The 55,864-nt window shown below is 38.2% G+C and overlaps 1 protein-coding gene across 1 annotated transcript; it reads right to left on the bottom strand.

Moving 5' to 3' along the window:
- Nucleotides 1–705: 705 nt before the first annotated feature.
- CUL1 (cullin 1) lies at nt 706–53,473 on the bottom strand. The gene is made up of 22 exons (XM_017822543.1): nt 53,385–53,473; nt 37,788–38,080; nt 25,700–25,874; nt 24,644–24,811; nt 23,556–23,606; nt 22,503–22,593; nt 21,626–21,789; nt 18,182–18,344; nt 14,475–14,605; nt 11,607–11,714; nt 11,407–11,513; nt 10,222–10,270; nt 9,554–9,685; nt 8,880–8,997; nt 7,826–7,902; nt 7,200–7,331; nt 6,289–6,381; nt 4,935–4,982; nt 4,759–4,841; nt 3,183–3,288; nt 2,306–2,419; nt 706–1,336 (listed from the first exon to the last, which is right to left on the bottom strand). Exons 2-22 carry the CDS (start codon nt 37,925–37,927, stop codon nt 1,256–1,258), a joined length of 2,331 nt encoding a protein of 776 aa, XP_017678032.1. The 5' UTR covers nt 37,928–38,080; nt 53,385–53,473; the 3' UTR covers nt 706–1,255.
- Nucleotides 53,474–55,864: the final 2,391 nt, after the last annotated feature.

Here is a 55,864-nt window from a genome sequence, read left to right as displayed (position 1 = left end):
TTAGGTCAGAGTTCAGCTGTAACCATTAGTTTCCCTCAAGAGAAAAACATAAGCAACACCAAACCTGGCTCCTTTATCTTCCTGTGAGAAGAAACACTGAACAAATCACAAATTCTAAAGGGAAAAAAGGGTTTGGCTGCAGAAGTTCTTTTCACCATTATGATTAGAAAATATAAATTACCAAAAATGAGCTTGTGAGGATGGCAGCATCTTGCTTGTAGCACGTGGAAAGCCAATATTCATTTCACAAAATGTTGTGAGAAGAATGGAATGAAGCCTGGTCAATCAATGTATGTGTAGTAACACTCAAAAGTATTTTAATTCCCATCACAGGCTGCATTTAATGGAATTAATCTTTAGGAACACATTCAATTTTCTGTTCTAGCCAAAGAAATGGGCAGCCTAAACCTCATTTATCCCAGGCAGCATTTAAGCAAGTGTGATGCATTTTATAGCACACTGAGCAATATTAAAAACAGCTCCAATTTCAGATGACCAAGGATTGCCATGTCTATCCTAAGTATTTTCTATTCTGCAGATCTTGTGAAATCATCACAACTTCCTTTTATTTTCAAAGTGCAGACCTTTCCTCTTAAAAAAGAAATAACATGCATAGATGATGATAGATGACAATTTCTTCAGAGAACAAAATGGGCTTAAATCACCAGAAAACAGGGAGGAAAAGCAAAACGAATTTCTAATAGCTTTCATAACCATTATACCTTTTATTTACATTTAGAAAGATAAGTCATGAAACTTAAAACAATAAAACCAAATGCAACTTGTACAGAAATCTTTTAATTTTTTTTTATTATTTATCACACATTAAAAAATGAAACACACTATACAAATGGTTTTTCATAGCAGATTACACATGGGTCCATTCAGACTCGCTCTCCAAGTGCTGCCAACATGTATAAGTACTGCCTGTGATGGCAGCTGTTTATCATATAGCCAATGTATTGATTTAAATGCAGTAGCATGCAACCCTTAAAGGAGAAGGGTTTGATTCCTTTCTGTTCTTAAGTTAGGTTAAATGGCATTGGTGTCCATATTTACATACTTGAAATGTATCAATCCTGAGCAGTTCTGATGTAAATCTGAGACTGGCTGATGGGAGTCCTGGTCTCAGTTATTAAAAAGGGAGGTCCAAATGGCAGCAGGGTGGCTGCTATGAAGTTCCGTCGCTTTCATCCTTTCCATCACATACCTATTTGCCGAGTGTCACACAGTCAAGTAATTGCTAATAAAAATGTTAAGCCAAGTAACTGTAGGTGTCCTTCTCACCATCTACACGTTCCAAGTACTCCTTCTCAATGAGAATGTCGATGCATTTCTGCGGGAAGAACAGAGGTCAGTGGTGGGACACTGGCAGAAAAGCCCTCTCTGTGGTTGCTACAAACTTTGAAGGATTTTGGCCCCCGTGGGAGTTCCCTGCCAGGCCGAGGATGGGAGTAGGCAAAGGGCACAAACCATGGCAATTTGCTCTCCTGTTTCTGACCACATCCAAGTAGAGGACTTTGCTAATCCATTTAACTGAATTATACCTACTTGATGCTATTCCAGGGGAGTGGCTGGTAGATCAACCAACCCATCATCAGTATGCTGAGCAACTTCACAGTAAGACAGCAAATAGAGAATTAAACCAAGGTGCAGAGTGCTCACTGTAAGGGCACTAGACACAGCAGCTGCAGTAAGAGCTGCCTGTGGCACTGCCTGACCGGAAGCACCTCAGTACTGGTGCCAGTTTATGCAACTGGTCTCCACTGCCTCTTCTTTGCCCCACCCATCCCCTTGGCTGTGTATGTAAAAACCACTGGTGAGCCCACTTTAACAAACTGGTGAAGAAATTAACACACATTAATTAGTAATTAATATAATCGATACAATTATTAGTAAATAATTAAATACAGTGCCTCCTATCCCAACATTTTTATCCTGAAAGAGATCAGGAAGCTGTTTCATCAAGCCAACCCAAAGGCTGGCTGCACTCCCACAACTAGGAGAGCAGGAACAAACAGTAAGCCTGGAGCAAAGGCTACGGTAAGCTGGCACTGATGTGAAAAGATGTAATCAAGCTACTATTTTACTTCTGCCAACAATGTGAAACATGCATATTACCCTAAGAGCAATGCAGTATTTCTGGTTAAAACATTTCCTACTTACTTAAAACTCAAAAAAATCTGTCCTTACCCATCCCATCTCCTTAGCTTTCCTTTTTAATTCAGAAGCATGTGTTTTGTCTATATATATATACACTCCTCACCTCCTGGAACACAGGTACAGAGATGTGGTTCTCCCATACCTTAATTACAGGAACTCGTGGCTTGAACCTTGAGGACAGCTGTGTTAGCACTTCTCCAAGCAGTTGCTGGTGTTTTAGAACCTTCCTCATTTTCATGATTCTCACAATAGCAGCCTGCACAGCAAAGTGGGAAAGGTGTGCTTAGGAGCAAAGTACTTGTCCTGGATAATGCCATTTAACATTTAACTTCCCCAGCAGATCACATTTACTTGTGCAGAAGCACCACCACAACAAACCTGAGCACCAGACAGGGAGAAGTTTGCCCACAAATGTCAGCTACCCAGGCAGACTGTAAGAACTCAGGTTCTACACAGCACACAGGCACTAGAAGTGGCTTAGACACAAGACTTTTAAGACCTATAATTACTGTCGGTCTTATCAATAGCAGCAGCTGGTACCAAGAGCAACATGAAACTACTTTGTGTAACAAAAAGCCTTCTTTATATATTTAACTTTACTGTAATGCCCTCTTAGTAGCACATGTGTATTTCCTTCCCCTGCCTCTTTGCTTCTCGAGTGGATTCCGAATGAAATGATATAAAAACACTGTTGATTTCATACTACTTGGGTATTATTAGTTTTCACCCAGAACAAGGTCTGGTGAGGGTGTGCATCCATGAAACCCAAACACTATCAACATCAGATTAGAACAAATGTGAAGAACACATTCTATCTGTAGAAATGCCCTCCTCCACTTTCTATTACAGACTCCAATCACCTTTAAGAGCATTTTAAACACATTTTTAACTCTAACACAGTGCACTGCAATGGCACGTTGTCTTCTAATAAAAATTAAGAAAACCCCACAGTAAGCTTCATTAAAGGATTACAAAGCTGTAATTCTGAGATCATGGCAGCATTCTGCAATACAACTCACCTGAATCAGTAGTTTCCTATCTTCCTCTATATTTTTGTGTGTAGTTTCTTGTTCCTGCTTCTGTTCAGTCTTCATTGGCACATTGATGTTTACCCTTAATTTTTTGCTGTAAAGAAAAGCAGAAGTTAATAAAAAATTAGCCTGTTTAGAAACCGATCAAAGAAACAAAGAAAAAACCCCCCTAACAAAATCCAACTCCAAAATAAAGGCCACACCACCACAATTACTTTACAACAAAAGAGGACTGTGGCTCTTCTGAAAATTTTAGACACTCTTATTTAAGGTAAAAAAAATATTGAAAAAAACCCCCAACCAATCAAAAAACCAAAATAGCTTTTTGATTGGTATTCTTGTATTTCATGTCTTACTGAATCCAGCTAGTGACCTGCTAGGTCTAGCTAGCACTGTACAATTACACTGTATTTGAAACATTTCTATGTTTAGTAAGAAGCTTTGAGTCAGTGAACAGGACAAAGAAAAGTTAAGTCAAAACAGAATGACCTTTCTGATTTACAGACTGGATTCTGACCACAATGTGAAGAAATCCATCTGTTTTGTAAAACTGAATTCTGCCTTTCTTCCACACGCTCCCTGGTGCTGATGGTTGTGCTGAAGTGAGCCCACTACTCTCAAGACAAGGTGCTGTGTCACAAGTGGGGAACAAACCTCAGCATCAGAGCACCAACGTGCACAGGGCTCTGCTCAGCCTGTTGGCTGCACTGGAGGGGGAATCTGTTCTTGATTTAATGCAGTGTTGTGCATCATATATTGGGAACCACTCAGCTGCAGAGTGCAGCAACACTGAGCTGTTCCCATCACTGCATTAAGGTAACTGACCACGAATGCTCACACTTTTAATTATGGGTAAAGGGGAAGAGAAAACAGGTAAACAGTGAGGTACAAGGAAAGGTTTCAAAATGGTTCTTTCACTCGATATCTTATCTTCAGGAAGTACCAAACTCACTGAATTTATGTGTGTTTACATCTATGCTCTGGTAAGCATGATAAAAAGTCACCACAAGTACTGTAAACAGCTTCAAATGCAGGACTGTTTAAAATAGGCAATAAAACCTCCTGAAAATCATGTTTATTAAGTCTTCAAATCACTGTACACTCTGTGGTTCTGAAATGAGCCTGATCTTCTCATGTTAGCTCTAGTGGATGAGCATTTATGACTCTGACCTTTGCTGGTCACTGTGCACAACTGTAACCTTATAAAATACCACATATTTTGCTGAGTACGAGTGAGTCATGCACCTCAGTAAAACAGCAGCACCGTGTCTTACCAGAAATAAATAATTCAAGAATTAGACAAGAATCAAGGAACAAAAAGGGCATATGAAAATACATCCAGGCCTTGACAGACTTTTAAGCCATGAAGCTGAAATCTTACCCATCCCCCCCACTTGCCAGCCCTCTCCCTTAGTGCTGGTACACATCGCATCTGTATTTCAATTGGCAATTGAACCCTGAAGCTTTCATCTCAGGTATATTAGGTTTTACCCAGATTCTGAAAGCAGAAGAGGATGCTACCCATTATACATAAGCGATGCATGCCGCTCAAATTTTTCCTTACTTTTTGTAACCAAGATAGAGTTTTATTAAAGTATCTGGTTTTAACTCCACTTCATCAACATTTGCATTTTCATCTTCCAAAACCTGTAGGAAATAAATAAACAAACAAATAAATAAATAGCCATTAACACATTTTGCTGTGTGTTAAGCAGGTCATAAAAAAGCAAGAGTACTTACAAGCAATTTTGATTTCAAAAGTATCTGTAGAACTTGTGCCAAGATATCCTACAAAATTACAGGAAATATTATCAGTACAGATTGCACTTTCTCTAACTTAAAAACTTGAACAAGAATGCACATATTTAGACTAAGAACTAGCAAGTGCAGAACACTGTAAAATGAGGGGGGGAAAAAAAGGCAGAAAAAACATAGTTCACAGAAATAAAATACAGTAAGGCCCTTTTTGGGTGTTATGACATTATTCCCCTTGTGGTCGGTCAAGTAACATAAAATTCTTAAGAAAGACTAATTCCAAACAGTAGACCTTTCTAGTTGCTGGTTTAGGAATTATTTTGCAAGCTGATTCATAAGCCTAAGAAATAATTTTTCCCAAACCATGCAAATATATATACCACGGCAAACTTAAACTTCAGAAAGAAAGCACGCTCTGCTTTCTGATTAACATCTTTTTACTTTGTTACACTAGGGATCTGTTCTGTTGATGTTGCTGGTCGGTCACCCAGATGGCTACTAGGGTCAACATTCTGAGCAGGCTTGCAAAACTGCTATTTTACCACAGTGGAAATCTTCCGGGATCCAAGCACTTAGTTTTCAGCTGTATAAAGAGTTTTATTCTGATCCAGCCACAGTTTGGGCTAAATATTTATTTTACAGAAATCTCTCTCTCCACAAAAAAAAGTATCTATAATAAAGGGCAACCCCCTAAGACTTCTGGGTTTGCTGTAAACCATCATTAGCAGTAACTTTCTAGATATGAATTTCTCGAAGTAAAGATCTCACTGACTAGGAATTGCCTAACTTTCCAGAAGTTGAAGCAGACTTGATTCAAATGTACTATAAAGGCCACAGATGCTAAATAAACTGTGGGCTTTAAAGTCTACTTGGAAAGAAAAGGAGGGAACCTGTTCCACAGGAGAGTTAGCCAATGAAACTTCAGATTTTGCTATGTTCATGTATAAAAGCCTTGAGATGTAAAAGAATGACAGATACACAGATCAATCATTTAGGGATAATGCTTTTTTTGCTACAGTGTTGTCTTTTAACATTAAAATGTATGTAGTGAAACCCTGAAAACTTCCTACCAGAGCTCAGCAGGGAGCTAGACAATTCACTCCAGTCATGAACAGGAGTATACACTCACTAAGATTCATCAGAATCAGGCAGTTATGATTACAGGAAAGTAAACAAGGAAAGTAAGTTGACCAAGAATAGAGCACATCTGTCACCTTCAGGACAGAAACCGACTCTGGCTTCAAGCACATGCAATCCTAGTTTCTTACGATAGCAGAAAGAGCCCTGAAGACCAAAAGACTTGTTCACAAGAGTGTGGTAAAATGTGCAAAGTCACTACCATTTTTATTTGAGTACTGTCTGTCAGCTGCTGCACGGTATAGGCATCTTCTGTGTTGTACTGCAGTAAAATCGCCATCTGGAATGTGGATGCCTAACAGATCCAAAAACAGAAAATGAAGGGGAGAGGGGGGAAATCAGAAAATGAGAACGAAAAAAACACATTTTCTGAATTTGAACAGCCTGAAATTTACCAGTTAAACACACATATTGGAATATTTGGACAACAGAGAATATCCAACTAGTGCTAATCATTACATAATACAGAAAAATCTGATGTTGCTTACCCAACCAGAACTCCACCTTCCAGCATTATCTAAGCATAAATCCCAAGATTCTGATCATTTAGCTAGCTGCAGACACTTCATCAAATCTTATGGTGTCAAAGCACTATCCTGGTACTTGCTAACATAGTTTTAAATTATTTTCCTCTGTCACTCTCTGACTCTTAACCATTTAATCTTCATTAAAACCTACACAGACTACTGAATTAATTCTCACAACTCCAGCAGAATAATGAAACCAAATTTATAAACAAGGCAGCTATCAGTGGCTATCACCACAAGGTTAACATATGTTGATAACACGGTCAAAGTCTGAGATTCTCTTGTTTCTTCTCACTGTTGCGAACTCCCCTCCTCTGTCAACTTTTCGAGAGAAAGCAGACACAAAAGTATAACCAGCATCAGATCCTACACAAAGAGCTTGCAATTGTCTCACACAATGCAATTCAACACCTGTTTAGACCACAGGCAATGTATTCCCTTTCAGAAGTCAATTTTCTTTTAAGCACAGATCGTAAGTATCAGTGCAGTAAATAAAACAAACACACAATAAAGGTTCTAGCAGCTTTATCCAGTCCTCTGAATGCAATCATTACCAATTGTTTTACTGGCATGACACTGTCCTCACCTGTAATGTGTATCTGTTTTTGAAACAGTTGGTAACCAACTCCCCTTTGGACAGCTGATACAACCATGTTAATTTTCTTCCACTATGACGACTGGCATAAAATGCAGTAAATCTCTGATAGCTCCGTTCTAACTGTATAAAAACAATAATAAATAAATAAATAATATTATTCACCATCGTTTACCATTACTAAAACATGCTACAACATGAAGCAACAGATGAACATCATCAAATCTGATCATCCTCAACCACCGTGTTGTCTGAATAACACAAACAGAAATCCAAAGTATTCAAATTCTGCAGACTGGATGAAATTTCCCTCTGTTACGAGTTTCCCCTTTAAAGTACCATTAACAACACAAATGTAAACCAGCATTTTAAGTTTCATTCTTTCTTTCATGATACATTAAGCACAACTAGAAAAAACATGTGTTTCACACAGTTCCTTCCTACTACTTTACTCAATTATCTTGTTCCAAATATCCTCAGGCCAAATAGGCAAATACCAGAGACACTTCCCAGTCCCCTCTCATACACAACAAAACAGAAGGAGACACCAGCCTTGTAAAACAAATTTCTCACATGATCATTTCAATGTTCAGATGAACCAAGTGTAGGTGCCTCACCTCAGAGGGCAGAGCAAATGTGCAGGACTGCTGAAATGGCCACGATCCAGAACTCAGCACCTGGATGCTGAAATCCACTGAAAAAGAAGTGAAGAGGCTGAGCTGCATTATTCCCCTTGCTCCTAGCCCCTCTTCAAACACAGCCCCAGTTCTAACACAAATGCCTTCTGGTCAAACTAACATGGTAGAGAATCATTAAGCAATATTTTTTTTTTTCAGATCATAAAGCAAAGACACTCATGAAAGATGTCGCTGCAGCTGGAGAGCCTTAGATGTGACAGGCACTCAATTTTCTCTAATTTGGAGAAGTTATCCTGTTCCTATCCCCACAATGGACTTCTTTTTTAACATGCAAGTGTGAAAATTGTGAGCATTCGTCATCACTCCACAAGACGCAACTGCAAGAATAGACCTTTCACATTTATACATGTAAGGCATTTTGGGCAAGTCGACTAAGACTAGAAACTAAGTAAAATAAAGCCTGACAATACACAACTCTAGTTGTAATCCAAGAATTAATTATCAATTCCTGGTAGAATTTGGTTCAACGTGCTTCAATTAAAAAAATATGTATAAAAAAAGCGGTAATGCCATCTAGCAACATGGAACACCCTATACTTTTTTCCTCAATCCTTTCACACAAGCGTGAACTTAAGCCATTTTGTGTCCAAAATCAAAACTGTTTAAAGAGAAACATCTCTCCAGTCAAAAATTAAAAAAAGGAAAAGAAAAAGAAAAAAAGAAAAGACAGGATTCAACTTCATTTAGTTATATACCTAAACATGAGCTGCAAAATCAGGAGGAGGCTACCCACTAAAGATATAAAGTGCTATCACAATACAAAGAACAGACCTATAGGACTAACTTAAAAATCCCAGTTATCTTAGACAGAAGAACATTAACTAACTTCTGGCAGAACAATGTCTAAGTCAAATACTTCTCTCACACAGGCAGAACAATGTCTAAGTCAAATACTTCTCTCACACAGTTAGCTCTACAGAAATAAGAGGAAGCTAAACTATGCAACAGTAACTTAAGTAAATGTATTACTTACAATCTAATGGTTCTGAGTTGGTCAGGTGCTTTTTAAACTGTTCATTCAAATCCTTGCTTACACCAATATCTTGGAACATCCGCTGCAGCTTGGAGGTATACTCAAAACCACAAGCTTGCTGTATTTTAAAAGCACAGATACATCAGCAAGACACATTTTTGACATTGGATAATGAGAAGAACAAAGTACCAGAACTTATTTCCTTAAAAAAAGCACAAAGTTCCCTATTTCCCTCACTCAAAGTACTGATCCCAACTAGATGAGTTCTTTAACTGTCACTGAAAACTGAAGAAAATTAAGTTTGACAATGAAGCAAAACACACAGTGAAACAGAATACTCAAAGGGTATTAGATCATATTTTGCTTGACTCTGTATGAATAAGAGTTAATGAAATTAAGCTACTTTTCAGTAGTCATTCCCTTGAACAAATATATCCATGTCATTTATTTGGATAAGAATAATGAAGTTTAACTCCACTGGACAGACATGCATTACCAGCTCCTTTGATTAAAAAAAAAAAAAAAAAGGAAAAAAAGACAGAAAAAAAGACCTAGGTTGTGCATTTTTCTATTGTACATAAAATAAAGAAATGAAAGGACATACATTAATACTTTCCAAAACAGTTGGAAGACGTGCAAGGAAGTAGATCATGAGACAGTCACGGAATACTCACTTTTAATTTAGAGATCATGCTTGCCTCAGCATCATCACTAGCACTATTCTGATGTACGAGTCTTTTTGCCAGCATTTTAGCATAGAATTTTTGAAACACATCTTTATCCTCAATGTACTTGAAGACAACCATCTGGAAAAGCCAAGATAGCTTGTAAGGAAAAAAATATTTAAACATTTGTCTTGAAAAATCTGTAGCAGTAGCTACTTCATTTGCACATAAATTTTTAAGATCAGGGGTTTTGTTTGGCTTTTTTTTTTTTTTTTGAGGGGGGGAGGGAGGGGAACAGAGTGGTGGTGTGTGTGTTTGTTTTAAATGTGGATACGATTTGAACACACAAACTTTATATTCCACATGTGCAGCCTTTTAATATATGCATATTTAATGATATAAAAAGATACTGTAGAAATTATATATGTATGTATACAAAGATGAAGTAAAAGCACAGATTTAATATAGTCACTGCCGTAAAGGGCTTTTTTTTAATACACAAAAGAAAATAATTTTTAAAAAGCCACACAGGGATTATTACTGAAAAGCTGAAATACTAAGTAATGAAATCAAATATGTAAAAATATTTTTTTTCCTTATCTGCCTTGTGTGACAATCGAATACTCCTAACTTGTCAAAGCTAACACAGAAGAGAACTGTATTTATAGACATCTTACCACTTGATTGAGTGTATCTTCCAACTCTGCTTCTTCTGGATTCTTTGAGCTGCAATTAAAGAAATGCATTTTTAATGAATTTCAAAACAGTAGAATTAAGCCAACACATGGATGTATGTGGAAACTTCATAAATAAAGAAATATAGACTTGAGTAGTTCTGGGATCAGAGACTCTTTAAAGAGGAAACAATGTAATGAAATTAACACTTCACTACTCCACCTGTGAGCAATTCTGAAGTATGCAACTGAAGTCCAGGGTGAAGTCCTGGACTATGACTTGCTCAGGACTTCTTGATACCTGATACTTCTCAGGATTTATGGGCTTAAACATAGATCTGTCTCTTCCTGTTGCTAAATGCTATCTTTATTTCTTATCTTAGATAGTACAGTGAGAAGAAAACAGCTCATAGAGCTGGGACTTGACTGAGTGAAAGCTCAGGTGGCACCACACTTTTCCTCCATGGCATGATTGTCCATCAGGCATATCCCAAATCTATCCTGCAGAAAGCTAGTATTTATAAAGGAGAAAATAAAACCTTTGCTCAAGGAAGGAGGGGATGGGGAAGGGAAAAGTGAACAAGTTCTTCCATTTTTGGGTTGTTTGGTGGTGGTTTTTTCCTCCCCCAAAACAATCAGAAATGTTGCCAGTGACAAAACTGACACCAATCCAGTATGAATTGAACTGATACCAACAGTATATGACCTGCTGAACCACCTGAAGCCAAATACTTTGAATTAAAATATGAACCATCAGAAATTAGAAAGCAGTTTTGTCCTCCTCGATTTCTGCCCTGATGGAAGAAGGTATAGAGAAAACAACAGGAGGAAAGCAAGAGTTTTAATGGAAAAGGAAATGTGTCTCTCTTCATTATAACATACAACCCAACTCAAATTTTTTTGATAAAAAAACCCACCTAAAACCTCCTGCTGTTTTATTAAAAACCCAGAAGTTATATTCCTATAAGGAAAGAAAGGTTTTCTTATTTCCCCTCCTCCTTAAAAAAGAAAAGTCAACATAATCTTTAGGAATGATCCTATTGAAAGTTTTGTATCCAGAACTTGGTATACTTAATTTCAGTAGGATCATTAAGTTCTGTTTCTGAAGATACAGTATAAAAATTCAAACACTAAAACATTTTAAAACAAAAGCCAACGTGAAACAATAATTTGTCTTTGAAGACGTACCTTTTCTTTAGTAAAGAGTCACAGTATCGTGCCAGTAGCTCTGGGGATTTACTGGATGATTGAGCCATTTTTGTCACTGCATTATTATTTATAAATCGACCACAAGCCTATAAATCACAAAAGACAGTGAAATTTTGGGAGACAAAACACTGAATGGAAATAAAAAAAGAAGTTCACCATATGCCACTCCATACACTTACTTTGTCTAGTGCAGCCACAAAGCCAGCATCATTGTTGAATGCAGACATGACTAAAGCATTGTATTTCTTATGGACATCCAACACAGTCTGTACATACATTTTTGGATCCTGCAATAAAGAGAGACTGGATTTTGCAACATGTTGACTTTCTACCTCCTCCAAAATGGAGCTACTCACTGGCCTAAGCAAATTTTTAAGGGGGAAGTCTACAAAGTGTTAGAAATATTTTAAAGGTAAAACAGTAACTAGAGTAATTCAGGTCCTATGTTCAGGACTGACTTACATCAGTGCAAGTTTTCATTTACAGCAACCAGAGTACACAGTGTATCACATTACACAGTACAAAAGACAACAAAATCATTTACTCAACCACTGCAACCATTTTCAAAAACTTATGCTTAATTCGAATCAGTTTATGGCACTCACAGACCGAGTCCTATGTGCAATTACTGATCTTTGCATCTCAATAAAGACTGAGTGGAGTCAGAGTAGGGACAGTGAGGGACAAGTAAAACACCAGGCACACAGGACAGCTACTATACAACAGACTAAAAAGTCTAGACATCTTCAATCTGGAGATTAGAAGTTTGAAGAGAGTATGACTGGAAAGATAATTATCACTAAAAGCCACATTTTGTAACTATTGGGCATTTGATGAGTGTTTAAGACAGATAAAGGCCATCTTTACACATAAGGTAGTGGACTTCTGGAACTTGCTGCCACAGGAGGTTGCTGGAAAAAGAATCAGCAAGTTCAACCAGGCATGGAGTTAGTCATGTAACATTCCTATCTGGCAACAAGAGTTCTGGATGCTGGCAAGAAATGGTAGAATACAGGTTGGGTTTTATCAGGATCCTAAAAAGCACTTCCTATTGCTCCTGAAGACAGGCATAGACTATGTGGACCACCAATCTAATGCTGTGCTTGAGATAAAGAACTGAGATTATTGAGAACCTCACAGACAGGAAGCACAAGTGGATTTGAAGAACATTCAGAAAAGCATCTACTGATTACAAGGACTCAAAAAAACCCCCCCAAAACCCAAAAGTACAAAAAGCAGCAATATTAACAAGAGCAGTCTTGTTAATATAGTTAACAGAGACCAGAGCACAACTCATTCTGCAGTAAAAATCTAAAACAGGTGAAATGAGTCAAACTGGTATGACTATTTCTCTGCACTGACTGCAGAGAAACTGAGAAGCATTTGCTCAGCTGATTATCTGTTTAGATACAGTATGGGTAAATGAAGTTAGGTGGAATCAATCCTACCTACGTGTGACAGAGGGCTAACAAGGCAATGATGAACAGCTACACAGTGGTGTGAGTGATACTGAAGAACAGGCAAGAAGGTTCCCAAGGGAAACAGCCAAAGGTACTGCTATGAATATGAAGAACAAATGTGTGAAATAAGAAAAGGAACAAAAGAGAAAGATGAAGAAACAAGGAAGAGTGTCATGAGCAGGTTGAGTTTTGTAAACAGATGGAGAAAGAGCTTTCATATTTTTTTTTGATAAATTCTTCAAGGCCTAAACAGAAAAAAACCTCAAGAGTGATGACCACTAGGGGGATGTGTCAAGCACACAATCAGAGTGCATCTGATTTCCAAATTTAAGGTGATATCTACAGATGAAGCTGAAGATTCTTGAACTTGCTTCATGCTTACTTCATGACTCATAAAGGATCAACACTGCTAAAAAGCTATGTACTTAAAACTACTGAAGTGAACCACAGACCCTACACACATCACTAGAGATTACTGCTTTAAAGATTACTAGTATGAAGTTATTTCAAGAATTTCTCAGGACAGCAACAGTTTAAAATGAACTTTGTCAAAAATCAAAGTTAATCATAGAATATCCTGAGTTAGAAGAGACCCACAGGATCACTGAAGTCCAACTCCTGACCCTGCACAGGACCACCCCAAGAACCATGCTGATATGATCATCAGTGACAATGCCTGAGAGCATTCCCCAAGTGCTTCCTGAACTCCACTTTAAATAAAATTTACCAGAATCTATATTCTATCCTGATTTTGCCTTGTGCAGTGTTTAATTTTTTTTTTTCCCGGAAAATATCATATTGTCTATATATAGGCAGAAAGGTCAGCAAAGGGTTTAAACAACGTCATGTTTCCAAGATGCAACCCTAATGAATACAAATCAGTATTAGACATAAGTCTGAAATTACAATTATGGGATAAAAATCAAAAAACCGATTACATGGCTAAACGATTGCAGTGTTTCAGAAGGCCTGACTTGCTCCTTATATTGTGACCTTTCCAACCACTTCAATTCTTTTTTCTTCTTCTGTTTCTCATTCTTTTCTAAAAAGCATAAAACCATGTACCAAAAAACTCAAACCAACAGATGCTTTCTCCAGACAGTCCTACCAAAGTCAGAATTCTGTAAGACGATGAAATAAAATACAGTCCCCTGGAGATAATGCTTCTTGAAACAGTGGACTGTCAGGTGTATTTGTATTGTAAGTGTTGGGTGTTGTATCTGCACAGCCAGCTTTCCAAGCAGCATGACATCCTGACAGAGAGCAAAAACTCAGACAGAAACTCACCCTCCTTCCCAAAACCAAACCAAACCAAAAAAAACACCTCACCACACAAAAACCCCTCCCACCTAAATAAAACCAAAAGACACCTCCAAAACCCCCTCAAAACTCAAAGAGTAGTAATAAAGTGATATAACTGTTGTTCTAAGCCTACTATCAACATTTAAGAATTGCCTAGTACCTACAAATTAAATTAGTGAGAGGGAAAACATAAGCAAACTGGAAATTTTATCAGAAAGCATTCACCATCCTCCAATGTAAAACTGGCAGCAACTGCACACAGATTTAGTTTGATGGGATACTTGCATTTAGAGCAGCTTCTCCACATTTTTCAATTGCAGCTAGACCCTGATTATGAATGTGGGTTTCCAAAAGCTTTTTCAGCTCTCCAAGGCCATCCTGGATTCGAGATACAAGGTTATACATGCGACCCAAGTCTGGAAAAGGCAAAAAAAAAAAAAGAGGAAATCTAACAATTTACATTTGCACTGGCTATGATTCCAATTCCTCATTTACAAACTGCCAATAGGAATTAAACATCCACTGTCAACAAAAACACACATGCAATTGCTTCTGTAAAAAAAACAGAAAAAACTACAGTAAAAAAGTATACAGTATAGCCAACCTTTGCACTCACCTGGGAAGCTAACACTAGTTAAAGAGAAAACAATCCTTTAATAATGTTTTAGCTTCACCATGTGACATAAATCTCAAGACTATAAAAACCCCACTTGAATGGTAGACAATTTACTTCTGATTTCTAGTTTTCATAGATTTAAAGCAATGATTGTTAAAATGCTCTTATTTACACAAAATTCTGAGGTGTTACCATGAATTAGAGACTGTTATTAGCATTACTGCTGGCTGCGCTACAAGTACAACATTCTCCAGCCGACCACTGTCCTTTAAATCTTAATCTGAACAGGATAGTTCTCAGAGATCTAACACTACCTCTGGCCCTTTGTATATTAACACTTTTACTTTGGGCAGCATCAGTGGTAATGGTTGGAAATTTAAGGCAAAATGTTATGTCTTGATATGACCTTAGCAGATAAACTGAAACATCATAAATCAAATTTCTCTCAATAAAGCATTGTTAATAAGAGACATTTCTTAAAAAAATCCCCAAACTGATTATCAGTAGAAATAATTGTACCTGAAAGAAAAAAAGAGGTTATGAAAAGTATTACCATAGAACAAAACTAATAAAGGTAAAAATAAATTGGATGTCATTTCACATGTGTTAAAACATCACATTAAAATCTCACCAGTTTTCAGCCAAGACTTTCCAAATCAACTGGTAATTCTGGAAAGTCTAATATTGAAGAGAGTTTTGGTTTTATTATTCAGTTTCAACAGGGTAGATGCTTTGCACCTTCTGAGTACAGAACTCTTTAAAATAAAAAAGCAAACTTTAATATGACTGTAAACCAGGTATGCAAACCCACTAGTTATCCTCTTGCAATCTCGCCCTCACTGAACAGGCACTCAAGTGAAACAGTAAACAATCAGATTATTTACTGTACACTAATGAGGATATTTCACCTTGTCAATTCCATCTTAAGGTTGCTGGCTGCATCAAGCTCTTCTAAAGTGTAAGGACTTCTCTGAAGGGCTTATGAGCAATTTGTAACCACATGAGGATTATCAGATTAAACAAAACCGAGCAATAAAGAAGCTGGAGCTCTAACTAACTCTGAAATACAACACACAGTTTGATGCCTTCTAATACAGAAGCGATGACATTTCAATTTAGATCGGTTTCTGTGTAACATTTTCTGTTCCTTAGAACTTTGTCAAACTTTGATTAGAAAAGGAAACTTTTTTTTTCTGTGAAAACCATGATTGCAACCTGATGTTAACCTTTATAAGAACATAAGAATACTGTACAGAATTTTACAAAAAAGATAGGAAAATAACGCCATGCACAGGTATAATAAGCTGCTGACAGATGTATCACAAGCAAGGATTCACAGGTTGGTCTCTATCAGGATGTCTATGTAAGGTGAAATAAGGAAGAGATGCCACAAAGCCTCGAGGAAGATTTGCACAATGACTCCACCTACATTGTTACAGTCTGCTCCCAATAAACATAATTATTTCCTATAGGGATCATACTGATGTGAACAGGTGATACGTGATGAATGTGTCCCACAACCTTTATAACCACTTTATCAGTTGCACAATGAGATTAAAAAGTTACAGAACACCAACAGGAGTGGCCTGTAATACGATATGCTTAAGCACAGTTCACATGGGAGGACCTCAAAACCAGTGTGTACTTTCAAGAGCAAAGCAATATATATTTCAACAGAGAGCAAGAAGTTTTTATTGTAAGTTTAGGATAGTCTATAAAAGGCTATGTTAGCATATCACAAATTTGAGAATGAACTGATTAGAGTGATTAAAGAATGAATTATCAGACAATCTTTCAAAATAAATGTTTCTAATCTTGAGGCTTTGTGAAACTTAGAAAAGGGGCAGGGAACTACTGTAATTTGCACAAGTGAAGCCCGATAAGAGAAAAGAAAATATTTTGAAAAAGAAGAAGAAAATCGAGTGTTTTAAAAGACCTAACTTATCTTAGAAATAACTTAAACGAAAGTAAAACCAAAGACATATAGCTAGACAGTGGCCAAGACACAAGATACTCCTTTTCTTTTTTTTCACCCTGACAAACTTACAGAATTGCATCACTACAGTAAGTGACTGTATTAAAGGCTCACATAACCCATGAGCTTGAAAAAAGGGGAAAAAAAGCCTGTGAAGGCCTCCTGAGTCCAAAACACCTCCTCTCTTGCTTATTCTACTACTACTTCGATTGTCAGAAGTCATTTATAAAGTCATTTATTCCAATTAGAAAGTAAATATTTACAAACATAAACATTTGACTCTTAAATACTAGGACAGAATATTTATATTTGAATCAGCTAGCTTCTGACCTACTAATCATGCTGAATTGCCCTTTTCAGTTTTGAATCATCTCTTAGTTATCAACATGACTATTACAGTAATAATTCATAGTTGCTATTTTGAGACTGATATATAATGAGACTGTCATAGTTGCAATCCAAAACTTTCAAGTGAATAGTATCATCATTAGTAACTTAATCATAGTATCTCTTAAATCCTTAAAAGCAGTATTTCAGCTACAGAGCCTTACTCTGACTTCAAATATAGATTTAATTAATTCCTCAACTGGAAAATCAGAAACATTATTCACCCTTATCATCTGCACGATCCACAGGAATTACCTGCCCCTAGTTGTGACTTACTCTGTGCTATGTATTAACTTCCGAAGAAACTCGTAAAAACCAATACAATTGACAATTCCTTAAAGATACCTAAACTCTGATAATCTTCACTTTTGTTAGAGGAACTGCTGAAGAAGACTTTATTCTATGTATTCTCAATGATGGTATAAAGTTGATCCATTAGTAACACTTAAGACTCATTTTCACAGCTAAAATTAACTCATCAGTTAGTAATTTCCACCCTTTCCTTGTGCTGATATGGGGTTTTACGTATTTTATATAAAGTCTGTTTTAAAAGCTACTTATTTGCTTCTATTCCTCTTTTCACATTTCCTATACATAATTCTAAATACTTTAGATTTTAAAATTCTCACTGATGACTCAGAAAGATCCATGGACTAAACTGAAACAGCTGGGAAGAGCAATGATCTGTTTTTCATCTCCCATCTCTCTCACACAAACTTCAGCTCCTGCTGGAAGGATGGCCCCAGTGCTCTTGAAGCTCTTCCAGCCATGTTAATAGAAATCAAACTAGTGATGTTCTGCCTTAGTATTTGGGATTGGGATAGGTTCCTTGAAGCAATATTATCAGACATCCCAATTTAATCAAAACCTGCTTGTCAATCAGTTTAGTGACTATCTTTTCTCTTAATCTAATTCCTGAACAAATCATATTTAGCCAGCATCAGATTTTGCATTATTCACAAATCATCAGGGAGGAGAGCTCTAAGCCTAAAACCAATGTTTGAATCTCCTTACCTTCATTTTTGTCAGCATCCAACAAATTCTGAAACTCTGTATGAAATATCTCCAGATGTTTTTCAATAAGTACTTGCTCACATTTTCGTGCTAACTCATCTTGTGTGCTCTCATGGAGATATACCTGAACTCTACGCTGTTCCTCAAGAAGGCGAGCTTCAGCCTACAGAACACACAGAGGGAAACATGAAACCTGCATGGAAGGCAGAACACGAATCCAACAGCAGAAAACAGATAAAATAATCTAGAAACGGCAAAATAATCTAGAAAACAACAATAAAAAAATCAAACCTCTCACTAATGTGGTGTTATGGACCACCTACTCAAGCAGTTGTTTTTCTGGAAATCATAACATATGTTTGGAATCGATGCTTATGTTGATGATAATATTATGTACTGTTTAAATGGTGGGGGAGAATCACAGCAAGACTGTTTTCCCATTGCTTCTGAATAAAAAGTTTACAGATGGAAATCTGCTGTCAGAAAAAGAGAAAGCTGCTGACATGAGATGCTGGCAGTTTTAGAATCAGAAAGCTCACCAGCTACAGGGGTAGTTTTGTTTAAGACAAACATGAATGTATTTCATGCCTCCACAAAACTAAAAGGCAGAAAACTACAATTTAACAGTATGCCTATGACAAATTTATTTGAATGATCTCATCTACATTCTTACACAGAAAAGCTTCCCAATAAACTACAATCATTTAAATTATACTAGCATTTAATTTGGCATATGAAATGCTACATATGTGTATCTTCCTGGCAAACTAAAATTTTAAATGTCACTTGAGGAATAGTACCTACGCCAAAATGTAAAACTGAAATTGTTTATATAACAATTATCTCTATTTTGTTTGGAAAAGTGTTAAAGATTTGCTTTACAAGCCATCTCTAATTGCAGCACATTATTAGGGATAAAGTGTGTATGTCCTCTTATCAGTCCAAATTATTTAAATTAGCAGTGTCCCCAAGAAAATGACGTTAGGTTAATTCCGTTTCCTAGTATGTCAGAATATCGACTAAGCATGAAAGATCATAATACGGACAATAAAAAAGGAACAATTCCACTGCATCATACTTAGACAGCTTTAAATAATCTCACTGTTAGCTTCACTTCTTTCTGTAATGATTTTGCACTTAAGCTCTTGTGAAATGGCCCTGGATTACTGTCTCCTAGAGCTAAACCAGAACTGATTAAAATATAGGAAATGAAATCAACAGTTTGGGAAGGAATATAAGCTCCTGCTTCAGAGTACTTGCTAGTTTCTTACCAGTATGGAGTAACAATCTTTACTGACAGCAAATAGCAGTAAATCTTTCTGATGACCACTGGGGACTGGAATCAGACTAGTAGTTCTACTGATCTTGTATTTAAGCAATTCTGTACTTCTGTAGTTCAAGAAATTCTGCTGCTTCTAATGCTGCTTCTTAAAATATCCTTAGACCATCACTTTTAACATTAACAGTAAACTCTCAGCTCCTTTATGAAAAGAAATATTTACTCTGACTTCATGTTTGCTTATGGTCTCATTTTTTTTGTGTTCTTATAATTCCATTTTCCTTTTAAAGTCACATTTCAGAAACAAGGGAAAAATAATCAGTTCACACAAAATATTTTCACCTGTTTTAACTACAGTGATCAAAAGTTCAGTTTCAGACTATATTTCAAGGGACAGTCTTAAAAAATACTGACCTTTTTCCCTACAGCACATCAGGCTATGCCAGCTTTACTCATGAGTTCTGGCCTGAGAAGAAAAATTCACATTCCTTCTAAACTCAGTAAGTCTGCCTGTATAACTATACACACAAATCCTAATTCTAATTAAGATTTCATTGAGTATTCTACAAGAAACAACCACAATTCTACTATAACATGGTAACACTGATGTTATGCTGGTGTGCACTAAGGTACTCCAACAGGTTTCTTTTTATTTTCTGATGCTATTTATGCCCAGTCAGAACTTAATGTACAGTGCTTCAGGGAGAATGTCAAGTAAGCATACTAACAGCAGATTACTCCGTCTGCAGTTCATGCTTCCAACAGATTACTTTTAAGATCTTATAACCACTAGTCTATAAGGAGATGCCAAGACTGCTCAAATAGCTTGTATACATCTCTACTATACTAATTTGAGCAGAGACTTAAGGCTACACATTTTCTTGCTGAAGATCTGCCCTGTCTTCTGCCAAGTTTATAAGTGCTTTCAACTTCAACATCAGCTTCTAGCAGTGATTTGCTCTTTTGCGGATCTTTGAAGACTTGAGGATTGTTTGGGGTACTAATAAGTTATTTCTACTTGCCACTAATCTCCAGTTCTTGAAATAGCAATGACCTTCAGACAGCTTTTTACTGTCCTGTACCAAGGAAGCCTGGATGAGCCAGTCATTCAGGTTATGAATGATTGAAATTCCCTTACTCCCTTTTTACACGTATATTAGGATGAAAGTTAAGACAAGAAATTAAAATGGAAGTAGCAAAAAATAATTAATTCAACAACAGAAAAGTAAACATAGGTAGGTTGCCTAATTACTGGGCAACTATCCCAACAGACTAAAGGCATGATTCATTTTACTATGTTATATCAAGGACTCTCCCACTTTTTTTTCTTGGTTAATTCATTGACTTTAATGCCAAGAGTCAAGAGAGGATGTGTTCTGTGGTAAAAAGCATTGCACAAAAGATACAGCATGGAGGGATGTGTATCTGCATATCACATACTCAAAAAACTCTTATTTTTTAACTAAGCTGAAAGGGAAAAAAGAAGCAGCAATTCAGAAAGTAAAGAAATGTGCTGAGAAAAATATATAAAGCAGCACATGTCCAAGACGGAAGATGACCTATCTATTTCACATTCAGTAAGACTGATCCAATAACCAGGCTAGAAATAGTCAATGTTTATCCTGTTTGCTCTTAGTTGCTCTGTCTGGGATTCCCAAAAGCAGAGACTAGTCAAGACTTTAAATCTGGCCTCTGTTGATCAGAAGTAACTGCATAAGGTTCATTACAATGAAATATTCTGAGAGAATTAAAGTTCATTAATGATCTATTTCCTTAGCCAGCTTGGTCAGGAAGAGATTCCAATAAATGTGCCAACACACAGTTCCTGTACAGGAACAGTCAACCTGTAGGTTTAAAGCAAAATTATTGTTTTAGTGTCTTGAAGTCTAACAAAATGTGAAGTTATTTTAACATTCTCTTCTGTTTTGCCCATTAAGAATGTTTCAAACTTCCACTGTACTTCCTGAAATGCAGCAAAGGAGACAAACTTCAGACCAGATAAACACAGAAGCAAGTCACTACAGGGAAAAAGAGCTAACTCTTCCTGTCAAAAAACCAGCATTTTAAGAAATTGATAACAAGAGCCTAGAATTTATATTATTTTACCTCTAAAAAATACCTGTATCCGGAAAAAAATGAATCACAAAGCTGATTAAGTAACTTACCTTCTTCATGTACTCTGTGACTGGGTTCTGTTGCAAGAATTCAGTACTTTCCCGTGTATAAAATCTCTCTGTGTCAGCAAGAAACTGAGATTCAAAGGATTCTTTATAGACAGTTAGTGTAGGTCCTTTTGCAAATGCATCATCTTCATTCAGCCCCAGCTCCACTACATGAAAACAGAAACAAACCCAAAAAAACTCAAGTAATGACAAAATTGTTTTTTATGAAGTGGTCTCTTGCAAATAAACGAAGTACACTCCTTTTAACTTAGATGAAGGTAATGGATTGGGACTGTATTAGTGCCACTTTTAAAAACTTTTAAAAATACACATTGATTTTGCACTTACACAATAACCAACACAAGACATTACTCACGTAAATTTCCTTTTTGGATACATTTCTTAAATGGATTATAGGATTTGGAAAACTCTGCAATCTCAGAAGCTAGTTCAAATTTTCCCCCCCCTCTTAGAGTTCCAGATTATATGCTTTTGTTTTTATTAATGAAACCTATAATCTGGATGGCAAAATTCTCAATATCGTGCAAAAGGGAAAAAACAACCCCACTCTGCTTTGTAAACTACTATACTTCTCCCCTTCCAGATTTAGGTTCTAAATAACAGATTTGTAAACAATGAACACTCTTGTCCATCGGTTGCACTTTCAAGTATAACAAATATGGTATAACCAACTGTAATTGTACCAAGTGTCAGTACAAATATGAAGTTAAAAAATATATAACTGTATTTAAGTTACTATAAAAAAAAAAATCTTTATTGGACATCCGAGGAGGTGGGATGTTACTTCCAGGCTCTGATAGGGTACCTATATTTACTTATTCTTAAGAAAATAATAGAACCTCAAAGAAATCTCATTTACCATAGGATTGTACAACTCCACTGATCAGCCTTGTATTGATAGTTTCACCATTTCTTTCCTTTTCAATCAATTTCAACACCGCATTTGTTACCTTAGAAAACAGGAATTAAAAGTAAGTCAAGCACAGAAAGAGCAGCTGGTAGATCAAGCACAGTATTTAATCAGGACTGTACTCCTATACTGAAGACAAGTCAAGCCCCTTGAAAACAACATTTAAGGAGATCTGAACATATGAAATTCCTACAGAGTATGTTACACCTTTAAGTTATATAACATAATTACAGTCTGATTAATGGTCAGATATATATGGGTATTAAAGTGCTTAGTCTTTTTTCTTCTCTTTTTTTTTTTTTTTATTTCAAAAAAGCACCTTCTAAGCCAAACTTCTTTTGTTTTATACCTAAAAGACAAGATGACTCTGTGGCAAGAGCTGAACTCACCACCTGTTCTTTACACAAATGATCTGCTGCAACTACTTCATCATGAAGTACTGGTAAGTAAGTGAAATCAACATACGTACATACCTGAAAATTGTGGTGGAATGTCTGCTTTTATATTGTGTTGATTTAAATAATTTAAAATATTTGGTTCACCCGAATCTCCCAGGCATCAGTGTAGATTTAACAGTTCACAGTAACATCAGAAAAGACCAAAATCCCTGCCTGTCACTATTCTCATAAAATCTTGACTCTCAAACCTTAAGACATGACTGTCCTCAGCCCCGATTCCTGCATGGCTTAGACTAAACAGCTAAAGTTGCTACTTCATTTAAAATGAGTCTCCTTAGCTTTTTTTTTAAAAAAAGACAAGGGTCCTCTCAGCAGAGAGATTAACAGTCTTGGTTATCAAGGTTCAATCATACACATGGAGAAAGGCCTATTCCCTCAAATATTTATCTTTTTTAACATCACAAAAGAGAAGCAGAAGGCTCCCTTTTATTTCCAGGGTTTGTGCCCCTCCCATCCTCTAAATTCTCTCTGAAGCAGTTACTAACAATATATAAAACTAACCCAATAAAGTAACACTATAATAATAATATATTTATATATATACCTGCTTATTTAATGGTCTGAATAAGCAGTCTCTCCAGGTCACCAAGGCAAGCTAGAAGGAAAGGAAAGGAGGTGAAAGATGGAATAAAAATATTTACATACATACATATACATGCAGGATAACTTCTTAAAGAAAGCTGATATAGTATGCTAAATAATCAGAACTCTTACAATTATTGTATTTTGGCACACACATTTCTCAGTCAACAAGACTGTTTCACACCTAAATTACCACTTGCTTTATTATTAACTCTACCTTTCCTGACAGTGATCCACTGCCAACTGTGAAAACTAACAAAGCCAGGAAATTACTTTGACAATATACAGCTTTTTTTGTTGGCAATTTCCAGGCTGACACAGTCCCTTAGCATCAGGCTAGTAAAGTTAAGAGGAAGGGAACTAAGGATACCAACTGTTTTTCTACTATATGCAAAGTTATTTTAGTGAAGCAGTAAAACAGTACATCACTTTCCTAATGCTACACCAGCAAGGACAATAATTATCATTTCTAAAAAACCCAAACAACAAACTTTTAGTTATCTGAAATACAGAACTTCTGCTAAGTTCTTCTCTTATTTATATTACTTTACATTACAAAAAGATTTATCAAGATCACATATCAATCTTTTGGAACTGTACCAAAATAACTTACACTACAAACCAAATGTTGACTAAATCTTAGCAGCTTGAATGCTAAAAAATTTGAAGAGATGCATTGAAGTCATCAGAAAAAAACTGCAAGTTACTTCTTCATTTGGTATTTGAAACACTTGGCTGAATTCTAAGTGGAATGACAAGGCCACACTGATGCACACAGACAGTGGTATAAGCAGCAAATATTCAGACAGACAACCCTCAACAGTCTAATACTGCAAGTCTCAATACATACAAGGCAGATTGAACATCTCACAGGCTGAGACCCTTGGAATTTTTACAAATATACTGGGGTGGGAGTATGGAAGGAAGGGAGATTTCCACTTTGCTCAACTTCTATGAACTTCCTACAGGATTCAAGCAGCAATCTGCAGGATGATAATGCAAACATGACAGATGGAATAGATAAATTGCACCCTTCAAAAAGCTACTTACTGAATAAATTTCATATATTCCTTTACGACCTTCATCGCACTCACGACGAACCCAATGTCGATTGAGGTAGGCACATATCCCATTCAATACTTTGCTTGAAAACCTATAATCTTCCCACTGTTGAGTGTAGAATTTCAGCACACTCTCATCCATCAAATCTTCACCATCCTAAAATAACAACAGTTTACCAGTACTGTTGGGCAATTTCAAGGTAAAACCAAGATATATAAGGGTGTCCAAACTGACTGCGTAATTAATCTACACCATGCAATGTATTCATAGGAAACGTAAGTGTTAATACATCTAGTCCTACATTAATAAAGCACAAAGCCAGTATGAGATTTTGGAATTAAAATGCTGGGAAAAAAATGCACAGCATAGACAAAGGTCCAGAAGATACTCCTGTCCCTCCTGTGGGAGAGAGCATGAGGCCACTATGTTAGAATCAAGCACTGACACTGATGGGTGCACCAGGTAATGCATTCAACATGACAACCTCCATAAAATGTACCACCCATTCCCACTGTTGCTCCTTGGGGAGCTGACACCAGTGAGTGTGGATGGGAGAGAAGTAGTAATGAAGTAAACGGGTAGTAAATAAAGCTCCACATTCAAGAAAACAGGTATGGCATAATATTTCCTTTTCTTAAGAAAAAAAAATAAAAAAGGAAAGATAAAATTTTAAAGTTCAAGCGTCTTTCCAAACTGGACCTCTACAGCCTGAATGGACAAGGGAGTAAAACCATGAGTAAATCTGGATAATGTTAAAATACAAGACAGCTTAAGATGGCATGTAACAGTACTTCTCTAAAACATAGGAATGCTGTTTTGGCTTGATGGGGAAAAGCAGCTCACAGGTACAACTTAGCAACTGAGGTAAAGCCTACAAAACATTCTAGTGGTTAATGGAGACAAAAGCAAATTTCAAGATTATTCCTTTTTTTTTTTTTAACTTCCAGTGGCTGCAGACACTTCTAGGTTTGTTGATATAAGCTTTTCTCAACCTTGCCCCTATTACTTACTACAAGTGCAGATCAATCTCACGTCCCATCTTACCTTAAGGAGATTTGTCAAGTAGTTCTTCAGAAATTCTTTTAGCCGTTTGTACAACTCCAAGCCAACAAACTGAGCACCTCCAGGTGTCTGGCCCTTTTTTGATTTAGAAGGAGGTACTCCAGCTCCCCGTGCTTGATTAGACTGGTGTACACTGGTACAGTAGTTATAAACATGACTGACAGGAGCGTTAAGGAACACATACGTACCAGTGTAAGACATTAAAAATAAAATGAAAAACTACGTTCATTTCAATAAGATGTCACTTATATGACTTAAACATAATACATTACAAGATGCATTAGGCCACATCAAATCATACCAAAGCTAAGAAAATTAAGTAATTTTCAGCAGTTATCTGCAGTAGAAATCTGTAAAACTGCTGAGAGCACTGCACGTACTAACCTCAACATCAAATTTACCTAACACTTACTTAACAAGATCACCAAGAAAACAAAGCAGTGGAATTTGCTGATAAGGTTATTTTCAACATTTAAATGGAATTTATTTGATGTATTATATTGGCCTTCTACAAATACATAAGCTTTCATTTGAACTGGAAGAAATTTCGACACTAACCCTCAAGCAACATTCAGTAGTTGAAAACATAGAGAATATTTTTGCATTCTTTCAGACACAATCCTTTATAAAAGATTTGTCCACTTAACACTGGCAGACAGGGCACAAACCTGGAAAGCAATAAAGGTGAGAAACATGTACATTTAAAAGATTAATAAATAAAGATTATTAAATAAATAATGGAACCCAATTTTAGGCTACAAGTATAATCCCAACATTTAAGTGTAAAATCACAGACTCACAGAATTGCTTACGTAAGAAAAGACCTCTAAGATGAGTCAAAAGATTAATCTGGCGCATCCAAGTCCACCACTAAACCACCTCTCTAATCACCACGTCTATGGGTCTTTTAAATACCTCCAGAGACAGTGATTCCACCAGCTGCTCCTCACAGGACTTGTGCTCTAGACCTGTCACCAGCTCTGTTGCCCTTCTCTGGACATGCTCCAGCACCTTAAAGTCTTTTGTGTAGCGAGGGGACTAAAATTGAACACAGGATTTGAGCTTCGGCTTCACCAGTGCCAAGTACAGAGAGACAATCACTGCCCTGGTCCTGCTGGCCTCACTATTGCTGATACAGGCCAGGATGCCATTGGCCTTTTTGGCCATCTGGGCACACTGCTGGCTCATGTTCAGTCAGCTGTCAACCAGAACCCCCAGGTCCCTTTCTGCTGGGCAGCTTCCCAGCCATTCTTCCCCCAAACTGTAGTGCTGCCCGGGGTTGTTGTGACTTAAGTGCAGGACCCAGCATTTCTCCTTGTTGAACCTCATACCACTGGCCTTGGCCCATTGATCCAGCCTGTCCAGATCCCTCTGCAGAGGCTTCCTACCCTCCAGCAGATCAACACTCTCACCTAACTTGGTGTCCTGTGCAAACTGACTGAGGGTGTACTTGATTCCCTCATCTCAGTCATCAATGAAGATATTACCCTGAACTGGTGCTGGTACTGAGCCCTGGGGAAGCCCTGTGACTTGGCTGCCTGTTTGTTGCCCATGCTGCATGCATTGACACAGATGCACTTGGGTTACTGAACCCAGGGTGATCCAGGGTGAAAAGCTCTAACTCCTATGCAACCAGGCAATTCTGTGGTTTCTAACATATCAGTGACCCTTTTGTCTTTGCTGTCACATGGATCTCTATCCCCTACCTCAACTGAGATGGCAGACTGAAGGATCTCACTAGCATGCTACCCCTTAAACATTGGTGCTGCCCCCTGGTTTCATCCTTCTCCCCCTTCAAATCTAGTTTAAAGCTCTCTCAATGAGCCCTCAAGTGTCTCAATGACACTTTCCCCCCTTTGAGACAGGTGTACCCTGTTTGTTGCCAACAGGCCTGGCATCGTATAAACCAACCCAAGATGAAAAAAAAAAAAAAGAAAATCAAAATTCTGTCAATGACACCAGGCTCGGAGCCAAGGTATTGATCTTCCAGCTTTTCCTGTTTCTTCCCTTATTCCTTGCAACTGAAGGAGAGAGGAGAAAAGTACTTGTACTCCTGATCTCTTAACCAGTCATCCCAAGGCCCCGAAGTGTCTCTTGATTACCCTCGGACTTCTTGCTGCAACTTCATCTCTGTTTACCTGAAAAATCTGAGGACCATACCAGGGTAGGAAGTTTTCTCTTCACACCTTTAAGTCAGGCTTCACAAAGGCAGCAGACAACCCTAAGAAGTGGTAGCAATAATTTTTCCTCTTACACTAATACAGCCTGGAACTGTTAATATAACATTTCAAGAAAACATTCAGTTTTCTAACCTAAAACATTCGAATATTCAGAATTCTTTCGAAGTAGTAAGAGGAAGTCACATTGCCCAAAACATTTCAAATAGGAAAGCATCCTGAAAGAAATCACTCCACATGCAAGAAAAATAAATTAGCTGGGTAGCACCTAACAGAATTTGATGAGGACTCAGATCTGACAACAAAAATCACCTTGATGACTCACACGGCAAACAATCAGCCAACAGGAACAAAGCTACTGAGCACTCATGCTTCTACTGACAGTCTAAGGGCAGGCTTTTGAATCACATCTCGTGTTAGAGAACACTGTATTGACCAATCCAGAAGGTTTAATTTGGTTTTAACTTGTGTTTAGCACAAGTGGACCCAGCTTTAACCACCAGACAGGTTTCTTCCACAGTACAACACATACTATGAAATTAATAGAGAGTTGACTTTTATCTTTCCTTTCAGAAACTCCATCACAATGTAGTGGAAGACATCAGCACAACCAAATCCCAAGGGAATTATAAACCCCACATATATGACACATTACAGTCACTGTGAACAGAGTTGCTTGTAATAAATAGTAAACTCAAGTAAAAGAATTTCTTACAGTATCCACTTAACTTTCTTGTAATTAACTTTAAAAAAAGCTTCATAGACAAATCATACCCTTAAACTGGGTTTAATAATCAGAGTATCTTGCATGCCATCAGGAACAAGGCCCACAGTCCTCATATCAAACTGGAAGGAAAGCCTGCTCATGGTCTGTATTCACATACTTGTTCAGAAAGCCATTGCATTCTGTGCAAAGAAGCAATGCCCTTTGCCTAAGATTAACCCTTTCTGAAAACATAAAGCATATTTTCATTTCCTATCTGTTATCTCATCCAGGTGCCAAAAAACTAAATTTCCAATGGTATCAACCAGTAACATAAAGACTTCATCTGTGTTGAATTGAAGCAACTGAACTTTTAATCAGCCCCTTATCTCTATCAGCCACTGATTTCCTGGACATTAATGACTTTTTCTACCTCCTAATCATTTGTTTGTTCAAATTCCCTGGTACTGTTGCTATTACCATCTACACTTTGACTTCAGGATTCCCTGTTCAAGTGAGGAACACCACACAGCACAACAATTTTTTTCTAGATACGCAACTTACTTTATTTCCAGAAACAAGAAAAGCAGGGCTTATCTCACAGTTTCATTTTAAAGGAGTTACTATAAATTTATCTAAAATGGAAAACCTCTCCATCATGATACAAGGAACTTAGGGCTGATTCATAAATACCCAGTTGACAGACTTGTCTCCTTCTTCCTCTAACTCTCCTATCCCAAGTGGCTTTGAGCAAGCCTAAAAATATGAAGACTGTCTAGCTGATGGGTAATTCTTGCAGCTTTGAGAGTAGTGCCTGACGAAAAATATTCCTTCTGTTCACCTCTATAAACAATCACAACAACCTTCAGAAAAATAAATACCAAGGTTAGAAGGCATAAGCCTTTTCCTAACTCCATACATTTTACTATTAAAACTCAGGATTCCTTGTAAATACTGAGAGAGATTGAGACTTTTTGTCCATCCCTGACAGTAATCAAGCCGAACGAAAGTAATATCAGTAACGCCCATCTTTGTCTTTTATTCCAGCTTGAGACTTGCTAGTCAAAGGGTTCAAGGCAGCACTTTTGAAATTCTCTAATATAGTTGTTCTATACAAGTCCCACTGAAGTTAGTTTGCCTGTGCAGAAGGCTGTTTGCAATTGTAAATAACTCTTTGACATACTACATCTAAAAGAATGCTCTCTCACACTTTGTTTACAATCTGTGTCCCCATCTGCTAAAGCCAGCCACTGACAGAAAGATTGACATATTCAAAACAAAATCAGATTTGTGCTGTTACAACAAAGTATATGACAGTCCATCTCAGAATAACAAGGGGAACACTATGAGAAGAATTCTTGGTTGCAGAAGGCAAAATAATCCCCTCAATGCTTTGTATGCTAGAAGCCATATACATACACAAACAGCTATCAGGAAACTTTTTTGTGGGTGTTTGCACAATGCTGCATAGCAATTTCCAACTACAATAAGCAGAGAAGTAAATTCATCAGTAGAATAGTTTGCACCACAGTGAAGCCGTGCTGGTCCCCAAGCTTCTGGTTGCTGAACTTCAGATTTGGCCCAGCAGACAAACCATCTATAGGAGGAACAGATCGAGATCAATGTCCTCTAACCTCTACACCTTCCTTACAGTGAAGGAGAAATGACATTTACTTATCTAAATTAAAATTTAAGGAAGAAGACTGCAAGGAAGTTTATGAAATGATTCAGCATTGTGCTGTTCAAGATGAAAAATCTATTTCAGAATGTTATTCTCCTATAATACTTTTCGAAATGGGATACAAAAAATAGCCAAAGACAAATTAATTTTAACACCTTTGTCATCAGTATAATTGACACTACTTTTGACTTCCTTGGCTCAGTTTCTAAAGGTGAGCAGAGCAAAGGGGAAAAAAAAATCCCATGCCTCCAAGCCATCTTGTATAAGACCATTTCCACAACCCACCTGGAGAGCTTCCTTGGCAACTGCTTTTTCAGTAGCATGAGAGCTCATGCAGGCCATCAGTCATCTGGACTAAGGAAGTAACCACCACTACAACTAACTGTTGTCCCTGTTCCCAGATCCTTTGCTCAACAGATCTGAACTTCTGTGTCCACACAAGGGAAGTGAAACAGGCTCTCTCAGTAACAGTCCATATATTTTTTGGGCAAGTATGCCATCAAAACGCAAGCTTGAGCACGCCATGCTCAGCTCTAACCTGCTCTCCTCCCCAGAAAAGTACCAAAGTACTCCATACAGCTTTTTTTTTTTAAATTTTGTCCAAGAGCAACTGCAAAAAGAAATTATATGAGGAAAATTATCAGTTTTGTAATTCAATACACAACAGGAAAGCAGTCAGACTTTACACCGATGGGTGCAAATTGCTCAGTTTTGCACGAGTCCTTAGTCTTAAATTTTTAAAAAAGAAAACAGTTCTGCTGAGGTAATAACTGATTCCTCTTTCAGCAGTACAGCTGGGTCCCCACAGTTTTTCCATTTTCCTATGAAAAATTCATATAACTGGAAGAAGTCTGTTGAGGAACAGATATGTAAAATTGAAGGAACTGAAAGGGAAGCAGAATTAACACAACATAGCACAAACTATAGTGCAGAGAGAAATGACAACTAAGCTTTTTAAAAGGAGGAAGCCCACAACAACAACAACAACAAAAGCTGAACGCTCTACCAAAATTTCTCTGTTTTTACATCTAGTCTCTTTATTATAAACATCAGTTTTAGACATAAATTTGCTATTTCACAGATCTTAAGCAATAATTAACTCTATGCTCTATGTTTAATGGCTGGTCAACAGGACTAAGTTGAAATTAGTTCCACTTCTGTGAAAAAGTAGTATTTTTCCTAGATCACACCAAAGGCATGCAAGAACACCATACAGAAAGTTACTGAAAATACTGATAATACTGATAAGAAAATTGCTAGGAACGATTATGGAAGTTTTGTATTCTTGTAAAACCACTTCTAATACAAACAATACAGCCTATTATATTTACTAAAGAACAGCTTTACATATTTTCTTTAAATTAAAGCCACTCAACTTCTGTTGAAATCCAGAAGATGAGGCTGTGTGAACCTCACAAAGCCACCTCGGGCATAAGTAAAGCTGCTAAGAGACATACCTACATGACTTTAATGTTTCATAAGCCAAACAGATTAAGGAATTTTGCAAAAGTTCTTGAAATTATAAGGTTGTCAAAAAGCAATCAATCTTCAGAACAAGTGCTTTAAACACTCACTTTAGCTTTGTGAGGAGCAGCAGTAAAACAAAAAACCCAGAAACCTTCATTCTTTTCAAGAAGGTATCATCAAGAGAATTGATGTATGTTTGGTTCATCATTCAGTAAGGAAGGGTTACCTCCACAAAACAGTTCAAAGAAAACAAACAAAGAAACAAATTAAGATCCCTTCCCCAACCCCACACATTCACCACTTGTGTTACAAAGCAATTAAGTCTCTAGACTTAATTGATACATCTAAGTATTTAGATTTGATACAATTGCTGTTCAACCATCCCATTTCAGTCAAACCATTTTAGTCAGGGAAGGACTGCGGCAGAGACTGAAGGAGCTATTACAGCATCAGCTGTGCAGCTGCTATGAAAATCCAGGCATAACTCAGCTCAGACACATTTCTACAAGTCTGAGATCAGAGAAACTTCCAGCAAAAGCTATCTGAAGACTAATAGATAACTTCTTTTTTCCCCTCTTCATGGCATAAACTCAAAAGAATCACAGAGAAGCACTGAGTTACAAGAAAAACACAAATTTTCAAAGCCAAATGCATAAACAAAGTGTACAGTCTTAATGCCAGGAAATGTAAGATCCACTGTAACTGAGGTTGCTTTTAAATTTAGCTGTCGTTGCATTGACAGAGGTTGGTTTTGTACAGAATATTATTGGTTACTATAAAAAGCAAAGTAGAACAGCAAGCGATCACTGTGGAAGAGGACATAAAGGGAAATGATTAATATAAACATATTCTGCCCTTCTTTCAAACTGAAGCTGCCATTTTTGTAACTACACACAAATCCATAGAATGATACCTACTTTTCCACACGTTATGTACCCTTCAAACATGTAAACAAATACATTTACTTCTACCTTCGTGTTCCACACAAGCCTTAACTAGCACATGATAAATGCTACGAAATCGAGTATTGAAAGTAAGCAAGACTAATACTAGCAGACAGCAGAAGCTGCTTTGATGCACCAAAGTGACCTTAAACAATCTGACATTGAAGTGAAAGGATGTCTTAGAGTGACAAAAACTCGAGACAAAGTGGAAGTTTCCAAGATTAAAAAAAAAAAAAAAAAAAGCATGCCCTAACACCTCAGTATCTTCTCAGTATCAGAAAAAGCAAAATAATCTGTTCAGACAAAAAAACCCCACAAGAACATACCATGCTGCCTGGTAACAACAGATTCATGTAATTAGAAAATAAGGATTTTCACAGTTTTAGTATGCATGTGCTGAGTAAAAATCCTACTAAAATACAGGAATTCAAGTGAAAGCCACTAGGAAAAGGATTGCAATAGAAGCAACTACAAATGGATGGCAAGAGAAGGGCTTCATGGTTTTGACTGGGCAACATGTGCTACTGGTGCTGAATCTATCCAGAGGCAAAAAAATTGCTAACTATATTTATACATTCTATTTTATGAACAGACAGATTATCCTGAGTCATCTGGTATTTTTAAAATGTAAGCATACTACACTTAATTATTTAATGTTTAACATAGTATTTTCCTTTACCACTTGCCAATATCCGAGAAAAAAAAAATCCCACCTTATAAAACAATTACAGTAACCTTTTGTGATGTACAGTTAGTTACATTTGGTCCAATGGATAATCAGTAACTACCTCTTTGTTAAAATAAGTAAATAAGTAAAAAAAATTGAATCACAATAAGCAAATTTTGAAACAAGGATTTCATAAAATAATGAAATGTAAAAGAATAGCCTAACCTTAAAATACTTTAAAAAATTATTTTGAAAATAATTACTAATGATGGCTAATAACAGAATAATATAAGAAACACATTTGAAAAATCCAATTTACAGGTGACTTGAGTAAATTTTAAGTCATAGTAAATTCAGTCATTTTACTTCAAATTTTCACATAAGAGCTATATGATAATTATGCCAAACAACTACTCAAATGTATCACTGGTAATTTTTATGTACACATTAGAAAGACTCTGAAAGCCAATCCAGACACTGCAATCTGGACACTTCATTTTATGTATTAGCAAAACAACCACACCACACTTTCCACAGTATAGTAAACTATCCTTATCAATGAAAAGATTTTAAGACATCTTCATGTAAAGAAAAATCTTATTTGTTGTAAATTAATGGCATTTGGAATCTTTAAACAGTCTTAGTTTTCCCAATTGAATTTTCTTTAAATATTAAACTGAGTTTATGTAAAAAAAAGGTAATTTTGGCATTTCAAAAAAAGTACACACATACAAAATAGAAGCACAACACTAATCTTTCCATTCATCACTCATATCTGAAAACTGGTAAGTTGATGTGTGCTTGGACAAAAAAAATAAGTATTTTAACTAATTTTTTTGTCTAAGTCACTGTGAAAAATTATGCTACTTTAATAGTGCAGGAAAGTTTTCTGACAGTCTAGTACTTGGTCTGCGAATCTGCTTAAGATACATAAAACAAGAAAATTAACAAAATCCTTTCATTCTCTCCATTAAATATAAATGTAAGAAAATCCCAATTCATCCTCTCATACCACGAGGCCTCAGGAAAATAAACTGCAGGCTCACCATAAGATTAGTTTGAAAAACAGGCATCACCTTGTGGCAAAAAAGAAAAAAAAAAGAAAATAACACAAGATGTATGACTATTTAATCATTGTCAGGTGACATTAAGAAGAGGTGGCCATAAAGACAAGTGACTTACAGCAATATAAATAAGTTAAGTAAGAATAATTCTAGTAAACAAAGTAATAGGTCTTCAACTAACAATTCAAAATAGAAACTGGCAACTTGCTACACACAAACACAGTCCTCTCCTGGACAGTCTAACTGAAGTTTCCTCCAAATAGACTAAATGCTGCTGAGAGATGTTCTGTCTATATATACTGCTCTAACATTGACTTTAACAAGCTAGTCCCGTGGCTCACAGCCTATAAACTAATTGTCACTAAACTGAAAATAGGGTACACAGGCCCTTCACTCACATTAGTAGTGCTGTTAGATCTACTGTTCCGAGAAATCTAGTTAATTTTATTGACTATTTCTCTTTTCTGCATGAAGTCAACGCTTGGCACATAATTCTATGCTAGCTTGTAATACAGGCTGTCAGATGATGTTAGTTACTGCTGTAGGAGATATCAGGCACTTCAGTACTAGAAATCACTTGATATCTGGGTAAGGAACAGAAAAGCATCCAGATTTCATTTTCAAGAATCCCACATATAGGGAAAAAAGCCCAAACACCAGAACAACAAAACACACAAGAAAGAAACAGATGATCATCTGATCTGACAAAAAAACTTGACAAAAAACCCCGCATCCTGCAATCAAAAGCACAAATAAATTGTAGTTAGAAAAAGGAGGGATGACAACCTTGGTAACCACCATTGAGAGGAAAGATTTTTGGTTCACCTCAGTATTCTCAGATCTAGAAAAGCCCTGAAATAACCAACGTCTTTCTTCTCCCACTGAAATGAAGGGGAAAAAAACCCCACCTAAAGTACAAACTCTGGCCTGTACTCAGAGATTGACTCTAGTGTCTCACAAAAAGAGACACTGAATAAAGAAAATTAGTGCAGGTGTGATAGAGATACAAACATTTTGAATTGCATAACTATTCTAATTCTTTTCCAGATGCACTTGACCAAGGCACAATAAAACCTTCTACATCTCCAATCAATTTTGACTGAAAAATTAATAGCAGATACAGGATTAAAGGCAAGTTTGCTTGTATGCATGGTTCTCCTCTGCTTATAAATCAGAGGGATGAAATTGAATCCATTTCATACCCTGACAAAAAAAAGAAAAAACGGGGGATGGGAAGGAAGGAAAAGGACAAAAGAGGATGAGGGAAGACTGAAGTGCCCACTGCACAAGACCTAGCATCCTTTAAGTAGGGCTGATCTTCAGACCAATTACAGTTGCAGCTGAAACTCATCCGCATCTGTTCTGCTTTCCAAACTAAGCTGTTCAATAGGCAGAGCTTCCTGAAATAAAAGTCCATCAATCTACTGGACTTGCTGTACACAAAGACTGAGCAAATATGTTACAGTTACTGCATTTGAAAGGAGAGTAATCTTTTAAGCACAACTTTTGAACATGTGCACATGGTATAGGATGCAAAATGCATTATTATCTTCATAGTAGATGAAAACCTCAGCCTAACCAGTGTCAAATATTCTGAGTTATCAAACTGTTATATTAATCCACAAATCAAACTTGACCAACAAAATTATCCACTAAATTAATTCACTTATGAAAGCAACAAAAACAGTCCTTAGTTTTGAACCCGACCACTCCTTGAAGAAGCAATGGGAAGAAAATGACTAGTTAATAGACAGTATATCCCTTTTACAGCTTCATTCCAAGAATATTTGAGAACATCAGGAGAAGAAAAAAAAAAAAAAGTGTTTTACCATTATATTTAATACCTAGTCTTCAGCTGCCCTGCTTAACAGACCTCACAAATAAGGATATATTAAAGGCACTCAGAAGAAAAAACTCTCTCAGAGGTTCTACCACATGACAAGTTTCTGTCAGACATTCAACTTTTGCAGACTGGTTTCACTGAGTCAAGAACAATGTTGAACCTAGCGCTGCAAGAAATCAGTAATTTTAAGTCTTAGTAAAAGGTCTGACCCGAAACAAATGTTATTACATCTTCCCACCACTATTAAAGAAGTATCCTAGAAACACTCAGCAGACCGATCAGGGTTCTTCCCACCACCTCCGGAAGCATAGATTCTGCAGGCACAGATGGGTAAGATTACACATTGATGCTGAGATTACATGTACAGAAAAACTTTTCTACCTCCTTAGAAAGTCCAAGGAACTGCCAAATTGATTGCTTTATAGCCTTCCAGCTCCTCCTTCTTTTATAAAAGCTCTGCCCTTTCAAAAAAATTAACACAGACTAAAATTTCATATGCTGCACTCAGTGCCAACAACAGCTTTAGACGTTAGTTTATGTATCAGAACAATAACTTTGTTAAAATAAAGCAACTCTAAAAATTGATAAACAAAAATAGCAGAACTACTTAAAGGAAGATATGAAATGTATTCAGTCATAACTTCTATCATATGTCTACACACTTAGCAACCACCTCCTTACTTACCACAACTTACCACCACCTCCTCAAGCAGTACTTACTCTACAGAGCAATACAAGGTTACGAGAGTCAGTGCAACATAACAGATGCAAAACAAAGGTGGTTTCTCACCAAATCCTTTTACATGCCACTGTATAGGTGGAATATAAAAGAATTTCTCACTTTCTAAATAAAATCTTTAAGTCAAACACTGAAGCTATAATATAGCACAAGACACGTGTCTCTTTCAAATTAGTTTTAAAAGATCCTTATGCACTACCTGACAGAAAACAGCTTCCTACAATCTTCCAGCACACTCACACAAGGATTTTAACTCCCCTTTTAGCATCTTATAACCACTCCCAGAATGGGAAGATACAGGAAAACAGCTCTCTGATGCAAGCTAGGAATTGAAGAGAAATCCACTGGACACATATTACTTTGAGGATGACATTTGAAAAATTTTTCAGGTAACTGGACATTATTACCACTAAGACCTGCAGCATAATGCCAGAGACTAACATATAAAGGAAAAAGAATTTCTGTTTTCTTTGTGTGTATTGTGGACTCAAAATTACACCTATTAATAAAATCACTTTAAACATCTGCTCTATCAAAAATAATAGTAATCAAACTTGAAATACAGAGGCAGTCATAATAATTACGGAAGTCAGTTTTCCAAATAACAGAATGTTCCTGCTTATTTGCCAGTAATATTAAATAGAAAAGGCCAATCTTCAAAATAAAAATAAGTATTCTTAAAAGCCATTAAGTCCAATGGTTATGAAGCAATTTTGAGTTTTGAGAAGTAAAAAGCTATCTCTAATCTACTAGCAGGGTACTAACTGTCACAGGCATTAGGATACGTGTAGAGTTCCATGTATCTGGATTTTGCCATACTTTGTCTGGTGTAAACCTGTTGAATTCCAGCTCTAAGGTCATCCCATATCTGGTCAAGACCAATCTGTTTAAGTCCATGCGGGTTCTGACTCCTATTCGATGACATTTTGTATTTCCTGTAAAGTCTTCCAGTGCAGCAGCCTGAGATCTGGTTATTCCTCCATCAGAATCACAAGTCAAGTAACATTCTAAACTCAGTTGCGGCAACTCAGTGAGATATTCTTTACATGCAAGAAGTGATGTTTCCCAGGAAGATAACCTGCAAGAGGAAAAGAAAATATACACCTTATATGACAGTCCAAATTCATTCACATTAAGGATACAAAATTAATTATTTCATTGAAACATTGTCAATTACATAGATGAGAAATCCAAGATGAGATCTGAAATACCAAAAGCAAGGAATGTAATCTTGCAATTCAGCAATCCACTAGAAAATGGGACAGTTAGTGCCCAGAGCTGCCCAAAGGCTGCAGGTACTTAGGTCAGGGCAGCTGACGACAAAATCCTAATGCTAGTAACAAAACATAACAGTAAAAATCTTTCCAAGCAGCAAACACTATCTTATCAAGAAGTGTTTCCTCCCCATACAACAGTAAAACTCCAGTATTTCCAACTCCGGGTTCTGTGGTAGCTCATTGTTTAACAAACATACTAATGGATATCAAAGATTAACCAGAAGATACTACAAATAACTTCTTCTTGAAAGAAAGAGTTATCAGTAACTCCTCCAGACCTGAGATTCTATTGCAGGTAACCTGAAAGTCCAAGGTATTTTGGAAGCAGAGAATTTTTCCATCTGGTAAACACATGCTTACACTGATTTCTTTGCTAAGTAAAAGAACACCACTTCCTTCATGTAATTTTAACAGCAAGAGAACATGCAGTCAAAAGTGGTGGGAAGAAGGAACTACTAAGGGAAGTACACAGAATAAATAGTGTGTGAACTGTGAATGAAAGAATCAGAAACTAAGAAAATGCACTACTCCAATGAGTCTTAGGTGACCATAGTTTGGGACATAGTGAAAAGATGGTTATCAATTCATCAACTTCATTAAATGACAGGGTAGGAAAACAGTCACCTGGAAGGGACCACTAAAAACATCAAGCAAAGAAGATCCATTTTTACATAAGTCCATAAAAATATTTTTCCAGTAACATGGAATCACGTCTTATCCACCAAAGCAACGAAATTAAGATATAAAAAAATAACAAAGATGGTAGCACAATAAAAAAAATTAGCCCAAAAATAAGAGTTTTAATAAGTCAGGACCAACTTAACCTTACTGCAGCCTTTCCATTTATATAGGGAGCTTATAAGAAAGATGACTTTTTACCAGCAACTAGTGACAGGACAAGGGTCAATGGTTCTAAATTAAAAGAGGGTTGATTTAGACTGAATAGAAGGAAGAAATTCTTTACTGTGAGGGTGATGATGAGACACTGAAACAGAGAAGTTGTGGACACCCACCCTGACAGTGTTCAAGGCTGAGCTGCATGGGGCTTTGAATAACCTGACCTAGTGGAATGTGTCCCTGCCCAAGGCAAGGAGACTGGACTAGATGATCTTTAAAGGTCCCTTCCAGCCCAAACCATCCTGTTATTCTGTACCCTAGAGCTCATTGACTGAAATACTCAGAACACAATGAAACTTGATGTTTTTCCGTTCTTCTATAGACAATACAGCTTTATGATAAACCTGTCATCAAAGGCTCATATGAACACTTCCATAATTTCAAAGATAGTATAGGTCAAGACTAGATAAATCCTATTATTTGTTTTTGGCTTCTGACAGCAGAATATAAAGATATTCCTTCAGGATCTACAGTAAGTCAGAGGTGCTTTCTCACAGCCACTTCCAGGCTACTACATGTTCCACTCCAGGTTTCACAGAGTTTTAAAGATTAAGTATTGTGTTACCCCCTCCTTGAACCCCACCCAATTATTTGTAGTTCTCTTCTGCCTTTTCTCCTGGACCCTAAAAAGACCAGCTAAGATCAAGACATTTCTTCATTTTTTTCAGCCAATGACTGTCTTACTACAGGAACACAGAAATTACCACTCCTAATAGTCCTTTACTTTCCCATTACCTGTAAGCATTTAAATCTCAAGCTCTAAGTAGATACACAGAGAAATACTTTCATTATGTCAGTCTCAGCAACAAGTACTGTCTCATTTTAATCTGACATACAACTGTTTATGTAGTTAATTTTTCTTTTTCTATGGGTAACAATTACTCAGAGAATTAGGTGGAAAAACAAGAATTCAATCAATATATATCTTAGAAAACACACACCTAAAATTCATCCCTGTTGTTTTCCTTCCGTAATTACAGCAAAGTCGTTATTAAAGACAGATGAGAATAATGCATCATAATGCTGAAGTGTAAACTAGATGATACCTTGTTTGTATTTAACTTCTTTAATTTCTGGAAATCGAACCTGCTGTGGTACTAATGATGAAGGACTTTCACAACTGAGAAACGAAAACCAGGAAGAACAAAGGTCCAGGAGTTGCCACTCACCTCCACTAAGGGAAATACTCTGTGCATGTTACACACCCACAATCTTGGACTATGATCATAAGTTGCAATGCAAAGCAAGAAAATTAATTAAATGTCTACAATCCAGGAGAGCAGAAACTTTTTGATTCCTTAAATCTGGTACTATTTGAACTCTCTACAGAAGTAAGAGAAGACACAGTTACAAATCTGCAATTCTACCATGAATGTGTGCAAAAATTAACTGACTGTTGCTCTCAACAATCTGCCAAAAGCAAGCAGTCTAGATTTAGAGCGCATTTTAGTGAACACATTTTGGTGTACCTAATACAAAACACTTGACTGCTGGATAAAAGTTTATAACAAAAGGCCGACCCCTTGTTAGCTAGCAGAAAGTGTAGCCAGCAGAATGACAGCATCTCACTTCTTAGGCTCAAATAATTTACCTCTTCCAGTTAATTACTAGTTAATACAACCATGAAATAGAGCAATAGATGAAGCTACTATTAATTTTTTTGCAGATTTTTTCATGCGCAGAAAAATAGTAAGGTAATTATTAATATATTACCTTAACAGCAATAAAAGTTTCAATACATAGGAATACTTCGACTACAAAAGCATATTTATGAACGCGACCATTTGTACTTAGTGGTTAAACTAAGTTATGATATTAAATGTATAGAAAGAGAAGGGGTAAAACAAGGCTATGTAACTCAGCACCACTGTTATTATACACAAACACCCAGTGAAAATCTGAAATTGTATTTAATATGAAAAGTGCTATTTTTGTGTATCACACACACACAAAACCCTTTCCTAGGCAAACAATTCTTGAAGGTCAAATCTGGTCCACAGTAGTAACTCTGCATCTCTTCACCCACCTTCCCAATGGCTAAACTTAAAAGAGGGAGAAAGAGTTCCTAAGTTCAATTTCTCAGTGCCCAGGCCATGCACAACTGCCGAGAACAAGGTGAATTGCTACAGGTGAATTAAAACCTCGTCATTAAGTCGTAACCTTTACATCAGTGGGATCTCTCACCTTGCAAAGTGCTGTTGGCAGGACTTCTGCACAAGTTGGTCTTGAACTGACCGTCACTGTGCTTTCTTGCCCAAACAGATCAGACTTGTTGCTGACCTGCTTCAAGGATAAGACCACCTGCCCAAGTTGCAACATGCCCTCTGTAGCTTTGGACCAGAGAATCCAGATTTCATTACAGCTTCAGGCCAACTATATTTACATGAAGAAAATTACCCCTGGAGTTTCCAGACAATATATACGCAGTGTGATGCAGCAATATGACTGTTCAACACCATCCAATCTTTCAACTCTCCATTCAGGTACTGCAATTAAAACAGTCAAACAAAACAAACGGAGGTAACACTTTAGAACAGCCTCGAAGGACTGAAGAAAATGTTATTCCCTCTTTTTCATTACTTGAGGATACACATCATGACAAGCCTCATATGCAAGGAAACACACTGTGTTAGAAAACAGTGGTTTTGTTTTCACTGATAATCTAGTAATTAAGGGTATTTTTTTAGGTATCCCCTAGGAGGAAAATGATTTGTATGCTAGAAGAGGCCTTTAGGAAAATGCCAAAGTTAACCCTCTTATCTACAAAACATAATAAACTCCACCAGATTTACAGCATCTCAAGCCATCTGCTGAAGTATCTCATTTTTGTGTCCTAATACAACAAAACTTTCAGCTTCACTGCTCCAAGGCCTTTGCATCACCTGCTGTTCTCCCACAACCCCTTATTTCTAAATTACAGATTTCAAGGTAGTTTACTTCAATAATTACAGATAGAATTTGAACTTGTCAGCTTCTTGGCCCAGAAAGAACTTACAGGTCCACAGCAAGGTTTCCCAGCTGACCCAAGAGCCCAGATGGCATTTTTTAAAAGATACAGACAGGAACAGATCCCAGACTTAGTAATTTCCAAGTATTTTATCTCCTGTCTAATTTCAGAGGTGAAGAGAACATTCTTGTCATGTCTAATAGCATGAGCTAAGGTGACCAGATTTAATCATACTGAAAACAAACACATTAGAGAAGAGAAGCAAGATTCACTAATAAGCTATTGTGGAATGAATGTCATTAAAAATAAGTTCAAAGACCTTTAGTGTTATGAAGTTTCCAAAGTTTACAGGCATGTGTAAAAAGTCAGAATTTCATCTCTGTACACTGCCTCATATTCATTTTCTAAAACTGAATGCTAGTTTCTCAGTAACAAAAACAGAGTACCAGTTCATTTGGACAGTGGGTGCAGGTTGGTATCTTTTGTAAAAACTGAGGCAGTGAACCACGTTCACTTTAATGGCTGCTAAAAGCAAAATATCTTTCTGTGCTGAAAGAAAAAAGCATAACGAACGTTTAATCTTTGGCTTCAAAAGACAAGAAAAAGGAGTAAGTTTAATACAGTCACACCCTTAAAAATGCAGCATGAAATTCCTTTTGCAAGCTCTTTCCTCCCCATTTTTCCAGCCTGACTCCTATAACTTACTCTATCCTGCTCTCCTGTTGCTGTATTTCAGCAAGTCTGATCCAGAAATTCAACAGATGCTCTTGTGTTCAACAAATGGCAACACTCAATAACGTTCCTGAACAGTTTTATTCCCCTCAAAGTCTCTGCTACCACTACACTGAGCCAAGGCAACTACTCAAGTGACCCAAGATATTCAACATTGATTGAATGCTATATGACACAAGCATACAAGTATTTTCAAGAAACTAAAACAGAAGCACATTAAACAAAACCTTTGGTCTAGCACAAACTGTTTGCTTGTTCTTGTATTACTTTAAAAACAACATAAGATACTGAATGCTAGTTTATACTCTAGCTCACATAAATTTCAAAATGGCTATAGTTGAAGTGACCCTTAAGTATTACCATATCAAAACATTTGGTTTGTTTTTGCCTTAAAGTAAGCATTCAAAGGCAGATTTATTGTCTTCAGCTTTAAGCTTGAAACAAAACATACCAAAAAATTAACACCAAACACCTCTTGTACCCAAAATAATCAATTTAACATTCATATATCCTCTCTTACCAAACAGGGACAGTTTCACAGATAGGAGACTGCCAATGACCCATATTACAAACCAGCTTTAAGATTCCTCTTGAAGTCATGCAAACACATGCCTTTTAAAAAGGCATGCAAATGCAATGTACAGAGCTAACAACAATACATCTCCCTCTGCTGCTAGTTAGCCTGTAAGATACAATCTACACGATTAATTAGATGTAAGCGCTGGGAGAGGTATACATAAGTATATACTTGTATACTTATGTAAGTATATACTTACAAAAGTATAAATATTTAAGTACAAGGTGGGGAGAGATTTAAAAGCTGTTTGCTTTCACCTTTTACTTCTTTGCCTTCACAATGTGTAAGCTATTTCTTGGAAATTTTTTCCAGGTTAAAAAATTGTCTCTTGACTCCTGAAGGACGTAACCTTCATTCCAACACATATTTGTTTGATGGAGAGGAGACGTGAGAAGTAATTCTATTTTGTCCCTATAATCACTTGCACTCACAATTTATGATTTCAAAGACACTTTTCATATCCATGTACCTGCAAATTAATTTTGTGTTTACTTGATTCCAGCTGAGGTTACCATTATGAGCTCAAAATTTTAACACAGCTTAGTTGGGCCATGGTCCTGCATGCAACATTATTTAGCACTCACATTTCTGTCCAGAAATATTTTAGGTCACTAAATATAAATAAAATAATATAAACTAGGCAGGCAGTTTATGCATGTGACACAATCCTTAAAGCAAGACTAGGAGGAAGTGTAACATCCTTAGCATTTCACATGCTACAAATGTGTAATTAATCAACATCTGGAGAATCTGTCTATAGTAGACATTTTCACAGTGCCCCAGCAAAATGACACAACTACTGTGAAAAATTGGTTATTCCAGAAATCACATCAGTACCAGAAGAGAAATATTAGAATCTTTCAATAAAGATATTTAAGAGACAAATTATGAAAATTACAATGTTCAGTTCCTCTGTATTATTACAAAATACTGATTTACATGTAGTGTGAAAAGCTTTAGCTCATTTTATTTTCAAGAGAGTTAAATTCAGTTCATTATGAGAAAAAGGCAGAGATGTATGCATGCATACACTCCTCCCTTCCAAAAGTTGTCTTTGGGTGATAAAAACATTCTGCGCAGTATTAAAAAAAAAAAAATAGAGTAGAAGTAAGTACATTTAATTTGCCAGTAATTTCAGACCAAGTCATGTAAATTTGTGTAAATTTTGAGCAGTTACTACTGTACCTCCCAAACAACAACTTAGTTTAGGGCTCCAGTGTTCTCCCCACACCTTCTCCTGTATGTGTTATAGCTCTGATCAATGGTATCTAAAGCATTATAAGGAATACATTCCTACATTACTTCATGTGCCAATGATATAGTTGTCAGCTGAAAAAAATAAAACAAAAGCTGGATATGCTTTTCACAGCTAGAAAGACACTTAAATTCACTTTTATTTTCAAATTTAAACACAATATACAGAAGTAACTTGGAATCGCAGTTTTCACACTTGCATTATTTACTTAAATTATGCATGACTGTGTTCACTAAAAGCCTTTTTAAATGACATGGTTTTAATCTGCATGCCTGACTACAAGGATTTTTCCAAAACATCAATTACTCTTCCTCAGAAGAGCATCAAGAAACTTGGAGTTTTTCACTTCTCTTTGCCTACTCTTTTATTAGCTCTTTAACATTTTTCCTTTATTTCTTCCTTTACCCTTGTCTTCCTTGACCTGCAGCTTTTAACAGATATCTCACTACAGTAATGCAATAGCTAACAAAAAAACCCCTGAAACATGCCAAAACCCAACATGTACATGCTGCCTCATAAACGAAGGCTAGATCTAGATTAGACAAGGTTTGCTGTTGTATTCCATAAAAGAAAACTCTCCCTTCTGTAATTGCCACTAAAGTAAACTTTGGTCAATACTAACAATCCCTTCAGCTTTAAAAGTTTCCTAGTAGTTTTACCACATCAACTTTGAAAACAGGGTAAGGGAACTACATACTTAACTGTACAGACAAAACTTTTCAAGTTTTGCTTGGCCATCTTTAAGAGAGCTCACTTTGTCATTGATGAAGTAATCCTTACGTACAAAGTTTTTAGATTACTCCTCAACTGAGATGTCCTTTCTAACCTAAGGGCTCCAATATTCCTGTGCTACAAAAAGGATACAGGCCCTGCAGTAATAATAAGCTTCATACCTCCTTAAAACACTGATCATGCTCAGCTTTTACACTTCAGAAAAAGGAAGGCAGCGGATTAGGAAAAGAACAACATCACGCAAAGAGAATCAAGTCAAGACATGAGTGCACTGAAAAGAAGGAAGAGAGGTTTACATAAGTTTACTGGGGTTGTGTGGCCAGGCTTTGGTAGCAGGAGGACAACAGGGGTGGCTTCTGTGAGAAGCTGCCAGAAGATTCCTCCATGTCTCACAGAGCCAATGCCAGCCAGCTCCAGCACTGATCTTCTGCTGGCCAAAGCCAAGCCAATAAGAGATGGCAGTAACACCTCTGGGATAACACATTTAAGAAGTATACGTGCTCAGAGAAAAAAGAAATGAGAATATGTGAGTGGAACAACTCTGCAGACACCAAGGTAAGTAGAGAAGGAGGGGAAGGAGGTGCTCCAGGTGCCAGAGCAGAGGTTCCCCTGCAGCCTGCAGGTGCAGACCATGGTGAGGTAGCTGTGCCCCTGAAGCCCATGGAGGAGTGCAGAGATCCACCTGCAGCCCTTGGAGGAGCCCCACACAGGAGCAGGTGGATGCCTGGAGGCTGTGACCCCATGGGAATTCCATGCTGGAGCAGGCTCCTGGCAGGGACCTGTGGACCCGTGTAGAGAGGAGCTCATGCTGGAGTAGGTTTCCTGGTAGGACTTGTGATCCTGTGGATGACGCATTGGGGCAGGCTGTGCTTGAAGGACTGCACCCCATGGAAAGGGCTCATGCTGGAGCAGTTCATGAAGCACTGTAGCCCATGGCAAGGATTCATGCTGGAGAAGTTTATGTAGAACTGTCTGTCGCGGGAGGGATCCCACACCTGAGCAGGTGAAGGACTCCTCTCCCTGAGCAGTGGCAGAAACAGCCTGTGGTGAACTGACCATAACCCGCATTCTCTGTCTCCTTGCGTTGCTGGGGGGCAGGAGGTAGAGCCCAGGAAGGAGGGAGGGGTGGGGGGAAAGTGTTTTTAGGATTTGTTTTACTTTGCAAAGCCTGCTCTAATTTCGATTAGTAATAAATTCAATTAATTTGCCCAAGTCTAGTTTGTTTTGCCAGTGAGGGTAATCAATGACAGATCTGTCCCTGTCCTTGTTTCAACTCATGAGCTTTTCATTGTATTTTCCCTCCCCTGTTCATTTGTGGAGGGGATTGATGGAGTGGCTTTGGTGGGTGCCTGGCACCCAGCCAGGGTCAAACCACCACAATAAAACAAAGAGCCTTGAGTATTCCCATTCTCTTTCTGGCTCAAATCATATATATGATACAACCTGCATAAAAACCCAAATGAAACAAGCAAACAAAAACCCAAACAAAGCCAAACAAAACCCAAATAAGCATAAGCCCTGAAGGACAACACACATGAAGATACACTTCTTGAATCAGTTAGGAAGATGCAGAAAAGGAAAATGAGGGAGGACAAGCCACGAAAACTCAAAGCTAGATACCCAACATGCCAAGCAGAAGACAGAATAACACCCCTTGTTTCCTCAGAAAGAAAAAAAAAAAAAAAGAAAAAAAGCAACAGCAGCAGGGAGCCAGTTTAGAGCCCTTAATGATCCTGCAAGGACAACTCTTACACATAACTGCTTTCCCAAAAGCTCTTACCAGACATCAAACTTTAACTAAATCCAAGCTAATACGCTAAAATACCATGATCCTACTGATCTCCACGAAGAAAACCTTGGTATGTCTTACAGTTTGCTTCAGACACAGCATGACCTTCACCAGAACCCACAGCGCCTCTGAACTACAATACAAATCCCCCACCATTTTAACAGCACTCAGTGCACCACAACACACACTTTTATACTGACCTGTTAAGACACAAACAGGAATTTTCACCTGCAAAAGTATTTCCATACAGAGTTTTCCCATGCCCTTGGTAGGTAGCAGTTCATACTGACAATTTTAAACCAACATTAACATGCTGCGAACAAGCATAAAACAATTCTGGCTGGAATCTCTTCCCAATAGGTTGCTAATTTTACCGCATCTTCCATCTTGGTACTTTCGCAAGAGCTCAACTGAGCAAGGCAATGCCCTTTTCCACTTCAATTTATAAATAAAGATGATGGTCACACCAATTCATCTTGCAAACAGTCTGATATTTTCAGACATTCAAATATACCACAACAGCACAGCTGAAATACTGAAGAGCTTCCTCCTATATTCACCTTCATACTAATGTTTCACTAGACTGCAACTATCAAGGACTGTTACAGTTACTCATTCATTTCCAAAATCATGACCTGTGAAAGCCGCCCCCTCTATATTTTCTTATTTTTCTTTTAAATCAGGTCTGCATTAAGTGCACAGATATATGTGATAGTGATCTTGAGTCCTACTATGGTGTAATGCTGCAACCACTGCTAGCAATGAACAGTACAGTTCTCACATAGTCATTCCAGACACCTAAATACTGACAAGGCACACGTACTCACTTACACAGTCAGTGCAAAAAAGAATGGGAAATTTCTCATTAAAGTCTAGAAAGGGATTTGCATGTAATTTCTATGCTTCAACTATGCAATCTGAATTGTAACAGCCCTAACTTTCAGTAAAGAATTCAGACTTCACAAAATGTTAGTTCTGCTTAAATTCAGTTACTGTTTTCACCAAACTTTTAATCAGTTTTGACCTCTGATAACTGCAACAGGCACCTCTGGTACAGAAGTGAAAAAATTTGACTTAATTTCATAAAAGTTAAAATTGACACACATCCCTAACAGCCACATTTATATTCTCCTTCTTGTTGATTAAGTTTGCATCATTAAGTTTTAAATCTAAGCCTGCATCAGAATCTAACAAAATCAATTTAATTACCTAAGGATACACATTTTGATTTTATACTATCCCTATTAGTGATGGCACCCTAGCAAAGGAGTGATGGCACACTTTCAGAGATAACAAAACTATTTCAAAGTTACCTCTGAATAAAGGACAGTATGAGAATAATCTGTTTTCTTAAGAAAATGCAAGCATTCTAAAAAAGCATTTTGAATTGCACTGTGAAAAGTTTATCCTTTAGCTACCAAAAAGCAAGTAGAGCATTTCCCCATGAAATTATTATTACCATGAAAAGTAAGATGAAAACACTTAACAGCTAATAAAATAGTATATTTCCTATAACCCTCCTTTTTCCCCTAATTCAATCCTCCAAACTTTAGATAAAACTTTCAGATGACAGTCTCCACTGCTGTGAGACTAGAGGACCTTGCAAATTTACATATGAAATTAAGTTTAAATTACAGAGCAAAACAGGGTGAACTAAGGTCACACCAGCAGCCTTAGTTCTGAACTCTAATCCACATTAAGATATTGTCCAAACTTAAACACACAGAGCAACATCAAGCAAAGTTACATTGCATGCAAATTAAAAATACAAACAAGAAGCTTCTGAGTTCAGCTAGGGCTGAAATTAAATTATTAATAACCCTAATTCTTGTAGATCCCTGCTTTAAGTTCAAAAAATTAACTTTTGTCTACCTTGTACATTAATGAATCGAATACATCTGGGTCCCAGTATCAAAACCACCAGTACCTCCAAAAAATGGGAGAAAAGAAGCATATGTGTGTCCTCAAAAGATAAGTACACTACTAGAGCAGAGTGAGAAGCTGCCCACACTGCAAGGACTTCACATCATCATGATCCTCACCATCCTATGTGTAAATAAAGTTTCCATTTCTCCTTCACAATAACACCAAACTTGAGACATATAGCAGCATTAACCAGAGCAAATCTACTGAAATCCAAAGACAAGGAGCATTTTATAACACCTGTATGTAATTCTAATTTTAAGAAAAAATGAAGTCAATGGTATCGAACCGATATTCAAATCTAGTGGTAACTACAAAGACATCAGAGAAAATGTATTTGACCCTTTATTCTTAGTATTGATGTCAAGCAATGCCTTGTGCCTGCTACACCGAGTTACAGCAGTGAACCTTCTGACTCCAAAACCAGAACAATCAAAAGGGTAAGAAAAGAAGACAATCTACATTTTTTTCCTGAGTTTTTGGAAGAACATCACATCAAAGTTACACAGTTTATTCAAGAACCATAAAATGGTTTGGGTTGGAAGAGACATTTAAACATTACTTAACTCTCACCCCTCTACTAAAGGCAGAAACATCTTGCACCAGATCAGATTGCTCAAAGCCCCATCCAACCTGGCCTTGAACAATGCCAGGGATGGGGCACCCACAACTTCTCTGGGTAACCTGTTCCAGTGCCTCATCATCCTCACAATAAAGGATTTCTTCCTTCCATCCAATTGAAATCTACCCTTCTTCAATTTAAAACTTTTGCCCCTTGTCCTGTCACTACAGGCCTTGGTAAAAAGTTTCTCTCCATCTTTCTTATAATCCCCCTTTATATACTGAAAGGCCTCAATAAGATCTCCCTGGAACCTTCTCTTCTGCAGGCCGAACAACCCCAACTCTCTCCGCTTGTCTCCATAGGAGAGGTGTTCCATCCCTCTGATCACTTTTGTGGCTCTCCTCTGGATCTGCTCTAATAGGTCCATGTCTTGTGCTGGGTGCCACAGAGCTGGATGCAGTGCTCCAGGCAGGGTCACATGAGAGCAGAAGAGAGGGTGAGAATCACCTGCTTCTTTTTACAAGTTCAGGATACAACTGGCAAAGAAAATAGTGCAATTTTGGAGAGATAAAGTATAAGAGACTCCAACTCTTGTAAAAAAAATTACATATGACTCTATACCAGTTTCCTGAAGTGCAAAGCAGAATTACTATTCTCCTATTTTCACAGTAGCCTTCACTTATTTCTCTGAGGCTCATAGATAAAGAGGGGTTTGAAAAACACTGCATTATATAAAGTGGAATGTAGTCAAAGTTTGTTTGAGTTAAAAAAATATGTATTTGATTTTGACCTGCAGCATTTATGAGAACATGTAAGGCAGCGACATGAAGAGGTTCACTCTTGTGGCATCAGCGGTTCTGTGGGTAAAAAGAAAAGTGACAGAAAACTACCCACTGGGACACACACTGTTTCCTAAACCAGTGCTCTTCCCAGTAGCTAGGAGAGAAGATTCCAGGTATTCCCAATTCACACAACTACTGACACCCAGGATATGACTCATCATTAAGCTGGGCCCTACTGAAATAATTGTGGCTATGCTAACCTAAGCACTACTTAAGAAACACTACAGATGAAAAGAAGGACTCAGAGATTGTAACATGTAAGATAAAAATTTTAAGTTGAATATCTGAGAAAACTTTCTCAAAGGACTCAGTATTGTTTTCATAACAATACAGCTAAAATTCAAGAACTTTCAGCAAGGCTAAGAATAAGCTAAATTCAAAAAAAGTTACCCCCAAAGCAGTATCTAAATAAGGATGTGCATCCATTTTGCTTAAATGAATTTAAGTTATTTGAATTAAAGCAATGTGATTTTCTCAAGCTGACAGTCTCAGTAACAGGCCGGAGTTACAAGGCCAGTTCAAACCAGTGTACAAAGGAGTGAGGTGGAAGAAGAGTCATTAGCTAAACCAGCACAACTATTTTGTCAGCCAAGGAGCAGGAAGCATATGCCTAATTTAGGTATTCTCTACACGATCTCTAGATAGGCAATGGAAAGTTTCCTCCAGAGGGGTAATTCAGATCAGAAGCCTAGTTCAGTTGTTCTGAGCTGCTGTCAAGTTTCTAGGGTCTGTGTGTAGCCAGCTGAGAAAATATGAAGGTGTTAACGCTAGGCATCAAACCTGGGGTTTCGAGTTAGGTGTATAAGTTACTCCTGAAATCAAATGTGTTCATCCTGCCTCCATGGGACAAGTAGATCCAGTGTTTCAACTGCACCTCAGATACATGGTGGTGACATGACTGTGAAATGTAACCAATCTTAAGACCCAAGGTGGCTAAGAAAGACATAAAATAAGAAGTTGGACAACAAATACTGAGATACAAGAGAAGGTACAAAGCAGAGGGAAAAGACTTCTTTCCAGTGGAGTCACCATCGAAGATACAAAGTGTCGATGCAGCATGGACGGACACCTAACCATTAACACACACTCTTACAGCAGTTCATTGTGAGTAAAAACTAGGTACCTATATATTATCTTACTACTTTCCCAAAGAGGATGCATCCCAAACACACTCCATATCAACTAAGCACCAATTCACAATATGGTATTACAAACATTATTTGGCCTAATTCAAGTTACATGGCTACTACGTATTTCTGGCCCCCACGGACCATTCCTCCCAGTCCTGCCAAAAGGATTTCCAATACAGACTTTTCCCTCCCTGAATAGCACCAGGATATGTGTGTGTTTTAGGGCGAAGGTATATGATTACATATGAACACCTATACCAGGTTGCCGAGAAAGTCAGTAACAAAACAAATTAAAATAAGGTAAAACAAGTAAGTCATCTCTGCCTTCTCAGTGCTGACAAGTACACAGATAACCTAGGGTTAAATTCCTTTCTCCACAAAGGCACAGATGAAGGATTGAAATACAAAGTCAGGGAGACAGCATATGAGTCTACAAAGGAAAGGAGTATGTGGAAAGGAAAAAGTATTAGGTAAGATCACAAGGAAGGTTCTAATGACAGGAAAGTAAGATCAGAAGGGCAAAAAAACACGGTGAAGGAAATGGTTACTGGGAGGAAGAAAACTGAAAGGGGAAAAGTAGTAGAGGGATAATCATGGTGTTGGAATAGAACTTGAAGAGGAAGTAAGAAGGATGGGGAAAGGATCCCAATAAGGACACAGTTAGATTTCAGTGGCAAAGTAACTGGGAAACAAATGAGGTGATTATTTAAAAAGACAAAAACTGCAGGAGTAGTCATCTGGATGGAGGCGATAAATGCACAAACAGACAAACAAAAGGTTACAAGGGGGCACCTTCTCTGCTAAGGCCACAACAGTAGGCGGCAACACGGAGAAGCCTGGTGCACAGTCCTTGAGAGCAAGAGAAACCTGGAGAAGGTGACTAGAATGAACTGTGGCAAATATCCCCCAGCAGCCAGGATGGTGCTGGGGACACTGGGGAATCTCTCTAGGTAAAACCAAACAGCTCCTAGACAGATCTGAGCGTCACTGGGGCTCTGGGGATGGCTGGAATACAACAGGGTGAAAGGAAGAGGCACAGAAAAGGACAGGGAGGACAGAAAGCGGGTGAACACCCTTAAACACTTACGGTGAGCTTATGGACAAAAGCTCATAAGGGAAAAATGAGGGCAGAGGCCTGGGACGAGCCTGGCACGGCTCGGGTGGGCAGTGCCGGGGCCAGGAGGGGCACAGTGAGGGCATGGGGCTCCGGGAGGACGGGCCCGAGCTCTGAGAGCAGCCAGGACGGCACGGAAAGGCAGGAGCAGCCACCGGGGCCGCCCCGGCCATGCGGGGGCCGCGGTCACGGGGCAGGGCAGGGAGGGCCGGGGCAGGGCAGGAGGCAGAGAAGGAGGGAGCGGACAGGCAGATCTCTCCGGCGGGGCCGGGGCAGCCGCTCCCGCGCCCCGGCGGGGGCGATGCATTCCGAATGCGCAGTTCGCGGCCTCCCCGGCCCAGCCCGGCCCGGCCCGCGGCTCCCCGGGCCGGATCCACGAGCGGGCCGGGCAGCGGCCCCCGCCACCCCCGCGCCCCGGGGCCGGGAGCGCGCCCGGGAGAAGAAAGGCGGGCGGGCGGGCCGGGCCCGGCCGCCCCTGCCCCCGCTCCCCGCGGCGTGACTCAGTGCCGGGCCCCGCTCCGCCGGCTCCGCGGCGCCGCCGCCGCCTCGCCCCGGGCCGGGCCCGGCCTCGCTGCGACACAACGCCGCGGCCTCCCCGCACTCACCAGCATCGCGCGTCCCGCAGAGTCAGGGCCGCGTCCGCCCGCCCCTTCCGCCTCCGCCGGGCCCGGATCCGCCGCCGCTGCCTCCCCCCGGCGCGGCCCGGGGATCGCCGAGGCGCCGCCCCTCGCCACCCGCCCCGCCCCGGCTCTCGGCGGGCGGAGGGGCCGGGGCTGTGGCGGCCCAAGGCTGGGGTTTGGCTCTTTGGCGGAGCCTGCCCGCTCGCTGGAGCTCCTTGCGCGGGGAGGCCGGCCGCCATCTCCTCGGCCCTGCTCCGACCCCTCCCCGAGTTAGTCCAGTGCCAGAAGAGCTGAAGGATGAGCTGAAAGACTTGAGGGTAATGGTTGACAAAAAACTCAACATGAGCCGGCAATGTGCCCTCGCAGCCCAGAAAAGCAAACAAGTCCTGGGCTGCATCCAAAGGAGCGTGGCCAGGAGGTCGAAGGAGGTGATTCTGCCCCTCTGCTCTGCTCTTGTGAGACCCCACCTGGAGTCCTGAGTACAGTTCTCGTGTTCCCAACACAAAAAGGACATGGAACTGCTGGAGCAAGTCCAGAGGAGGGCCACGAAGTTGATAAGAGGACTTGAGCATCTCTCCTACGAAGACAGGCTGAGAAAGTTGGGGCTGTTGAGTCTGGAGAAGAAAAGGTTGTGTGGAGACCTCATGGCAACCTTCCAGCATCTGAAGGGGACTACTGGGAAGTCGGAGGGGGACTCTTCCTCAGGAACTGTAGTGATAGGACAGGGAGTAATGGGTACAAATTGAAAGAGGGGAAATTTAAGTTCAGAGCCAGGTTGGATAAAGCCTTGAGCAGCCTGGTCTAGTGGGAGGTATCCGTGCACATGGCAGAGAGGGTTGGGACTAGGTCATCTTTAAGGTCCATTCCTACCCCTTAGATTCTATAATTGTGTGTTTCAGGATGATATCATTAGGCGTGATAACGCTTCCTCCATCCTTAACTAAGCAGCTACTTTTGTATTTCTGAGAAACGTGGGTGTCTAGAGTGTCCTGGACATACTGAGTGGCACCATACTGTGTCTGGGAGCCTGAGTGGATGGTACAGCTGTGGGATAATAGTGCGTCCTTGTCAAGCAAGTGTTAAACCAAGCTGTGAGGCTCCTTTGAGTTATTCACATCAGGAATCATTACCTCGAGGTGCATGAACATTGCTTTGAAAACTTTGATTAAAGTGTGGCTGTTGTAAGAACATAGAAGTCTTTCTGTAATTGTCAATTTCAGAACAGTAGCAAAACAACTTGGAAACAACATTACAGAGAGAAGAACAGGGTAGAAATTGAAAAAAAAAAGGAAATTTTATTGTTCAGCTGTGAGCTAGTTGGAAGATGTGGGAAAGTATTTGGTCCAGTTGATTGAGGAATAAGAAATTACACGGACCTGTTTGCAATCTGTGAATAAATTTAAGCAAAAATACTTACTCTAGATAATTTAATATATGAAGATAAAATGTAAATCTCCTAGCATATTTGCGTCACTTATATGTGGATTGAAAGTGGGACAGTTAATTTTTCTTTGTATGAAATCCATGATACAAAATCATACCAAAATTAGGGCAGGTTTTAGAAAAGTAGTGGTTTGGAGTCAGTCCTGTCTTAATTATTCTTGAAGACTGTAGAATTATATTTCTGGGGCAGTGGTGCAAAGGAAAAGAACAATGTTTGCAAAAGATGTCAAAAAAAAAGTTCTTGTCCTTTATATTAGTATCAAGAGTTCAACCCAGAAAATGCAGTAGCTTCATGTGAAAGAGAAATGGGGAAGCAATAGGAAGAAACAGGAGATTTCTTTTCTCTGCAAAGTACTTCACTTGCATTCTGGTTCTACCAGCTGTACACCTTTTCTGAAAATTGGCCTTCTCAAAGCTAATGGTCTTTAGTCATATAAGTGCTTGAAAAATTATTTCCCTGTATAATAATGCCTTACTACGGCACAGCCTACTGAAGTGGACACAAGGACAGTCAGTGACACAGCCCTTCCAATGAAGCAGTGCTGACTAAGCACCTGGGAAGCACTGTCTGAGGAACTGGTTTAATGTGTAGCAGGGACACTGTCTCAGTCGACTGGGTGGCATCACGGTGCTTATATTAATTTTGCCTATGTAGATGTACTTTGCAAATACCACTCCTAAGCACAACTGAATTTCTGGCTTCCTAACGTACGTGAGTTGTGCTAGAGGAGAGTTTGTGTTAGTCAGCATCAGCATGGCCAGTTCTGATTGGTGTGTTAAAGACTGGGGAGATTGAGGGCAAACAAAGTAGTCTGTGGGAGACAGGAACTGAATCCAAGGGAGGGTGGACTGATCATTGGCACCATCTCGCACTAAACTGTGTTTTTTTAGCTTTTGTGATTAACTGCAGTACAATCTTGAGATCTGACAGTTTAGAGTTTTGAAGGTTTGTTTCTTTTTTTCCCCTAGGATTGCATTATGCTTTGCGTTCACTATAAAGAGGTAAGGCACAGTTCTCTGAT

This window comes from Lepidothrix coronata, unplaced genomic scaffold, assembly GCF_001604755.1.
Source record: "Lepidothrix coronata isolate B3197 unplaced genomic scaffold, Lepidothrix_coronata-1.0 Scaffold3, whole genome shotgun sequence".
In the NCBI taxonomy this organism is placed as follows: domain Eukaryota; kingdom Metazoa; phylum Chordata; class Aves; order Passeriformes; family Pipridae; genus Lepidothrix; species Lepidothrix coronata.
This window is presented reverse-complemented; position numbering and strand designations above follow the sequence as displayed.

Coding starts and splice junctions, on each gene's coding strand:
- CUL1 (XM_017822543.1), bottom strand. CDS start 37,927: ATGTCATCGAATAGGAGTCAGAACCCGCATGGACTTAAACAGATTGGT. Junction 21,790..22,502: donor TGGAGTTGTACAATCCTATG/GTAAATGAGATT, acceptor GTTTTCATGTAG/TGGAGCTGGGGCTGAATGAA. Junction 10,271..11,406: donor GACTCTTTACTAAAGAAAAG/GTACGTCTTCAA, acceptor CTTTAATTGCAG/CTCAAAGAATCCAGAAGAAG.